This window comes from Melopsittacus undulatus, chromosome 2 (genome assembly GCF_012275295.1).
Source record: "Melopsittacus undulatus isolate bMelUnd1 chromosome 2, bMelUnd1.mat.Z, whole genome shotgun sequence".
NCBI classification, from domain to species: Eukaryota; Metazoa; Chordata; class Aves; order Psittaciformes; family Psittaculidae; genus Melopsittacus; species Melopsittacus undulatus.
The window spans coordinates 87,740,581-87,812,353 of record NC_047528.1 but is presented as its reverse complement, the minus strand read 5'-3'; the positions used below and the strand labels follow the sequence as shown (position 1 = coordinate 87,812,353).

The window sequence follows — 71,773 nt, the reverse complement described above, 5'->3', positions numbered from 1 at the left end:
ACATTCTTCTCCCAGTACAAAGGATCATGTGTGCACTCTCATCTGCTCCATGGAGAGATGTCCCCACAGCAAGCCAGCAGAGGCAGGGAAGGTGGCTGCAGTGGCAGTGGCTGCTTTTCTGCCTGTTGTACATCTTCTTCATGTTTCCCATCTTCAAACCACCTTCAATCCCACTGGATTTGCATAAGCACTCTTCCCAACAGTGGTTACAGGGACCGTGAGTGAGCAGCACCCCAGCAGTTCTGAGAGTAAAGGGAGGTGCAGGGCAGCAATCACAGGGTACAGGCTCTAACTTCAACATTTGCCCCAGCTGCCTGCAGAGCATGCAGTTGCCACCAAAAACACCAGAGGAAGGGTGTTTTACCCAGCAATGTCTTCAATCTCCACAACCATTTGCTCAGCAAACATCTCTGCCTTCTCTCTCATGTTCCCCCAAACAGTCCAGGTACAACCCATCGCCCTGCTTGCTGCGTAACACTGCTCGCCTTGAGTAAAATCAGGTAGTGATTTAGTGATACTACGTGCAGGCTGGGGCAGATACTCCTGTCCTTATTCACTATGAATTGTGCCGTAGGTAGTTATAGTTCCAGGGATATCACTGGGATAATGAATACTAATTAGTGGCAAGACACACTGGGAGAATCTGGGAAAACATGTCCTTGCCCCAGGAATGCGAGTGACTCAGGCCCTTGCCATTGTCACGCATGTCAGAGGCCTTCATGTTCCTGTAGAAAGCAAGATTTGAATATTTACAAACAGCATAAAAGTCAGTCCCAAAAATCACTTTCTCATCAGTTTCACTAAGTCCTAATTATAATGTAAATTGCAAAATTGGAAGGAATTCAGAGATGAGCAACAAATACAACTAAGGGGATTGGAGGATTGATTTATGAGAAAAGATTAAAAGGCCTGGGAATTATGCAGTTTGACTAAACGATGACCGTGGGCCTGATCTTTCAAACTTTCCCAGAGACAGTTCTTCACATTAAAGAGGAAGAAAGATTTAAAAATACCTACTATGTCCTCCAGTGAGAAATTCTGCAAATCAGTAATTCCAAGCTAAGGCGGAGCAGAGCATTAGTTTTCATCTTGCAGCTAGTGAAAGCAAAAATTTCTAGTGTCAAAGCTCAAATAGTGTTTGCATTTTTGGGCAGTGTTATGCATGGAAAAACCCAGAATTTATTCACAACAGGTAGAAATGTGGGGGTATGTAAATACTCAAGATCTGGAAATGACCAGTGTAACAGGAGTGATAGAAAAATTATGCTTTTCACTTGGAAGACTGTTAAAAGCCTTGATTTGTAGCGTTCTAAAAATAAAGAAGAAATCTTCAGCCTTCCCCAAAAGTCAACAATCTGAACTGATGAGCTGTATCTTTGCATGAGTACTCCACAGCTTTTTAATGCTTTCAAGGATCTACTTATGCTTTAGAAAACACTATAGAGATACAAAGATGTCACAGGGTCAAGCACCCAAAACAATTCAAATTACATAAGAAAACAACGGGAAAGTGGGAGATGCAGCACTGTGAAAGGAAAAGGAAAAGTGCAAAACCGAGTCTGAAGCTGTCCCCTCTCTCCATGGTGTGGCTGCCTCTTGGGGTACTGCTGCTCAGCATGGCCCTGCTCAGGGTTAGGTTTTCCCCACTGGCACTGCACCTGGCAGGGTCCATGAAAAGCAGATTTTGGAAACTAACCTGGCAGAAAGCTAATCTTTTTTAGTGGTAGAACTATTTTTTTCTTATTTTTTTCTTTTTTCTTTTTTTTTTTTCTGTTTCTCTCTCCAGACTTCCTTACTATGGATTTGGCCAAGTGTTAGTGCTGGCACAGGGGGAATGATGGTGTGACTATAGACTTGACCTGTGGAAGACAGAGGCTGGCAGCATAGACCTTTCTGGAAACAGCTAGCTGTTAGACTGCCAGACACATCATAAAAGTGCCCAAGCTACCTAGTAAGTTCTCTGATGGTAGAACATAGACTGCTGGGACTGAAAGTATCCTCTTGACTGTTTTGCTTAAAAGGTTTTCTTAGTGCCCTTGAGACAACCAGTCTGTGAAGCGCCAGAAGTATCCATGTCTCTGCTCTCGTAGCTCTGTAGCATGGAAAAAGCAAGGTGTAGTGTATCACTTACCAAAGCATACTTACATTACTGGTTTAATAATCATTACAAAATAAAAGAAATAGGATTTGTCATAATTGGCAAATAGTTTTTCTTGAATAAAAAAACCCCACCATGAAGTAGTATTTTTCTTAAACTCAGTTTGAAATGTTTTACTTCTGCAAAAGCAATGTGTTTGGGTTTATTTTCTTAGATTTTGGAAACATCAGAACTTTCAACTTCTTTTTTTTCCCCCAATTAAAAATTAACCTACTATTTTATAATGTAAAAGTGTTATTAAAGTGCCAGATGAATCAGAATCAAAACCAACACTGAATCAAAAGGTAATGAAATCAGAATGAAAACTAGTACTTGGATTGATCAAAATGCAGTGTAATGGCTTATTCAGTAGTCAAAATAAAAAAGTTTTGCGTTTTGACTCAATATAAACAAAATCCCATTCATTATTTTCACTGTCTGTCCATCTCCAAAATCCATTACCCATCAGACTCTTGCCTGATAGAGAGCCTTGGGTACTTAATCTCCCTGTTTTGCCAGAGCCTGGCTTGGACACTGCAGCTGTGCAAAATAGGGTGCAAGTAAATAAGGTCTCTGATCTAGGCATAATAACTGAAGAACAAAACCTTGGCCAGTGAGATTTTTAATGTGTGAGTACATGTTGCGATGGAGGCTAATGACAGGAAAGGATGCTGGTGTGATGTGACATCCTCACAGGCATCAGTCTGCTGCCTGAAGTGGACAGACCACTGTGGCTTGCACAACATACCTGAGAGACACAGACACCATTAAAATACAGAGCTGCCTACCTTGGGACACACCTGTACCAGCTCTGGAGAAGGCAGTTCCCAGAATTTCCAGGACTGACCTTGGTGATTCAACAGCTTTAGATTTATTCCAGCATGCAGACAAGAAACAAATGCTAGAGACACAGACACAAAAAAGACCACTATCTTAATCCAAAAACCTCACAGCTGCTTATCGAAGCACTTCATGGAGTGCAAGAAGTGGATAAATATGTAATGCTGCAATGTGATTTTTAAAGGCAGGCATGATTTCACTTAGGCAAGCAAGGGAAGGGTGAGTCAGCAGATGATTTCATAAGACTGCTCAGCAGCCAGCTCCAACACAGTGACACAGTGGCTATGAGGGTGGCGAGCAAAGCAGCCTGGGTGGTGGGCTGGGTGGTTGCCAGCCATGACCCTAACCTCATATAAGACACAGCCAAGACTGTGAGTCTCCAAAGTCAACATGGAGAGGAGGAACAGCAGAGGAAAACTGCTGAGGGAGGGAAGGCTCTTGTGAGGGGAGCAATCACTGTGAAAGAAAGATGCCAAAAAGTCTTTGCAAGCCATGGTCACCCATGGTGTTCCTTATGGCTGCTTCCTGTTCCATCTCTGACCTCCACAAAACTTCCTCTTGAGAAGGATGAGGAGGAAGAGAGGGAGAAAGGCTCTGGGAGGCCTGGGAGCTTATATATAAGCCTGGGTTGAGGAAAGGTCTTCATTACCCCATGGAACAGAGGTGTCTGCCTGCCTATGCCAGCATTTTACCACCACCACTACCACAGTGCTGGGATTGGAGCCAGCTTCTCCATAGCTGCACAGGAACCATGGCACAGCAGATGTGTTCAACCCCCAGGCAGTGTTGAGGCAGCCTCTCTACAGCCACATGCAGGACTTCCATCCAGGAGTCATGTGGAGATGCAGGGAACAGTGCTATAGTGTGTGAAAAGTAAAAAGCAAAAAAACAAGGAGTTCAGATGGGGCTGGCAAGGAGTAGGTTAGCTCTACAGCACCCAAATGAGGGGCGGGTAGGATATCAGTGCTTCTTCTCTGTCACCATGCTGCATGAGGAGAAAGCAGGAAAAAATGTGGCAAAGCTGTCAGAGACTTTTGTTGTAAGTACTGGCACAGCACCTTCCGATGCACACAGGTCACCTATGGGAGGAGGAACTGAGAGGCACAGCTTTTCTAGACCATTGCCACTGGCATAAATAGTGAACACACAAGTGTTCTATATCACAACTGAGGCAAATCCAAGCAACACCTAGGCAAACTTCAGGATACTCTGGAGGAAATATGAAAACATCCTCTGCGAGAGAAAAGGAAGTAGTGAATAAGGAGCAGTGAGCAAGGAAATAAATGGATGAAGCTTCAAAACCCTATGGATTTGTTCACATCTGTTTTCCTAGCAACAATCATTTTTATTGCAATCAATGCTTTCAAGTAAATTTTGCCATGTGAACTCCATAGGCATTGACATCCTAGTCCGATATTGCTGTTCTACTTGATATTTGCTTTGGTTATTCCTGCACACGTTCACACACTCACCATTAAATTCCTTTTTTATTTTTTTTCCTGGGAAGAAATTCATAATCAGCTTCCCTGAAAAACTCTGTAGTTCAAGAGTGCCATCTTGAGGTTTACTACATATAAGGACTAGTATGTTGATACTACTAGTATTTGGGGGATTATTAGTGAGCTAAAGCACTTAGCATTTAAAGTATCATTTAAAAAGGCATGAACATATGTACAGAAGGGCTGTTCATCTCTGCAGTGTATTACCTGGAGTTAAGGGATCTAGCTAACAGAAATGTCACTCCCAGTCAAGATTTTCAAAAGCAAATAATCATATTAAGTTCCCTGCTTTGGAGTATTCTTCTTGAAATGCCTTAGGAGATACCTGGCGTTTAGACTGTGCTTAGTTCCAACCATTCAAAAATCAATGAACTTTCAGAGTATTTAAAGCCAGACACCCAAAATGAGTAATTATGATTTTTTTTAATATTACATATATTATTGGGTTTTGCCTATAAGATGCAGGTTTGCTTGTATTCTTCGTTTCAGTTAAAGGCAATGTCAGAGGCAAAATAAAACTATGGCTTTCAAAAATATTTAAAATCTATATGGAGGAATATTGCTTTAGATATTCCCTTGTTTTAAAATAGAGACTTTTGTGCTTTGGAGTATAGGTTTAGGAGGTATTATGAAATCATTTTCCTTCTGCACCATTGTTCAGACACTAGCAATTTATCACAAATGAGTAGATTGAGATGACAAATCATGCATAGGTTGAGAATTTACCATTGAAAGTGGGATGTTGAGTTACATTCTTCCTGCTGCAACTGCCAGGTGGCTTTTGGCTTGGGAAAAGGATGTGTGCCAAGATATTCACAACAAAGGGCATTAAGGATGAGGCACCACAGGAAACCAGAGACCCTCAAAAATATGCATTGTTAGCACCACAAATGACCCGTGCTTCCTTATGATATTTTTCATTTTGAAGGTGTGCAAAAAAGTCAATCTTTCTGAAACCATTGCCCATGATGTATATCCACCAGGTATCACCATTACCCAAACTGCACAAGCATGTTTCATTCTTTTTGCAAGAATTTTAGATTGTATTAGATGGGAAGTCTTAAACTGTAAATTGGACTGAAGTCTAGATGCAAAGCAATCTACCTCCAGCTATGTAACAGTCAATCTAAAGAAAGAAGTCCTTTTTGTTTTCCAGTGCAGCAGCAGACTGCAGCAGAAGGTATTTTTATCTTCAGCATTTTAGTACAGCAACGACACATCTCACAAAAGAAATCCAACATTGGTTCTGATCATATTTAAGCTATCAGGAACTGAGTCATATCCCAGTCTGGAAGGAGGAGTGGGTAAGGAACCAATTTCCCTTTCACAGCAAAAAGAAGCAGGAATTTAAGTTATTTTTCTTGCTTTGAAGTCCTGAATACCTTGCCAATAAATTGCAGCAGCATGTCAGATCTTCCAAACGGGATGGGAGCAGCCCACAGAGCCTACGGACCACACTTCCTGCACGGACTGCCTCCTGCCTGCCAACCATGGCAGCACCGGGGTGACTTGGGCTTAAAGATATTTGCAGTGGTCCAACAGAGGCTGAACAGGGCAGCTACAGTCCAGGGGCTTGAAGCAAATGTGGTCTATCTCCACAACAGAAGACCTTTTGAAAATCTAGATCATGTTAAGTCTATTCACAGAGAATAATGCTTTAGTCTGGAAGTAGCCTGTGTTATTTCTCGAGTAATATGCTACTGAGCATGAACGAGGTGGCAGAGTCTGTGTCAGTAAGAGATAGCTGAGATTGAGCTGTGAGCTGGTTCACTTGGAAAATATTGCTTGGGTATGAGCCAGGTGTCTATTTTGGGTCACTCCATAGGCAGGAGCTGCCTGCAGTCAAGCCGGACACCTTCCTATGACAAGCCAAAATGTTGCTCTGTCTTCTAGAAGGACAAAGAGCAAGAATAATGCAAGAAAGAAATTAAAATTGAGTTGTCTCTTCACTCTAGGGACATTCAAATAATTTTAAATTTGCTACTGTAATTTTTATGACAAATTCCCAGTGACAATTGGGAAGCCAATCAAACGGTTCAAGAAGATTTATGCAAAACTTAATTCCACAGTCTGATCAACTACTGAAAGATTTTAAATGTGGAAGTTTCAAAAAATATTTAACCAAATGTTACAATTGACAAAGAAGGATGAAATTTGTGCACATCTTTGCCAAAAATTACATTTTATATTTTGAACTAACCTGTTAATATTCTTTTGAATGTTTCATAAAATCTAAATCAGTCATTGTATTACTAAATTGACTCTGAGATTTTTTGTTTTAGAGCTATACATCTTACATGGGCTGTAAAAGAATGACATTGTGTCCTGTTCTGTCTTTACATTGTATTCTAAACAAAGGGGGTTGTCTGTTAGTATTAAATCTAAATATTGTGGGAAATAGTATTTTCTGTAGCCTTAAAATTGCTATTTATATTTCTTCTATCAGACCTCTTGTTCCTTTGTGTTCTTCTGTATTTTTATGAGATGTCTCAGGTACTTGACATTCATATTTATGACATTCTGCAAACTTGATCTATTATTATAACTTAAAAATAATTGCTGCTAGCTTTTAAAATAAATCATACATTTAAAATTTAAAACATTTTTTTTGCTAAAGTTAATAAACTTTATTTTATGAAGAGATAGATGAACAAAAGGGAATTCAAACTGCCTTCAAAATTACAAAACCTGAGGAACAAGGTCTTCCAAAAAATACAAAATAACTTGCAAGGACAAAAAGTAAAGAAAAACAAGGTGCTGGGAAGAATTCAGAGGGGAGCTTCAGCAGTTGTGTATTGGAGAGAAATCCAAAACTAGACAGCAGAGCTGCTGATCTGAACTACAAATGTTAGTGCTTTAACACTGCGGTAGGGGAAAGCAGCAATTTGAGTCCTAAGAGAAGGCTCCTCCTGCTGACAAGCCCTTGTGTCCTGCTGGCCTGTCTTGTGGGCCTCACTTCGTTCTCCAGCTCAATGCTCCCCAGCTGGCACAAGTGCTCTCCTCGGTTGTAGGATGGGGCAGCTTCCCAGCACTTGGGTCCTTTGCTGCATCTGCTCTGTACCCAAAGCAATGTACGTGGGGACCACTGGCCAAAGACTAACTTGCAACAGTGAACAGGGTGGCTTTCCCAGCTTACATTCAGGAGTAAGACTGAATCACACACGTCAGGAGAAAATAATTTTATTAGAAGGAGGAGAGTGGTTCATCTGTCTTGAATTAAGCAATGACTGTAGTGAATTTGAATGGTAAATACAGGACATTGTATTTGCATATAGTTGTGAGGTAAGAAAACCATTAGCAGTTCCATAGGAGAATTCTGCAAAGGACATGCAAATATTTTTTTAATTTCTGCATATGTTAGAAATATTTCCAGGAGAATTTAAATAGCATCACTTGCTTGAGAGCAAAGTGTTGAAGCTCAAGTAATGAAAGCACAACATAGAAATTAAAAAGTAATAGAAAAGGAAACTGCTGATTAAAAACACTCTAGCCATGCACTGGGAAATAAATATAAGGTGAACCATCCGTGCTGCCATCAGTGAGGGCTAACTGCATATTCTGAGTTGCTGTGCATAGCTCTGTGATATACACATATTTCTTTGCAATAAGCACAGAAACCTTAGAGTGGGACCTACAACAGGAGCACGACCTAAAAGATGGAATGTCCCTGAATGAACTATGAAAAAATACTAAAGCCATAAAGAATCTGTATGCAATTTTCTTACCTTTATGTGTTTTTGATCCAATTACACAGCAAGATACCAAGTTCACCTGCCAACAAGCTGAAGGTCTAGAGCTAGAGAAAGTTGGATTTTATTGTAAGCAAGATCTAACCAACCTCATGAGCAAACAAGTATAAAAAATCATTATAAAAAGAGCATGCAAGTGTATGTGCACAGGCAAAATTTTGCCACATGAATGGTGGTACATATAAATAAATAAATAAATGCTACACTGCCCTGAAGGCATGATTTTTCTAGAGTCAATCCTAAAATTCTGTACACAAATGGTAACTTGCAAGTGTGTGCAGGACATGAATTCCTCATGTTGTGAAGAGACACAACAAGAGTTAAGTTCACCTATACTGGTCATCAGCCAAGCCAACACTACCTAGGATAGAAAGTCAAAATATCAGTTCAATCCAGATTAAACCAAAAAGCCTAACTGGTAAATCTGCCAAAAAGCCCCAAAACCACTGAAAAAGATCCAACAAGCAAACAAACAAATAGTGTTAAATACATGGCTCTGTGTGCAGCATCAGTGGCTTAAGAAGATTCACTATTTCCAAGTAAAACCAGCAATGTTAAAGCCATTCAAGGTATTCAATCACACCTGTTGTGGCAAGGCCGATACCTTCACAAGCATGGCACTTTGCACCAAATCATACTGTAACTGTGGACATGGTGATGGGGGCAACAGCCATGGACTGGAGGGCAGAAAGGATAAAACTACACAGAAAACTCTGAACGCCATTTTCCTTTGCTTATTTTTGATCTTATGGCAAGGCAAGATGTTAAGGTTACCTGTCAAAAAGTTGAAGATCCAGATGGGAGCAAGGCTGCAACCAAGATGTCTGTGGCTACTGGTATTCCTAAAGCAGAGCCATTTAGACTTGTTCAAAACCAGTTTTGAACAGTGTTAAAATGATTTGAGGTAGAGGAAGTTTGCTGAACTCTTCTTCCCTCATTGCTACCATCAGTGGGGCTGATTGAGAGGAACTGTAGGAAATTGGTGCAAAAAAACCAGCTGCAAACATAGGCACAGCCTCAAACTATCAAAGTGACTTTGGAACATTATTCTTCTCTGGAAAGGAATGTCCAATCTCCCTGGAAACCAAGTTTGTCTATATCCTGCTTTTGCCCTTCATGTAATGTGTCAATACTTGTTTATAATTGTATTTTTTTTCACATAGAGTCAGAATACACAGTAACTCCTGACTGAAGCTTTTTCTTTTTGAAGACAGTGGAAATACAAGTTTCTATGTCCCTCGTCTTTCTGATTTACGTTAAAATACATCCCCTTTGTGATGGCTCATGTGCTGTCACTTTTGAACAGAAAAGCACTATGGAACTTCCAACTTTGAAATTAATTACAGGAATAAGCCTTCTTTGCATATTTTCTAATTATCCCTTTCTTTGTTAATGCCAAATAATGCCTTTAACATCTTCCTGGAAAAAGTGTCATTGACCCTGCTCTATGATTATGGTGCTTTTATCTCCCATCTGTGCTGTGAATGCTACAGACCTTTCACTTCCAATGCAAAAATGTCTAAAATTAAAACCGTTAGTACAAACAATAAAAAAATTAAAAAGCTGTACAGGTATATGATACAAGCTGTACACAAGGCAGCCTCATCCATGGGTGAAGGAGGGGAATAAAAGGATGAAACGCCTTTTATTCTGTGACTGTCCCTATGATCTCAGCTTATGAACAAATTAGACTTCAAATTAACCTAAAACTTTTGCCAACACTGAGAAAATTCACAAGTCCATTGGTGAAATGTCTGGACGAAAGTCGCATCCCAGTCAAGGCTGACTTTTGGAGCAAAGCAACCATGCTGCTTCTTTGGTGACATTTGCTTTGTTAATACTTGCCTTGGTTGCAGAGGGGACTGTCACAGGCAAGGTGTCATGCACATCCACTCTGATTTGCCCTAAAAAAATCTTTCACTGAGAAGTAGAAGAGCAAGGAGGATCCTGAAGGGCAATGAGCTTGACCTGAGATGGGTGACAACCAGGGACCTGATCCAGGAAGAAAGGCTGGCTTTCCAACCACAGGGACTAGGCCAGAAGCACCCTGAGGTGCCAACCACAGCAGGTAGAAGCAGCCTCACATCCTCCCTGCTTGCTTCTCCCTGCCCAGCATGGGATACCTGCAGGGATGCATGTGATCATGTTTTTATATATAATTCAATCACCATCCAACACTGTCAGGTGCCTCTGGGAAGATGTTTTCACGTATAGTGACTTTTGGCCTGAGAACTGGGGAGGGAGATTCCCAGCATAGTAGCACCCTGTGCCTACAGCAAAGGCCTAGCAGTTGCTGCTGCTGCTGCTCCATATACCAATGAGATACTCCCTCCTGATGGAAGCAGCCTCTGCTCCAGGAACAGTCACTTTACAGGAAAAGCAGAGGATATCCTGTATTCTCTTTGGACATTTCCATCCCTCCTGCCACGCCATGCTCTGTGCTCACCATCCTGGGGATGGCAGGAGACCAGAGAGAGCAGCACGGCCAGGCAGGCTGGCATATCGGATGCCCAGGGCAGGGCTGTGGGCACGCTCCACAGTGCCTGGTGCATCAAGGTTGATCTGCCAACATTACAAAGCTCACAGATAAGTGCAGGCATGTAATTTTTGCCTCAAGGACCTCATGTCAGACCTTGCTCTTTCTTTTTTTCTTTAAACTTTTTACTTAGTTTTGGCTCCACAACTTGCTATTCTTGTGATTTGTTCTCATGATCCCTTGAGTCATGCTGTGGTGCTATGAGCTGTTCGCAGAAGAGTTGGCAAATAACCCCTATTTTACTCCCTGCGTGATTTAACCATTGCAAGCCTAGGGGCATAACATTTATGCAGGTAAGTGACCTGAAGGCCTGGAAGCACTGGTGCAAGCCTGAAGGCTGATGAATTGTTGTATAATAGAGAATCAAAATGTAGTTTAAGTACAAGCACCTGGGGAGCAGTGGCTCCCTCAGTTCTCCCCTGTCCCCCACCTTAAAATGTATGAATTGGCTTTCCATTGCTTCCCTGATATTTTTTTCCATTCCAAACAGAGCCTAAAGCTTTTCCTGGGGAAATATTAGTGAAATGCCATGAGAACTGTAGGCAACACAGCGCTGAGTTTCCCCCTTCAAACAGGACCCCAGAAGCTCAAAACCAGCTAGGAAGCAATCACATCACAGCAGCAACAACAGCGATAAATGTCTGATAAAGCAATCAGAGCAAGTTCTTTGAATTTTAAGGCAATAGGTACAGTAGAAAAGAAAAAAGCATTGCCTATATTTTAAAAGGCTCCTTATGGAAAAAAAAATCCATTTCTTTTTCTGGAAATTCCTTGAAAGTCTTGATGCTTCTTGGGTTTTCTTCAAAGAAGATCAACAGAAATCAGTCAGAAAATGTGCACATTTCTTATAATGCCTAAAATGAACAACTGTGAGGCCCCAGTCCAGGCCTGATCCACTTCTTTAAAATCAGTTTGGCATGCACTCTTCATTTATTTACTCCCTTAGCAGCCCAAGGGAGTGTACTTAGTGTGTGAAGCACATGCCCTTGCAAGAGCAGATTTTATGTCATTAAAGGAAAAATGTAACACTGTGTCCTGGTTTGAGCAGTAGCAGTCATTTTTCTCCTTCTTGGTAGCTGGTGCAGTGCTGTGTTTTGACTTTCAGGCTGGGAACGGTTGCTGATAGCAAGTATGTTTTGAGTTACTGCTCAAATGTTTGGTTTTGTCCAAGGCCTTTCCTGAGCTCATGCTCTGCCAGGGAGGAGGGGAGGCCGGGAGGAAGGAGAGACAGGACACCTGACCCAGGCTAGCCAAAGAGGTATTCCATACCATAGCACATCATACCCTGGATGTAACCGGGAGACCAGGAAGGGCTGGAGCTCTGGGGGATGGAGGAGGTATCAGTCGGTGCTCGGTCGGGCAGGTTGGGGTGAGTTATGGGTCAGTGGCTGGTGAGTTGTTGTATTCTCTTCACTTGTTATTGGCTTTATCATTATTGTTTGTAGTAGTAATGGCAGTAGTGATTGGTGTTATGCCTTAGCTATTAAACAGTGCTTATCTCAACCCGTGGGGGCTACATTCTTTGGATTCTCCTTCCTAACTCTCCGGGAGTCAGGGGAGCAAGGGCGGGAGTGGGTGAACGAGCTGTGCAGACTTGGTTTAAACCACAACACACTGCAAATGAAGAAATGTTTCATTAGAGTTGCATTTAATTCCCCACAAATGCCAGCTAAGATTTTTTTTAACATATACCTATATTTCTCAGTTGCAGATATATGCTGCTACCAATAAACAGCTCATAGGTTACAGGATCCATTGACCCCAGGTGTGTTTGAAGCCTATTAAAGAGATGCCTGAAGAGCATGTAAGCAAAATGGTTGTGGGGGAAGAGAGAGGTGGAAAATAGCTGGGAAAAAATACAAATTTACAAGCAACTCAATGAATAATGGGGCTGAGGATGGGACTTTCATCTCTGTCCTCACACAACTTCTCACCAAGAAATACTCTTCCCTATGGACAGTTCCACCAGCTAAGTAACAGCTAAGGATCAAAAGCCAATCTCCACCCTTGAAATAACATTCTATTTAAGTCAGTTTTAATAAAATGAGCTTTGGATGAAATTTCAGTTCTTGAAATTACAGCAGAATATTTTTGGTTGGACTCTGTCCATATTTCCTTGCTTCTCCATCCATATTTTGCTATAAGCAATAGGTTATGGTCAACTTTTATCTCAGTGAAATTTTGCCTTCTCGGATTAGATTAAAAAGAAAGTGGGATGTTTGTTGTAAAACACTGTCAGGAATTCCCCCCCATAACCCTCCTTTACTTTTCTCTCAAAACTTTGAGGCACACAGCATTGCTTTTGGGATGGGGGCAGACTGAATATTGTAATTCTGAGAAAAGCACAGCTCTTTCTGAACTCTTGGAGGCAGAGTCTAATGAGCCAGCTGCACGGTTGCTTTGCAAGGAGCTGTTAGTTTGGCCTCCTACAGACTAGTGTGACTATTCAAGATGAGAAAAAATGTATTTTATTTACAGCATGGTGGAAAGTTATAAGATATTTCTAAAAATCAGTCACTGCCCCTTGAATTCAATCTCTACAAGCAGTCGGCATTTGAAAAAGCCATTGAAACTTTTCACTTCGTTGCTGGCTGCCTGCCCTCACAAGCTATCTTCCTGACTGAGGTTAAATAAGGACAAGCCTTTAAAACTCTGGTATTTAAAACAAGTTACCTTATTTTTTGCTGATTTGGCATCTATTTCCATGGAAACAGAAGCATGAACTAGAAGCCAGCAGCTGAAGTTGGCTACACCACTGCTCTTGGCTTGTTCTACTTCTATTTCCATGGAAACTGATGTAAGAACAGTGCAAACAAAGCAAAGTTTGCTGCTTTTTTTTTCTTTTAATTAATTAACCCTTTCTTAATTTTCCACTTTCAAATTCATTTGGTGCCAGAACTAGAAATGTAAAGAAGAGCAGCCCACATACCTTCATGAATCTGTGCATGTGTGTATGTGTTTGTGTGTGTATACTCCATTTTCTAAAAAGAATCTTCAAAGCAGTCACCAATTTACTCTAAGGATGCTAAAAGTCACAAGAAAATAACTAATGTACAGGAGAATTAAGGAAGAATGGGAAAGAGCAGCTGGCTATGTCCTCATGCTGACAAGATATCTTTCTGCTACAGGTTTGTAGTCTCCTGCATATGGAGATGCCTTTTTTTCCTCCTAATCTGGCAATTTGTTGAGTACATATCACAAGCCTTCAAAGATGCCTATTAATGTGGAGCCAAACATCACAGACTGTGTTACAGAGTTTGTACAGGCTGGGGTTGACCACTGCTCATGCAGTATAAGCTGTTCAGGCTTTCTTTGAGTTCATGACTGAACCTGATCCAAGATGAAGTCACGTTTAGGGAATTGATTCACTTACATACCCTGTTTCATTAACAGAGATTCTGGTGCCTATCCTAGAAAATCTGGATCCAGACATGTAAACCTCAATGTAATAAAATATTGAATCATGTATCTGAGCCCCCTACAAGCCAAAACAAATATAATATGTATATGCCCTTCTGCTTCACACTGTTGGACACCAGATACCAACGCTTACATGAAAAAAAGTTTTCCAGATTGTACCAATCTTCTTAGACCTGGGGGGCTTTGGAGGAGTCCGCTTCATTGATGGCTCTTTCTTATAATATACAAGGAGAAGGCTGGTGGGAGAAAATGGCTAAAGAGAAGGAAGGTGGCCTAGTTCACATCTGATTACCAAACCATTAAAATTCCAGTTTTATAGCCACAAGAGAATAGAAGCCAGGGTTTTAAGAAAGAGATGGGGGAAAAAAAAAAAATCAATACACTCCATGTCTTGATTATTTTTTCCTTCTAATTAATATACTTCCAGCTACACCAGTTTCTAAAAGCCTGCTGATGTTTGCACTGGATGCAGCAGCACTCAGTCTGTGTCACCTCTGATCCCAGCCAAAGAGAAATTGATATCTGAATATCAAAAATTGTTAATGCATGTGGAAAATGTGCCCCCATTTTTATCATCTGCAAGTGTCAGCTGCATGATAACAAGAACATTCAAGAAGACAGGTTGTGTCCTTTGTTATATGGGAAAATAAAAGTCACTGTTTAAAGTGCATTTGTACTGTTAAAATTCATACATGAATTCCCTAATCCTAACTCTGTGTATTGGTCAAGACTACTCGCAAGGTCAGTCAAAGCAGTCTTCACGTCTTTCTCACAAACTGATTTCTCTTTGCATCCAGATGCTCAAATGATACAGCTGATAAAAAATAGACTACCATACTCCCACTCAAAAATAATTAACTGGAGATTCCAATAGGATGGATAGAAACCAAATGGGACCGAACAACCAGTACCTAGAAAGAATATGTGGTTTGACAAAGTTAGTAGACTGCCACTGGATCAAATATCTGTCATGTTTTATTCTTTCAGGACTTATTTTCTTTAAGACTTTTTCTTCACGAGGTAACTAGTTCAGAAGCAATCTTTCCATACCCATATTTTAAATGTGTTTCCCTTTGGTTTCGGAAACCAGGCTGCCATTTTAAAAGCTCTGGTTCATTAGCCAGCCCATTCCAAGAGTGTCTCCCTGCCATGCCATTTTATTGCAGGTGACTCTCTTTGTTCTGCTTCTGCCTCACAAAGGAATTTGATTAGAAATCTGAAGTTACAACACAAAGAAGTTTTTATTATTTTTAATCCTTTTAACTGCTGAAACACAGAATCAATAGCACATATCCAATAAAAATATTGTGGATAAGTATTTCAGTCTTTGCTTTCAAGAAAATTGTATGGCATGAAAATACTTCCTGTTCTCTATAGAAAGATTTACTTATTTTCCTTAGGAGTGATGCTTTTGTTTCTCTGCTGCAGTATTGTTAAAGAAAATCACAATGCAGAGAATCACCAGTGTTTCAACTGCCGTCATGTGGACTTGGACTCCATCTAAGGAGCTGCTTTCCTGAACGGGTGGTCCAGGAGCACACACACCACTGCCAGTTGTATTTGCAAGGCCACCATCAACACAGGACAAGGGCTTCTTGACAAGGAGCTTTGTTCCCTTTCCAGACAGCTTCCCCTCACCTCTTTCCTGCATGGTCTGTGCGGGGAGTGACCAGCTCACCCCAGTCTGGTGTGCAGCCAGTTTTCTTCTCACTATCATTTCCATTTAGGCTCAAGGTCCCTGTATCTCTTTCTGTCTGTGGACACTGATGCACCAAAATCCAGGATCCTCTTCCATATCTTTCGCTGCTTAGCACAATCTCCTGTAAGTGCTGCAAACACCACAACAGTTGATAGTATTTGTTGACATTTCAGCTTCACACAAACTAGAACTGGCCTTATCTGTTGGCCACAGTGCCTGACGCTTTTCTTCTAGCTGTCTTTTTCTTCCAGCTGCCTACAAGTATGCAAAGGCAGAGATTTCCAAACAACAGGTTTCCTCTTGTGCAGCAGAAGAATGGAGTCAGGAGAATAAAAAAAACTACTACAGCTACAGAACAATACCTATTTTCTTGTATTACTAACAGAGTAGATTATTGATGCTTCTGATTCATTACATCTAGGTTTATCAAACAATAGTATTGTTTCCCGATGAAGGAAAAAAAAAGTCAGTTTTTTATTCATGTCATTCTCATAGTGAACTGAAGTGCAGACATGCTCCACCAGCTCAGCTGTGGTGTTTCACACCACCCACACCTCAGTGGCCCCTTTTTCTGTCTGTATTTGTAGTCTGGGCAGTAGGGCTTGTTTGCTTGCCTTTTTCTCCTCTTTTTTCATCTTTCAACAAGAGAAAAGGGGAAAGAAACAGGGTGTGGAGAATAAGAGTGTATAACAGAAGTTGACCATTACAAATCCAACTGGAACAAAATTTTTCTGTTGCATATCACTTCAAAACAGATGTTTCTTTCATAAGCATGCAATCAGGAGGGAAACACATTAAAAAAGGAAGTGATCGCATCCTCCCAAATGTTAGGAGTTTTGTAGCATTCAAAAAGACACATTTTTCGTTTCGAAAGAATCGAAAATGTTTTAAGCCACTCTAGCTATTAATCCACACATCCAGCCTGAACTGAGGTTGAAGTGATAAGAAGTTTGCTATCAAGTCTGTACTGGTTACTTGGCAATAGTTTAATGATTATCTTGGATGTGAATAATGAAAAGCACTATTAAGAATAATCATGTTGCACCACACCCTGAGCTGACTTCCATCCTGTCCTGCGAAGCCGCTCTGTGTGGCAGCCAAGGTCTTATCCAGGCCCTGCAGGCACCAAGACCCTGGCAGGGCTGACCAAGGACCTCAGGAAGAGCAGGAGCCTCTCCTCTTCCAACAAAAGTTTGAGTTTTCCTTTGTACTGTTTCTTTCCCGTGTATGGCAGTGAGATGCAGCCCTCTCACAACCCACCAGGCAATACTCTGTTGCTCAGTGTCGTGGTTTAAACCAAGTCCCCCAACTCCCTGAGAGTTAGGAAGGAGAATCCAAAGAATGTAGCCCCCACGGATTGAGATAAGAACGGTTTAATTGCTAAGGCATAACACAAAACCCCTACTGCCATTTACTACTACAAATAATAATGATACAGCAAACAGCAAGTGAAAAGAATACAACACCCCACCAGCCACCGACCCATAACTCACTCCACCCTGCCCGGCTGAGCACCGCGTGCTCCCTCCTCCATTTTTCTCCAGAGCTCTCCCCTCCAGCTTTCTCTTTCCCAGTATGCATCCTGGGCATCACGTGCTATGGTATGGAATACCTCATGGGCTAGCCTGGGTCAGGTGTCCTGTCTCTCCTTCCTCCCAGACTCCCCCTGGCTGGAAAAAAAACCTTGAACAAAAACACCCTCAAAACATGCTCAAACCATGACATTATCCACCCCTTATTCCATACCATTCACGTCATGCCCAGATCTCACATTTTCAATACACCATCACTCTTAAGTCCACCCCTCGATCATGAGACATCTCTAAGTTGCATCTCTGGACTGATAGCCTGAAGTATCTGGGCCCACCAAAATCATTCACCGTCCCCTTCAGCAGTTCTACAGCTTGCTGCTGGGGACTCCATACAGCTGCCTTCCACCTCCAATGCTTCCAAAGCACTGGAGGGGTCCAGTGGATCAGATACCCGGCTATACTGTCCCACATGCCCTGCCACTCATGACTGTCCAGACTTGGGGACAGTCTCCTGGTGCTCCTATATCCTTGTCTAACCCTAGACAAGACCCAAACCTGACTCTGCTTAACTTTTGGGATCAGACAAAATGGTTGTGGATGGAACACACTCTGTGTGTGTGCCACCATGCCGATCACCATTACAATCAGCAGGCAGGTCCCAAGGGCACCCAAAAGCCATTCAAAACCATCAGAACTCTCAGATGCTGCTGCTGCACTTGTCACTGGGGCTGATGTAGCTGCCGTGCTTGCCAGTTCTCCCACTATCAGCTTCTCTTCTCCCGAGTCTGGATCCTCCTCCTCTGCCTTGCTGGGAAGTGCCACGTGGTCTCCTGCATCCTGCTGGGGCTCGGCGGGTGACTCCCGGGGAATATTCTCGGATGCTGCGGGGCTCGGAACGGCGGCAGGACTCGGTTCCTCCTCTGCCTTGCTGGGAAGTGCTGCGTAGTCTCCTGCATCCTGCTGGGAGTCGGCGGGCGACTTCCGGGGGACACTCTCGGCCGTCGGAGGGTCGGGAACGGCCGCAGGACTCACCCTCCCGGCTGCCTGATCCCCCTGCTCAGCTACCGCCCTGCTCCGCTCCTCCCCCGCCTGCTCCCGCTGCTCTGCCACAGCCGTTTGGCTCCCCGTGCCGCTCTCCCTGGCAGCCTCAGCTGCCGGCAGCTCCCGGGGCCGCTCCTTCCTGGCTTCACGCAGCTCCACACAGACGACGACGAGGATAAGGACAAGGACGGCGAAGAGCAGCGGGACGGCCTGGTACAAGTTCAAGTCCACGGCCACGTCCATCCCCCCCTGCTGCCGGAGCCCCACCGTATTACAAGCCTCCGACACAAACACAAACACATCCAATCCATACACCAAGTACCCGGTAAAATCCCGAAACAGCGAGATCCAGAGAAAAACCTCTAAGAGCCAATAAATCAGCATTGTGACAAGAGACCATAAATCCGCTCAGATCTGTTCTTATCTCAAACCCTCGGGCCCCACGTTGGGCGCCAAAAATGTCGTGGTTTAAACCAAGTCCCCCAACTCCCTGAGAGTTAGGAAGGAGAATCCAAAGAATGTAGCCCCCACGGATTGAGATAAGAACGGTTTAATTGCTAAGGCATAACACAAAACCCCTACTGCCATTTACTACTACAAATAATAATGATACAGCAAACAGCAAGTGAAAAGAATACAACACCCCACCAGCCACCGACCCATAACTCACTCCACCCTGCCCGGCTGAGCACCGCGTGCTCCCTCCTCCATTTTTCTCCAGAGCTCTCCCCTCCAGCTTTCTCTTTCCCAGTATGCATCCTGGGCATCACGTGCTATGGTATGGAATACCTCATGGGCTAGCCTGGGTCAGGTGTCCTGTCTCTCCTTCCTCCCAGACTCCCCCTGGCTGGAAAAAAAACCTTGAACAAAAACACCCTCAAAACATGCTCAAACCATGACACTCAGCAACCCTGTACTTGCTGAAAAGGCTCTTTTGCAGCAGTAAACCTGTGATGAAGAAGAAAACAAAGTGATGTGACACCCAAACCCTGCCATTTAGGTTGCCTAAGCGGCAAGGTCCCTATGAGAACCAGGTCAGCAGCAGCCAGGACTCTGGCGATGTCAGCTGAGTAGTGGCTGCAACACCACACCTTCAGTTCTTCTGTATCTGACCTGTTCTGAAGCATTTAGTGATGATTACCCAAATTTAATTAATTAACTAATTAATTAAAAAGGTTTTCTGCTCAGCAAAACAGTTCCCAGTGTCCCAATTAGAGCCAGAGCATGGAGCTGGCACCACATTTTTCTTGTAGCGAGCTAGCTAGCAGCTCTGATGAAATGGGGAGAGGGCAGCTGTAAGGCTCTGGCAGCATGAAAACCACCCCTGGGGGCAGCTGGATTTGCTCAGGGGGAGGTGGGCAAGGGACCTGGGTGGCGAGAAGCAGTGAGGGACAGCTGGATTGCATCAGTGGTTCAGGTGAAGACTGGAAGGCAGGTTAAGTAAAAGGTGCATTTCATCCCATGCATAGTTGGGAAAACCAGCCTGTCCTTCCCTTATCTCCTCTGGAGCTGGCAACACGGAGGGCAGGTCCTCTTACCTCGAGGAGCTGGGGACTGCAGCTCTACTCCTCCAAAACCTATAGCCATTTGAATCTGCAGAGACTGGGTATTTTTGGGACCTGGAGAGCTCCACTGCCCATACTGTTGTGGCTAAGAGTGGGACTGTAATGCTGTGTAGATTTCCACACCCCTCATGGCATATGGAGAAAGGAGGGATGAGGGCACAGAGGCTAAATAAGCCCTTTACCTCTGTTAGCAGAAACCAATCCAAAAGCTTTTCTGTGCTTGGTCTGATTGATGTGGCACTACATGCATTTTGGTCCATGTTAGAAATTTTTAGATATTATAATGTCTAGAAAACTACCTAGGCTTCTCTGTTAGGGCCACCATCTCCATGGTCTTGTGTAGTTAGTGGTATTGTGTGGAAATGTCTTGTTGCAAGGTTTGTGAAGGCCATTAGGGACTGTAGTGACAGGACAAGGGGTAATGGGTTAAAACTTAAACAGGGGATGTTTAGATTGGATATAAGGAAGAAGTTCTTTACTGTAAGGGTGGCGAGGCACTGGAATGGGTTGCCCAAGGAAGCTGTGAATGCTCCATCTCTGGCGGTGTTCAAGGTCAGGCTGGGCAGAGCCTTGGACATGGTTTAGTGTGAGGTGTCCCTGCCCATGGCAGTGGGGTTGGAACTAAAGTCCTTTCCAACCCTAACTATTCTATGATTAGGGCCAACCTCTCAGCATCTCCAGCAGATTCCACTGCTATCAGTGCCCTGAAAATGAGATCTGCTTTTCCTGCTTGGCACAAGAAGATCTACAAGGCTACTGCGGACCTTGCCACTCACCACCTGACCGCAATACTTACATATCAAGGTACCAGAAGGAAAGGAAAACAAGTACAGGTTTGATATTAGTTCCTGAACCACCTCATTAAATCGAGGTTGCTTTCAGAAGCGTAGCTCCCCTTGCAACATACAGCAAGCCATGGTTTCCCAGCTACCATTTTAGGCTAGCTCAAAGGTATGTGTACTCATCTTTAAGCTGTTTTCAGTGCTGTGAACATGACTAGGAGGTTCCTACACACATCACCTGTGCTTGAGGACAGCCCAGCCTGAGGAAAATGCTTGACGGAATGAGGGGGCTCAGACCATGGGGGCAAGTGCAAACACCAGCAGCAAGCTTGAGGTGGCTATGATGGACTGGCTCCCACTCTTTAAATACAAACTTGCTTTCATAACACTTCAGGGTGATGCAGGTGTGATACACCATCAAAAAAACACAATTACAAATGCTGTTCCTAGGGGGACTTGAATATTGCTTTGCATGTGCATAAACTACACAGAAGTGCAAGAACAACACAGCCATTAAAGCATCATTAACAGAACAGAAATCCTGCTATCCATCTAGTGGTTTTTCATACCAAAGCATGAGGTTTGCTGTGGGAAAGGCCTGGTCACCAACTGTAGAGGCTGAAGCCCTCCACTTTCCATGGGTCACCATGAAGCAGTGCAAGCTGAGGTGCTGGGAGACACTAATCTGGGTCTCTGCTCTTAAAATTACAAGAGAAAACTGAAGACTAAAGACAAGCAATTAAATTATTAAGGAAACTGAAGGATATGTATTTTATATATTATGCAATGAAGATAAAGACAGATGGCTAGCATTTAATTTTGGTACTATCCAGGGAATAGCTGGGCAGGGAGCAATGTGAACATGGCCAGTGTTGCAGAGCTACTAGCAGGAAACAGTAGGAAGCGCTGATTTCTGCAGAGGAGAAAGGAGAAATGTGCTGGCAACAGAAAATGGCGGGGATAAACTTCTGGATGTGGGAAGTGCTTAAATACTGACATAGCTCTAGTATGGCTCTTTCCACCAGCCTACTTCAAAGAACTTTACACTGGAGTATGAGGCCAAATGTGAACATGGCGTAATGCAGAGCTATGCACTGAATGCACTTGCTGGCATACCGGCACTGCCCAGCCCCGCTTGTTTGCAGCACTGGCAGGGTTCATTACATCCCTTTTCTTTCTCAGCAGGCTTGTTATCCTCTTCTCTCTGTGCTGCACCCTGTAGACAATCCCTAAATGTCACTATCTCCATTTTGTGCATAGAGACGCACCAGGAGATGAAGCAACCTCCCACAAGGGGATGGAGTCAAGGAGAGACCCCAGATCTCCCAAGTGTCACAACTAATGAGCATCTGTGCTAGAAAGAGCTGCTTTGTGCTGTTAGGATCACCTTCCTTCAGCAGCCCCTTCAGAAAGCAAGGAGTGACTGCAGAGCCCAGGGTGTACCCCTGCAGCTCTCACATCCCTTAGTCCCATCAGGCTGCATTTAAATGCTGGAAGGGATAATAAAGAATGGCTATAGTTAGTGCATCTTTTTTCCTTTAAAAAGAAAGTGGCTTGCCCATGTGGTGTAAGTAGTCCAGCTGGGGGGGATGAGAAGTCTCCAAGACCTCAGCTTCCTCCTCACTACTCCCATGGTGAGACACAGCCCAGGAGATCCTCCTGCATCAATCAAAACATGACAGCTGGGGACAGGAAAGGAGCAAAGCCTGGTGCATCACAGTAGCATGCTATGTGCTGCACTGCCTGGGGTAGCAAAGTACAGCAAGGGACAGCTTCAAGGCCTGCTTTTCCGGCTTTGAGCAGCAGCCTGCCAGGGCCCGTGCATGCACCACAGCCGCTCCAGCCTGGGAGAGGCGAGGTCCTCTCCTCAGCACCCAGGCCAGAACAGGTAGCCAGCAGTTTCCATAACTTTCAAGTGTTTGGCCTAGTGATAACAGCTTTTGGGTGTGATTGCAGTAGTTTCTAAGTGCATTTGTAACCTCTGGCAAGCTCCCCATTAGCCCCTGTCCCCACCTCTAGCTTCTTTCCAGTGCCAGAACCATCAGGAAAAGGTATTCAAAAGCATGCAAGCCTTGCTGAAAAGCCCCATTTTTCAAGAGTGGCTTAGAGGCCAAGCAGTTATGTCAGCTGGATGTTTTGTAAAGCTTCAGGCTATCCTGCTTTCCATGGCATAACACGGTGTGGTGCAATCTCTTCTAAATGCTATTTTCAAGAAACAAAATGGCAACAATTCCACCTGACAGTCTTTTCAGCACTTTTGTGAGAAGGAGAAACTGAGCCAACAAAGCATCCGAGAAGTCAAGAGATGTCCCATCACAAATCTCCAGGAATAAAGCAACAGTAAGAGTCTGGCTTCTGGTAAAACGTGTGTTTCTGTCATACTATTATTCCTTCCAAATCAGTTTCTACTAAGTGTCCTGCATATGCCCTTTGCTCCAGCGACAGGATATCCTTCATTTGTCTGCACAAAGTGCAGATGAGCACTTCTTCGTGTTGTTTTCCAAGTCGGCTGATGGGAGGGTCAGCAGGGGCCGAAGCAGCTGCACCAAGTAAAGGAAAGGTAACCATAGCAACCCAAGTTATCTGCATCCTCCATGTACTTCCTTCTCCCCACCCTACATCATATCTTTCCCACCCAAACCTCAAGCCAATAGAGCCAGTGACCAGCTGGCAGGATGGGAACTGGAGCGGGGTCTCTCCTACCCAACGTGTCTTGCTGTGTTTTGGGGCTCACTGCTGAAGGTTGAGGTCATCAGAAAGAGATTAAAAGCATAGAGAGGGGTAACTTGCAAAAGGCAGAGCTCTCCGCTACTGTAGATGGGGCGCTGGATATGTTACATTTGCTCCAGAGTTGCAGATTCGTTGATGATGCTCCTGGTTTTGGCTCTGAGCTGTAACCCTTCCACAGCAGCAATAGCTTCTCCGTCTGCACCCCACGTCAAACCCAGCTACAGCTTTGGCCGGACTTTCCTGGGACTTGATAAATGCAACGCCTGCATTGGAACATCCATTTGCAAGAAATTCTTTAAAGAAGAAATAAGGTCAGAAACTCAGCACAGTAATTTTTAAAACATTCTGTATAATAACTTGAAAGTTGCCTGTTAGTATTTCCAAGTACTTTAATGAAGTACAATGCAAGCAGTAACTTAGCACCCGCTTACTATTACAGCACCTGGTATTTTAATTAATGTCTATAAACTGCTGCTTTGTCTCTTTTCTTTTAAAGCCATACTAACATGATCAGCCCTGAATTATAATCTGAAAGCAGGAGTAAAAGGCACAACTTTCTGCATAGAGAGTGGCATTGAAACAGTTCAAGGCAGTGATGAAGGAAGGGAAGAAACAAATAATCTTGTTTAAATGTACTGGAAATATTTCATTATGAATAACTGAGTGAAGGCAAAGGGGATTTAGCTTTGTACACTCCCAATGGACTATGTTAACTACAAACATATAAACATGCTATGTAATTTTGTACCAGGTGCAACAACACAAATGTGCAGAATTTCATGTGTGTATTAATTAAGATCAAAAGTGTTCTAAACCTGCCTGAGGCATGAGCATATTTGCGTATCAGGTTACCTACATGCTCAAAAATAGATGGGGCTAAATTATTAGTACTCTTCTGGGAGGTTTCCATAAGAACTTTAAGGTAGAGGCAGAAACTGTATCTGCCTCAAAGCTGATGAGACATATGCTGCCAAGCAGTCATGAGACCAATCCAATCAGTTTTAGGCTCAAAAGCAGAGCACATCTGACGACAGCAGGGAAAATGTTGCCAGTGTATTTGAGGAGAAAGTTAAAGGCAGTGCTTGGCAGAGGAAGGTTTTATTGGGTCTGATATGATTTATAGAGTCATATGCATTTTCTTTTATAGATATAAAAGCCTGAGGGAGAAGAAATGATTGTAGTAAAATTGTATTTTTAATGCTATAATGTAAGTAGTATAATATTGGACAAATCACCATTTTTATCTTAAACTCTCCTCTAAAATGTAGCATACTAAAACCATAATGTTTTGTCTGGAATGGACTTGTAATACTGAACATCCATCCTTTCCTTACTGATGTTGCAAAAAGGCAGCATGTGATTTTGCTATGCCAGAACACCCCTTGTCATGGTACACCAGGGGTCCCAGCCCTTGGCACTTGGCCCTCTTGGGTTTCTGACTCCCCCAGCTTATGCTGAAGATGACACCAGGGCATGCAGAGGCACTAAGAAGGGTCAAGCCAGCAGTGCTGGGTTTCTCTCAGCCCAGCCTGGGCTCCTGTCCCGAAAAGCTGGATGGATTTACAATCAGCATGTTCAGCTGGCTGACATGGGCTGGTGTGGGACTGCAGGTGATGGGGGTGCATTTGAGATATTGGCTGTCCCATATTTATGCTCCGCAGCAGGGTGACATGGGAGCTGGCTCCTGCTCCATTTCCCAACCTTTGCCACTCACCTGTTCAGGGCTGTTAGGGACCTGCCTCCAGGTACGAAGCAGCTTCTGTGCATGCAGCCTATTGCAGGTGCACCATTTCAGTTACTTCTGCTTAGCCTCTGGGGAGGTTGGGGTCATGCAGCTTCCCTCAGCCCTGCTGAAAATAGCAGTAGCCTTCTGCAGCAAGCAACTGCCTCTGGTGGGCTGGTGGCCAGCTGCATGCTGCACTGGGGCCTGGCTACGTAAGGAAAAGCAGGAGGCCACCATGCTGGCTTTCCTCTGGTGGACAGCAGGAAAGGGTTTCTGTGTGCAGAGGGTCAAAGGGAGTCCAGGAGTGCAGAGCCACATACATGTGAAAGCGTGACACTTCTGCCTCAGGAAAGGCAGAGCGGCATTGTAAAATAGAGGGCATTTTTTGTCTCCTGCCATCCCACAGTCAGCTTCCCATAACTTGTGTGCAACACACAAGTGATAACATACAGTTCTGCTCTGAGCACTTTGAAAAGGGTAACTTAAAAACTTATCTTTAGCAGTCAGTCAGCTTCAGACTTTTCTTTGGAGGGGCTAAACTTGTTTTCCCACTTGATTTCTTGAACAGCTAGGATTTTTTGGCAAGTGGAAGGTTAAATGGGGGAAATCTTAGTGGCACTTACGCTCTTTGATCCACCTGCATGTACCTTTTCACACGTTCACTAAGGTGGATGGCATTTGGCCTTCTCTGTGTTAATCCTCATTAGAACATGCTTCACCAATTCTCCGTCATTTCCGGGAGCTGTGACATGCATTCTCATTCAACTACAGAGTAAGATGTGGGGTTTGTTCCCAGAACGGCTAGTGACTCATCTTGTGCTCTAATGTTCTTTACTTCCCTCATCTTTGCCCAACTTGATCCATCTGTAAATGAGAATACCAAAGCTTGCCCACCAACTGTCCAGAGAGCAGAGCACAGAAAAGGTTTTTGTAAAATATTAGATTTTCAAAACACTGTGAAACTGAGTTGACCAAAACTATGTGCAGAGTTGTGCCAACACTGGTGATGAGCTTTGGCCAAAAGTAATGGGGAGGAAGTCTGAAAAAGCTGGAATGCTTCAACTTGATGGGGGTTTATATGGCATTTCTTTATTTTCATTTTAAAACTTAACTTACATATTTTTTAAAGATATTTTACTCCCAATGCAAACAAAATTTATTTGCTGAAAGAAAATACTTTGTATCATCGACTAAAAATGAAAAAAAATTGATTTTCTTCAATGTTTAGTTCTGAGTTGATCTAAAATCTGTAGTCTGCCATGCAGTTACTCACACATATCTTACTGAAAGTCTTAAAGCACATTTGAGCCCTTAGCTAAAAGGCTTCATACAAAAGTGAATTATTGCTACAGCACAACTTGATGATGAATTTTCAAAGTATCTAGCAAGTGTGTCAGACCAGTGCTGCACTGCCCAGAAATGATGCCAAATACAGAATTGTTGCAGCCCATGCTGGGTTCCCAGGCCTGTGTGGCTCTCCCCCGGGGGGTTCTGTGGAAGAAATCATTCCATCCAAGCTTAAATTAACGCTCAGTCCTGGATTTCACACATCCATGTGCTGCTCGCATGCAGGAGGCGGTGCTTGCTTGGTATTTGTCTGACTTGAGCTCCCCCAAACACACACGCTTGAGCCAAATCACAAGCACATTTGTGCTTAACAAGAGAAAGGAAAAAGAAAAAAGAAGAAAAAACAAAAGAAGAAAAAAAGTAAAAAGGAAAAAGAAAAAAAGAGGAAAAGAGAAAAGGAGAAACCCAGCCCATAGCTATTTCTTACTGTACGTGCCTGGCACACTGTGCTTGCAGATTAGGCATTGAGAGGGGTTGGGATGCACAACAAATCATAGTGAGGCATAGCAATTACTCTCTGCTCTTGGTTCCAGCTCAAAACCAGACCAAAAACCAAAACAAACAAACACAAAAAACCACAAACAAACAAATAAAAAAACCCAAACAAAATAAGCAAGGTTTATTTTTATGTCAGACACCCTAATAATAACAAAGTTTAAATTTCATATTGGGCAAAATGCCCAAATGATCGAAATGCCTGAATCTCTCCTCAACCTGTTCATGCAAGGGGCCACTTCTGGTCAGCCTGTATCTCTGCAGCAAATTTTCTGAGGGCGGCACATGGCTAGAGCCAAACGCTGAAGGCAGCATTTTGGGGAGAGCATCTTTCCCCTGTCCTGTGCACCCAGGTTTGCCCCAGAGCTGAGCTGCACAGGGTCTTTGATGGGGAAAAGGAGAGAAGTGCTGCCTTCAGGAGGCGTCATGGGGAGCAGGCTGGTCAGTCTCTGATCATTGAGCATCACTGAGTCAGTTATTTGCTTGAAATCAGAGGAAATTAATCCCCCCCAAAAAAATCTTCTGTGCCAATTTCCCAACTGGAAGTTGAAAGGAAAAATCATCTTCAGCTGCTAGATTTGTTAATGTCTTCATCTAACTCCAGCTAGTTGATCCTGCAGGGAGCTTCTTGCCTCTTCTCTTTCACTCCTGAACCAGTGGCTTTAATTTATGGTGAGATTAAACTGGGACGTGGTTTCTTACGTACTTGGGCAAAGAGGTAAGGGTAGGAGGTTTTAGAAGCAGTGAATGCATGATGTTGGCCAAGCCAAAGGTCAGAGTTTAGTTGCTTTCCAAGAGCAGGTTACAGACATACAAAACAGACACCACGCTCCTCAGCTCCTGCATGTGTGACGTCTGTGTGGGTAGGGCTGAGGGGGCTGCTGAAACAAAAAAAAATTACCTAATTACCCAGCCCATATGCTCCCCTCCTGTGCCTGTGTAGGGGAAGCAAATCAGTGCAAGATCTCCATGGCTACCCCTTGTTCCACCCCATCACACCCCAAACTCTGCTGCTGCCTGGGCAGGTCGCACATCCTGGCCATGAAAATACAGCCAGCACTGTTGGGGGCCTCTGTTGACCCCAGTACCAACCAAATCTGCCACCTCAAGACAAAGGGTTATTTTAATATTCCAAAATACATTTATTGTCATGAGGTTTTGTTCTGCAGGGTCCCTTAAAGTGCTGAGTACTCCTTTTCTGGGCCCCTTTCTCCAGGATTAATTAAATTTAAAAATGACAGGGATTCTCCATGAATCAAAACCCTGCAGCCCTATTCTTTCCCTCCTTCCCTCTCTCTCACACTCTGCCTGTGTGGTCCAAAAGACCCCATCTGAGTGTTTCACCTCCTGCCCCATGGCACTGTTCATGACAAGGGACGGATTAGGCAGAAAGCAAATGAAGGTAGATATCTCCTCAAAAATGCATTTCCTTGGCTGATGGCTTCAGTCTGCTTGCCTCATCCCAGTGCCTGGGGCTGCCAGCCTGGGGCTACTTGGTCTTTGTAGAGCAATGGCAGAAAACCCAGGGGTCTGGAGTGCAGTGGAACAACTGCGGGTGGTGCTGGCACTGTGCAGCTGTCCGTGTGGCTTCTAAACCTGCTCTCCGTGGGGCTCTCGTTTTGGTTTGGCAGGTTTGACACCTGGCTTTCTTCTCATTTAAAGCTGCCCCCCAGCTACCTGCTCAGCTACTCGGGCAACTACACTGACGATGCCAAGAGCTGGCGGATGGTTGACATCACCCGGCTGACCTCCAAGTACCAGCATGACCGGGCCGACAAGCGCATCTGCACGTCCCTGCTGAAGACAAAGACCTGCAGCCTGGAGCGTGCCCTGCGCCGCACGCAACGCTTCCAGAAGTGGCTGCGGGCAAAGCGCCTCACCCCCGACCTGGTCCAGGTCTGTGCCCCATGGACCCTGGGCCCCATACCAACAAGGGGAAGAGAAGGAGCCCCAGGGGATCCCATGTGGTTTGGGGAGGGAAAAAGGGTCTGAAGGAGACAAGTCTGCCACCTGCTTGGTAAAGGACGAGGGGTGGGCTCAGCCCTTGCAAGGGGGGCCTGTGGGAAGCTGTAGCACCAACTGACTTCAGGCACCGGGATAACATGGGGCTATGCACACAAACAACGGATAAGACAAGGAGGAATAGCTATAAACTGAAAGAGAGTAGATTGAGTTTAGATATGCAGAAGAAATTCTTTACTGTGAGGGTGGTGAGGCACTGGAACAGGTTGCCCAGAGAAGTTGTGGCTGCTCCATCCCTGGAAGTGGTCAAGGCCAGGCTGGACACGGCTTTGAGCAACCTGGTTTAGTGGAAGGTGTCTGCCCGTGGCAGGGGGGATTGGAATTAAGTGATCTTCCAGACCAAACCACTCTGTGATCCTATACATCCAGTGCTAAAAATCATTAATAGTTTTGAAAACTGAGGACACTTCATCACTGTGCTGTGACTACAGCAATTAAATGGGGATTTGGAAAATTTGGATTTAGTCCTAGCTCCGCCCCAGACATATGGTGTGGTCTTAAAGAAGTTGGGCAATCTGCCTGAGATTCATTTTGCAGCCTGAACTTGACTTTGCTCAGGGCTGGGGACTGGGGTAGCTTAGGCTGGCAGGGAGAGCAGCACAGGCAGTCAGAGCTGAAGCTTTGATTCTTCATTTGTCTGCCACCTATAGCAAATGATCTCAGGCACAAAGCAGCGTGCTGCCCTTTCAGTTGCAGTCCTGGGGTGTCACAGGCAAAGCCAGGACAGGCGCACTGCAGGAGAGGTCACTGCCACCAGGCATATGGGCAGCAATGGCATGGGAAGATGGATATGCAGGAAGGGCTGGAGGAGGAGAGCTGGCAGGCTCCAGAGGAGAGTGCTGCCTGCACTGAGGTATACTACTGGCAGCTGGGGACAACAATGGGGGAAGAGAGTGTGTTAGCAGCTTCTGGCTTGCATCAGAGAGCAGAAGTCCCCTCCCCAAATGCGTATAAATACTCCTACCACAGCCAAACAACAGCACACCATTGCAATAATCACTGTCAAGGGGCAAGGGCCAGGGTGGAGGCTGGATATACTCTAAACAAGACCCTGAGAGGCAAAGAATTGTCCCTTTCAAGAGAAATGGCTGTGAAAAAGAAACTTTTTTTTTTCCCTCTAGAAAGGGAACTGCTTTCTCCCGCTTTGCTGAATGCTAAAGTTATGCTTCTGATTTTCTGCTTCTGTAACCCCATGGAACAGCATGCCTGAGAAGGGAGCAGCAGCAGCACAGTGTAGCAGCAACAGCAGGAGCAGCACTGGGGCTAGTGCTTGAGCTGCACCAAGGACTCACCTGAACCAGAGTCCTGCACTACAGGTCACCCTGAGCCCAGTGCCCTCCTGGAGGTGACAGAAAGAGGAATACATTTTTGAGCAAAGCTGCACCGTATTTTGTCTAGTAACTTCGGGAGAGGCACCAGGGAGAGGGGACAGTTTTGTGCACTTCAATTCAGAGCATCACCCACCTAAGTTTGTGGGCCATGGTCAGGGACAACTCCTCCCCAGCATGTAGACAGTGGATTCCCAAGCGCCTGCTAGCCACCACTGCCCAAGGCAGCACTGCAGGGATCTGAGGGAGGGCAAGCTGGGGGGGCCAGGTCCTCCAGCCTTGCTTTGCACAGGTTTGTGCAAAAATGTGCTGCCCCCACAGCAGTGCGATGTGAGAGAGAAGGAGTCAAGAGCTTAAAACTTCCACTTGCTGAGCTGGGTGAAAAAGTACATGGAGATATGTGGCTTTGTGCTATGTCAGATCTGCTGCAAAGTTAAATCATTAGCTGAGCCCAAATCTTTCTCCTTAAAAGGCTCTCGATATGCTATACAGCTTTCCTTACCCCATCCTCTCCCAACTCCTGGCTGAGCTGGCTAGGTTACAATGCACATATATCATAAAATAGAATTACAGAATAATTAGGATTGGAAAGGACCTTAAGATCATCTAGTTCCAAGCCCCTGCCATGGGCAAAGGACAGCACACACTGAACCATGTCACCCAAGACTCTATCCAACCTGGCCTTGAACACTGCTAAGGATTAAGCATTAACAAGGATTGGGCAAACCTGTTCCAGTGCCTTACCCACCCTCAGAGTAAAGAACTTCTTCCTTATATCTAAACTTCTCATTTAATTTTGAACCTGTTACCCCTTGTCCTATCACTACAGTCCCTAATGAAGAATTGTTCCCCAGCATCCTTACAGCCTCCCCCCTTCAGATACTGGAAGGCTGCTATGAAGTCTCCATGCAGCCTTCTCTTCTCCAGGCTGAACAGCACCAACATTCTCAGCCTGTCTTCACACAGGAGGTGCTCGAGCCCCTGTCATCCTCATGGCCCTCCTCTGAACTTGCCCCGGCAGCTCCATGTCCTTCTTACGTTGATGACACTAAAACTGTTCTCTAAGTGAGGTTTCATGACAGCAGAGTAAAGGGCAGGATCACCCCCTTTGACCTGCTGGTCACACTTCTGTTGATGCAGCCCAGGACATGGTTGGCTTTCTGGGCTGTGAGAGCACATTGAAGCCAGCCTCATGTCAAGTTTTTTACCAACAACACCCCCAAGTCCTTGTCCTCAGGGCTGCTATAAATGTCTTCTCTGACCAACCTGCAGCTGTGCCTGCGATTGCCAAGACCTGGGTGTAGGACCTTACACTTAGCTTGGTTAAACTTCATGAGGCTGGCATCGGCTCACCTCTCAAGCATATCAAGGTCCCCCTGGAAGGCATCCCTTCCCTCCAGCCTATCAACATAACCACATAACTTACTGTTGTCAGCAAACATGCTGAGGGTGCACTCAATCCCACTGTCCATATCGTTGACAAAGACATTGAACAAGACTGGTCCCAACATCGACCTGTGAGAGACACCACTTGGTCTTCAACTGGACCCTGAGCTTTGACAGCAACTCTGTGCGTGGCTATCCAGCCAATTCTTTATTCACTGAGTGGTCCATCCATCAAATTAATGTCTCTCCAATTTAGAGACAAGGATGTTGTGCAGGACAGTGTCAAACACTTTGCATGAGTCCAGGTAGATGGCATCAACTGCTTTGCCCCATCCATCAGTTCTGTAGCTCCATCAGAGAAGGCAACCAAATTGGTCAGACAGGGTTTCCCCTCAGTAAAGCCATGCTGGCTGTCACCAACCACCTCATTGTTTTTTATGTGCCTTTGTATGCTTTCCAAGAGAATCCGTTCCAAGATTTTGCCAAGCACAGAGGTGAGACTGAATGGTCTGTAGCTCCCTTGGTCATCCATTTTCCACTTCTCGAAAGTTGGGGTTATATTTCCCTTCTTCCAGTTTTCAGGAACTTCACCTGACTCCTATGATTTTTCAAATAGGATGGCCAGTGGCTTAGCAACTTCTTTCACCAGCTCCTTCAGGACCCACAGATGGATTTCATCAGGTCCCACAGACTTGTGTACATTCAGGTTCTTAAGATGATCTCAAACCTGATCTTCTCCTACAGTGGGCCCAAGGTCTTAATTCTCACAGTCCCTGCAGCTCCCTTCCAAGACTCAGATGGTGTGGTCAGAGCGTTTGCCAGGGAAGACTGAGGCAAAGAAGTCATTGAGAACCTCAGCCTTCTCCAAATCCAGGGTAGCCAGTTCTCCCGTTAGCCTCCAGAAAGAGCCCACATTATCCCCAGTCTGTCTTTTATTCACTACATACCTAGAGAAGCCCTTCTGTTATCTTTCACATCACTTGACAGATTTAATTCTAACTGGTCCTTAGCTTTCCTGACCTGGTCCCTGGCTTCCTGGACAACATCGCTCTAATTCTTCTCAGGCCACCTATTGTCAGTTCTACCTTCTGTAAGCTCCTTCTTCCCCTCTAAGTTCCCTCAGCAGCTCCTTAACCATCCATGGAAGTCTCCTGGCCTCCTGCCACATTTTCTTCTAGTTGGGATGCAATACTCTTGAGCTTGGAACAGCTTGAACATAATCCAGCAATCTTGGGCCCCCTTCCCTCTAGGGCTATATCCCATGGAACATTACTAAGCAGGCTCCTGAAGAGCCCAAAGTCTGCTCTCTTGAAGTCCAGGGCAGTGAGCTTCCTGTGTGCCCTTCTCACTGTCCTGAGGATCTCAAACTTGACCATCTCATGGTCGCTACAGCCAAGGCTCCCATGGAGCATCACATTCCCAACCAGCCCCGCCCTGTTGATGAGCACGAGGTCAAGCATGGCAGCTCTCCTTGTTGGCCCCTCTACCACTTGCAAAAGGAAGTTGTCTTCCACACAGTCAGGGAACCTCCTGGATTGCTTGTGCTGGTCCATACCATCTCTCCAACTAGCATCAGGATGGTTGAAGTCCCCCATGAGGGCAAGGGCCTGTGAGCGTGAGGGTGCTCCTGTCTGTAGAGCACTTCAATCAGAGAGTCCTTATCAAGTGGTCTGGAACAGATCCCCACAGTAATGTTTCCCATCGCTGTTCTCCCTTTGACCCTGGCCCACAAGCTCTCTCTTTACTCATCACCTGTGCATTTCAAAGTACAGTCACCTACGACTATGACCTGCCATGTTTTCCTGGAGGCGGCAATAGTGATCCTCTTTACTGGTGCACCAGCAGGGTGTTCATGTGGGTGAGGTGTCTGTTACCTCATCAGCCCCCTACAGAACTGGGAAGTGGTTCTGGGTGGGGACATCAGATTTTGGAGGAAGCCCCTTGCTTTTAATTGTCATCTTCCTCCTTTTTTTGTTGGTTTGGTTTTTGTTTGGGGTTGGGTTTGGGCTTTTTTTGTTTGGTTTGGTTTTGTTACGAGCTCCCAGCTCCCTGGGTTACTGCTCTCCTCCTTTCCTGTAAGCGCTATGGTGGACGCCTGTGGCCCCTGCACAGTTCGGGCCTGGAGCAAGCAGCCCAGCTCCCTCTCAGCTCCCCTGACACCTTTCAGCTACTGACAGTGCCCCGCAGCTCAGCCCCTGCTGCAGGAAGGCCTCCACCAGGGCACCGAGTGCAGCCCTGCCCATGGCGCACCCTCCCCTCACGACTCCAGTGCAGGCACTTTCTACCCCCCGAGCTCCCCGCTGCAGCCTCCCCTCCCATCCGCTCTGTCTGGTGCCGGCGCTGCCACCGCCGGGGCAGCCACAGCAGAGCTCCCTGAGCAGAGCTCCCAGAGCAGGCCCTGCCCTCACCCGAGCGCTCGCTCCCCGGGCCGGGTTCTCCCCGCTCAGGGCGGGGCCAGGAGGGACGGCCCCGCCCCCTGTGAGTCCCTGCTCTCCTCAGCGGAGCTGCGGCTCCCGGGCAAGGCCTGGCGGGGCTCGAGGCTCCCTCGGTGGCTCTCGCGGCTCGGAACTAAGGCCCGCAGTTCTCCCTCTCTCCGGGGTTGAAGGCTTCTCTCTGAATATACCTCGGCAAATCATACATGCATGCCTACGTGCGTACTCATGCACACACATGCATACACATACGTACACACAACACTACGCAGAGACTTTGACTGGGGCCCTCTGTCCTTGCACCTATCAGTTTCTCCAAGGTGCTTGAATTTCCCCATGTGCAATGGGAAGCTGAGCTGACTCCAGCTCCAGCGCACTGCTCAAGTGAGCTGCGGGGCCAGCCTCGGGGGATCTGCTGAGGGACAAACTCCCTTGGACGTTTCAGCAACCCCTGAGGTATTTTTAGTTGGAAAGGATGCAGAAAGGTACAGGGGAGCCCAGACCTGTGCACACCAGCTTCAGGATTACTCCACTCATCTTTCATGGTTCTTTTGTTCTGTAAATCAAGCAGAGAAAAAAAGAAAAATACCCTAAATAGGATATAAATTCATTCACCATATAGGCTTGAATACAGAGAAGAGCGTAGTGATCTATAGCCCCTGCTGCCTAGCCCCTCACCTCCAAATTTTGGCAGTAATCACTGTCGGCAGTTGGGCATGTGCTCTATGAAATGGCTGCTGGTCTGAGAGGCAAGAGCAGCAACAAGATTACAGTCATGCAGTGTGTGTGGGGCACCACAGGTTATGGGATGACCCACCAAGACATCCAGCCCCACTGAGCCAGGGATCCTCTTCCTCTCTGCTCATCCCACTTGCCCTCCTCAGAGCTGAAAGCCACAGAAGCACCCCAGCCAAGCACTGCATCCCCTCTGCAATGTTTGCTGGGCAGATACACCTTGGTAGCCCAGCAGGAGCTGTTATGGTGAGGGTTTTTGTGGGTATCATGCATCGCTCCACTTACTTGCAGCACTGTTCTGGCTTTCTAATTACACACAAACTCTTTTCAGAGGTGTTAACAACACACCTCTCTCGATGCCTAACAAGATGCTCACCCTATTTCATAAAGCTGCAGTCACACAGAGGTGTCGGTACTCCCCTCCCTGCAGTTTTTCCCATATAGCAGCACTGAGGAAAGATAATGGGCTCAGGTAATTTTGTCTTATAGAGCAGAGAATTACAACAAACCATAACGTGCTTGAATCAAAATGACAGACCATGAAGTAATGTTTTTTCACTTTACGCTGCCTGCTCTGCCTGACCCAACCATCAGCTGAGCTGCCTGCCACAGTGATTATTTCACCCGCCACAATGAAAATCTGTATTGGACACAGCAAAGTCTTCAGTGTTAAAATCCAGCCCACCTCAGAGATGAGCAGGATTTAGCTGGAGCTTAGCCTCCATGGTAGCTCCAGCCACCTGCTGCTTCACCCAGGAGCTCACTACCTCAAATCATGCTGCATGCTTTTCCTGTTGGAGGGGAAGAACAACAAAGTGGGTTAGTTCCAGCACAGATCATGCACAGGGCAGATTTACAACCTTGCCTACAAAGCATAGCCTAGACAGGTGAAAGCAGTAGCAAGGTAAAAAGCCAGCCGTTTTCAGCCCCTCTCTTTAGGACCTACTGTTTGAAATTACTGACCTCCACATCTGCCCTCAGCAGATGTGCCGGCACCATAGTTATTTGGCCTTTGTGTCCAGCACACATTGCTTTGCTTGCAGCACATGAGCAGCAGCTCACTGATCTGGCAGGTGGTCCTTCTTAGGGAAGGATGGGTGTTAGGGGGCTCCCTGAGCCACCTTCCAGACCTGCTATTTCTTTGACGTGGTACCTCATCATCAGAGAAGTGTTGGGTAAACCTCCTGGGTGGGGAGAAAAGCTCCACAGTTTAATAGGGCATCCTTAATCTTTTTCTTTTGGAAGTGAACAACCCCATTTGAGCTGCAGGTGCTTTGACACCTACCTACATCCAAATGTTTCCTCCTGGAGCCCACCATAAATCTGGTCATTTGGTGAAGCTGCACCCATGTGCAGCACATGCAGCAGGAGGTAGCTGTGCTCCTAGTCTGAGCCATCCCTCCTTGGCATGGCTGAAGAGAAAGCAGAATGAGGAGAAATTGTCTTCCAGAGGTCATCTTTACATCAGAGTGAATTCTGGGTGTGCCCACACTAGATACACATGCATATGCATACATGGGAGTTAAAAATACATCGCATACTGTGCAGTAGGGGAAAGAAAAGCTGAGTGCAGTTAGGCTTTCCAGGAGCTACTCACTATCAAATACAAAAATGTGGGGTTTTAATCAAAGTAAATAAGAAGCATTCCATATCAATCACAATATTTCAGGCTTTCAGGTCTTACTCTCTGGCATGATGAGATGCTGCAAAGGACTTAAGATATTCTCAAATAAATCAGTATCTCCAGTGTTTCAAGTATGCGGTCTTCAAACTTAAAATATTTCTTCCATTGACATTTTTTTCCTGATGGTTTTACAACTCTTGTTCCTCTTCTGCTGTAGGGATGTTTCCATTAGTCTGCTGGAATGGGAGTCCTCACTCCACTGAAACACTCCAGCAGGTGCTGAAGTTTACCCTATTGACTAGCTCTGGTAAAATCCAGAGGCCCCTCTGTCAAATTCTGGTGGATCAGGGCTTCATTAAATTGCAGGAGGTTGCACCAATAGGTGGTATAAATGTGGCAGCAGCCAACCCTGCTCCTCTGCTCTCGCACTGCCTTCGTTATGCCTGAAAGGGTTCCTCAGTAAACAAGCGGGTGTGATCACCACATGGAGCACATGCCTACATCTGTGTTAATAGGATGAGCTCTGACCTTGGAAAAAATCCTAATTACAACTTTCATGCATTCTTTGCCACCATGATTTCTGTTTCTACTGTATACTCAAGGGTTTCAGCTTTTGCATTGCGAACTCCTGGAGGCAGCAAGACTTTCTAACTTTGGCTGCAAATATCTGCATACACGCTGAGCTGCAAGAGACTTTCACCACCATTTATCTCTTATTTAACACAGTACTGTTCTGCTCATTTTTTCTCACTTCTCCTCCTAAGGGAAAGTGACAGTCAGCCACAATGTGCCTGCAAGTGCTGTGAGACAGAAATCCATAAGCATCCCTTCCCTCAGCTCCTTCCATGGTTTTAGACCATTAATGAAAAAATATTTCCTTGATAAGCCTACATGAGAGGAGTGTAGGAAGACTTGTAAATAGAACTGAGGAGAATTATTTTTGACAAATGTTTTATTTTCCTCTGGAGGGTGGGGAAATAATGGTTCTTCAGTTGTTTCAAAACCACAGTCCAGTTGGACTTAAGTTTCTCAAGTAGTTTTGACCAGCTGTTGGCATTCAGGGCTTGTTTTGTGCAACTGATGACCAAGGAGGGAGCGGCTGGGACCTCACCAAGACCAGCATGAAGGCAGAGGAGGGGACATGTGAGGTCCAGTGCTCCCTTTCCACCTCCAACAGGGAAAGCAGCACACTCCTCCTTTCCTTGTTTCTTCATTTCTTTGTCATGGCTGGATAAGTAAGTGTTTTATGCCAAATGAACAGCTCGCACAGGAAGGGCTGAGAAAGACCTACCTCAGAGTTACCAAATGACTTGGGGAGATCCTGAGTCAAATCTTTGCTCTCAGCATGAAGAATGGCAGGGAGCATTGTGAGCTCCAATGCCCTTTCCTCTGAAGCACATCTCCCAGCCATCAAATTATTAAGAAAACCAGAATGAGTAAATTTGGCTGCTGCGATCATTTGGATGAAAAAGGCTCAGCAAAAACCTGATTCCCTTCCCCAGCAAAGGCATGGCAGGGCAGCATTTCTGTGCCACTCCTTATGGCTGCTCTCCGTGGCTATTAAGGAAGACTGACCTCAAAAAAATTCTTTTTGGACTATGAAGATATAAATCTCTATTGCCATTTACTCCAGCCTTAGGTTGCTTGTGCAATTTACAAGCTGAACCTCCAAACCCGAAAGGTAAAATAGAGTGACGGTTGACTCAATACACCCAACAATTCTGTATTTGTTGCTGGCCTTTAAAAAATATATGCACAGGCTATTCACATTTTATTTTAATAGTTAATGCACAAGTTTATCAGAGAGAATATGTCCTGTGCTTATACCCACATACGGTGTTTATTTACTCTTTTAAAGCATGTTTACTGACTTTAGCAAATACTATTTTCAAGAAAACTGCTCACAGGTTAAGCCAATAGTGAAAAGATCTGAAGATATTAGTTAACAAGGGAAGTGACTCACCAGCTTAATCACAGAGACACCTCCACCAGCAAGCCAGGATGGCAGGGCTTGGAAGAAGTGCAGTGGGGAGAGTACCTACAGCGTGGATCGGGGGATGTCATATTGTGACATCTCAAGCTGGAAAATAAACAACTTTGTCATGTTTTTGCCTCTCACCAGGGCCTTTCTAGCCCAATGCTGCGCTGCCCATCCCAGCGTCTCCTGGACAGGATAGTGAGGCGCTATGCTGAGGTGCCAGATGCTGGCAGCATCTATATGGACCACCTCACTGATCGGGACAAGCTGCGCCTGTTGTACACCCTGTCAGTGAATTCACACCCCATCTTGTTACAGGTACGTGCCACCTTGGCTGTCATGAAATGCCACCCTGCAACCCCTTGCAAGCAAACTATCGCGTGAGATGTGCTCCAGGCCCTAGCTGCAGAAAAGTGCCAGCCCTGGCCTTTGGCAAGCTTCCTAGCCTGCATAAAGCATGTTTCTTCTATGGGGTTGGATGGCTGAAGCCAGGCAGACTCCTGTGGTGTACCTTGCATCGCCCAGTGAAGTAGTGGGGAAATATGAATGTCCAGCCCCTTAAATAAATCAGAACCTAGATGGGTTGCAGCACTAGCACATCGTGAAAGCCAGGGTTTTATACATCCCTGACACTTCAAAGTGTTATGTTTGCATTGCGAACGTATTATTAAAAATCACAGCCTGTTTATAAAAGAGAAAGAGCATGCTTTAGTGTGGGAGAACCAAGATGCAGCATTGAGGTTGAACATTGACTTGGGAAGCACTGATTTTCCAGGCTCCATGTGCCAGTGCTGTTTTTTCCATTTGAATGCTGCTGGTAACTAGCTCCATGGCAAAGCGTATCTTTGCAGAGGTTCTTGGTGGAATCCCAAATATAGCTGAGCTCTGAGTTTTAAGGTAGATAGCTGGGGGGCCTCACACCTCTTGCCTGATCCACTGCAGGCATGTCTGGCATGTGGCTCCTCTCTTTCCTTACTTGTTTCTCCAAGAGGTATCCTCACTTTTGCTCACTACCACCCCACCTTTAGCCCTCATTGAGATTTCTTGCAACCCTTTGAGATTCCTCTAAAAAAGGAGGTAGCGGTAGCATCAATCTCCTGCCCAAGGCTAGTGCTTCCCAAAGTTGTGCACATGGCTTTGCCCAGTCCTATGAAGGGAGAATGGCTCTGGGAAGCTGGGAAGACAGAAAAGTTAAAGGCAGAAAGCTTTGTGTTGGCATGGCCCAGTAGTCATGCAGTTTGGTTTCTGCCTGGGATAACTGCACTGATAGCACAAGCTGCAGTGATGCAGGAAGCCCAGCCCAGGTGTCGCCAACATAGCAAACACCCAGCACTTGGGTCTCTGGAACTGCAAAGTCTCTTACAAAACAGCCAGGCAGTTTCTACAAATTAGCAAAAACTGCTTTAGCCCCATCTCACCTCCAAGCTGTGACTTCAGCTACGCAGTGCTCATGAGGAACCCATCAAAGTCTCTATAAAGACACCTAAAATTAGCTCTTCTGTGGCTAAAATTTCATTTAATTTGAAATCTATTATTATCTTGGACTTTTGGTTAATCTCCCTTATGAAATAAGGCTTGAAATATCAGTTCTTGTTCCTGAATTAAAAGGGAAAAAAGAAGCAAAAAAAAAGCAGCATAACTACTCCAGGATGGAGTAGTGCATTCTTGGGCAGGCTGAGGTGAGCAAGGGCTGTGGGCTGATTTAGAAAGCAAACCATGACATTGGCACTGCTGCTTGAAAGGCACTTGAAAGTCCTCTGGGGAGGACATGGGTCCGTGGGCATTGTGCAGAGACCAGAGGGGCAATTCTCACGTTCCTGCTCTTCCTGGCAGATCTTCCCTGATGTGGAGGGATGGCCCTTCCCACGGTACCTGGGTTCCTGCGGGAGGCTGGTGGTCAGTGCCAGCACCCGGCCCCTGCGTGACTTCTTTGGTGCAGCCCCCGAGGTGGCCGCTGACCTGGCCCTCCAGCTCCTTGCTGTCCTCCGCTCCATGGGAACCAACGACCTCAACTATTTCTTCTACTTCACCCATGTGGACGCTGGCACCTTCGGCGTGTTTAGCAATGGGCATCTGTTCATCCGGGATGCCAGCACGCTGGGGATCATCGACAAGGAGGAAGGTACTCAGCAGGCTCCGTCTGTTGCTGGAGGTCTTAGCGAGGCAGGGGAAACAAATCTTTCACCTGCTATGCTCAGCTCTGCTGCTGGTTGGTTTTTTTTTGTAATCATCCAAACATCACTTGCTAAATTAAATAATGAAAAGTTCATGGGAGATTTTCTGACAGCACAAGCATCAGCAGCTCCTGCCATCCTGGCTCTGGATCAGGAAGCCTACAGACTATTTATTTATGCAGTCAATGATTTGGTGACCAACCATGGGCCCTTTCGTCCTGCCCCACCATCTCTGCACTGGCATCAGCATTCAGTGTGTCCAGTGATCAAGGCTCTCATTTGAAGTCCTTGTAAATCACCTCTTCTAAAACTTTTGCCACACAGATGTCAGTATTTGCAAGTAGAAATTTCATAACTTAATTTAAGTATTGGGTCAAATCATGGAATGGTTCAGGTTGGAAGGGACCTTAAAGATCATCTAGTACCAACCCCCCTGACATGGGCAGGGACACCTTCCACTAGACCAGGTTGCTCAAAGCCCCATCCAGCCTGGCCTTGAACACTGCCAGGGATGGGGCAGCCACAGCTTCTCTGGAAAACTTGTTCCAGAGCCTCGCCACCCTCACAGTAAAGAATTTTTCCTAATATCTAATCTAAATGTACCCTCTTTCATCTTAAAGCTATTCCTCCTTGTCCTATTACTACACACCCTTGTAAAAAGTCCCTCTCCAGACTTCTTGCAGGCCCCTTTTAGGTATTGGAAGACAGTTACAAGGTCTCTCTAGAGCCTTCTCTACTCCAGGCTGAACAAGCCCATAAAATTCTTTTTAGGTGCATTTATCACATTAACTACAAATAATAATAATTATTAGTATAACAACAAAATCCCCCCTTTGTCATTTTTATACAAAATCAAGGGTCGTTTTTAACTTTTCACAGGTTACATTTGTCTGCTCCTGAAAGTAGAGCTAGTCAGACTATTCTTCCAATAATTCATTCTGAATGTTCAAATTCTGAAAAGGCTCAACTTGCACATTCAGCTGAGCAGATCTCAAATATTCAGAAGCAGCTGTCAGAGAATTTTCCACTGGGTTTCTTTTTCTCATCCTAGCAGCTACTACTGTTAACTCCAGCTAGATGAGCTGTTGTTGCAATTTAATAATTTTGGGTAACATGGAAAAATTATGGGTTTGGCTATCTGTGGTAATTTTTGTAGGAACTCCACTTTTTAGGTTAGTACTCCAGTCCTCATTTTTTCTGCGTCAGTTTGACTTAACAGACTCCAAATCTTCTGTCAGGCAGTTCTGCAGAACTCCATCATTCAGAAAAACATACATATTTCAGGAGCGAGGAAATTGTCCCACATAGAGCTATAGCTCACAGTAGTGAAAGCTAGCTGTATCCTTCAGATAGTAACTAACCCCATGTTAGTACAGAGGTACAGACATATGTGATTATTGAAGATTTCACTACTGTGTTTCTAACAGCTGCTTTAATTGTCTCTAATAGGGAGCCAGCTGATTGACGACCAACAAGAATATAAAGATATATTTAGCTGTTTGACCGTGGACTGCCAGTCTGCATTTGTGTCCTGTAACTCCATTGGAGAGAAGCACAGCCTTGTCATGGTGTGCCAAGAGCTTTTGCCTAAGCTCCTGAAGGGGAAATTCCTGCAACCCGTGCAGAAGAAGATAGACAGCTTCCTGCAGCACTGTGCCGATGGCCTCACCGATGACCAGGGTGTCAGTGGGGCTGTTGCAAAGCTGGCAGAGCTCCTGAAACCTCTGCGGTCTTGTGATTCCCGTTTTGCCTACCGCTATCCTGACTGCAAATACAGTGACAAATACTGATGGCTTTGGAAGAGTCCCCTGGGAAGGACTGGGGCGGTATCAGCCCCTTGCCAGAAGCAAGAAGGAACCAGCATAGCAGGAAGGAGCTACACCAAATCTGGGACTTCCTTATGAAGGCACAGGAGAAAGAAGCATAGTGCACATTGGTTTATTGTTCATCACCCAGAGATGCATTTGTTAGATGGGGTATTAAACATGATGTAAGGCTTAAGGATTGTTAGCATTATTATGACTGGCAGAGGCTACAGGATTAATAAATCTTATGCACATATTTTGGCCTTGGAAGAGTTTTCCATGCCATTCATTAAAAAGAAACCTTCTGAAGGCAGCATGGTGGCAACTAACTAGATAGAGGAGCTTTATTACCAAGAAAGTCTTTCTGATTGAGATGATATATACATAATGTAGGATGGATGGAAGCATTTAAGACTTTCCTTGTGGGGATTTTTAATGCCATAGATAAACTGAAGTACCGGATCAGTTCTATACCATCACCCATCACAAATCACTTTTATAAAATATGTAAATTTTTTTTACTTTTGTGGCACACAGAACAGGAAGATGCAACCAGAAGCATTAAAAAGCTGTAAGGTCCCATGTCTCGTGAAACATAATTTCTCTAATCCCCAAATATAATTACTTTAGTCTTTCCCAAGCAGATCAGCAGTAAATTCAGTAATTGGAGACCAATAAACATTTTTGGTTTAAGATCAGGAAAAAAACCAACCAAACCAGAAACAACTCTGGGATGTGATTGTCCAGCAGATACTTCACATTTTTCTCCCTAAAGAAAACTGGAGGAACCATTTGAACAAACCAATTCAAATAGGAAAATTACCTTAAGAGGAGAAAATACACAGGCAGAGGATGAAAGCTGCACCTGTCCTGAGCCCTGTCCTGTCCTGAGCCCAGTGAGATTTGCTGAACACTTAATACTCCACTTCAGGTGCTGGGGCAACCCCAAGAGCTGGGGAGGTCAAAGTCCTGCCCAGCAAGAGATGCAGCCAACCTCATCCATTTGCCTTTCAAAGGAGGAATCAGTAAGGCAGTCCCCAAAAGAGTGACTCAGGCACATAGTATCTGGGGTGATGGACTCTTTTCATAGCAGTGGGCAGCACAGGGCTAGGCACACGTGCCTCATTTTGCTGGGGAAGGTTGCAAAATTTGTGGAGTGCAAACCACAACTTTCTCACCCAGCATCTGTCAGTCCCTGTCCCTCTCCCATGTTATCTTTGTGGGATGTCAGAAGATCACACCAAACCTTCCCTTGTGTTTAGGGAACTGTTAGACCTCACTTGGGTATGGGGCTTTCTTCTGCGATACAGGTGCGCGGGAGTCACCAGGCAAGTGTGACTGAGCTGAGTCAGAAACTAGACTTTCTGGATCCCACACAGTTTCATCATGGAAACACCCTGGCTATGGTTCGAAAAAGAAATTGGTAACAGCATAAAAGCATAAAAAAAAGATTTGAATGGATTTGCTTTGCTAATTGTTGTATGGAGTTACTGGAGCAGGAATGGAAGTCAAGATTTTGTGTTGGCTGTGGAGGGGCTCTGCACACAGAGCATCCAGCCTGGGGTTCAAGGCAGGTATTGCAGACGCTAGGCATCCACAACCACATACAGGTCTAATGCTGAGAAAATCTGACCCACGACGTTTATTTTGCCTTTCCTTCTGGCATAAAGTATCGAGAGCACCTTTCACCTCTCAAGAAGTAGAAACATTGAAAATAATTTGTAGGTAAATTTAGCTCCAGGCCCAGATGGTCTGACAGCAAAAATGTTTAAATATACAGCCTAAGCTATGGCTGCAGCCCTCTTTCTTGATACAATCTATTTCTACATCATGGCTCTCTTCCAGTAAGAAAAACATGTCCTTTGCAGAGATCCACAAGGCTGTCTAACAATCTGTTTCCAACAGTTTTTCTTGAATCTGTCTGCATCTCCAGTCGCGGTCTGTGATTTTACCTGCGAACTGGGTGCTAGCCCTGGCTCCCTTCCTCTCCAAAGAGTCTCCCCCATGGTGCCGGCTGCCGTCTGCCTTGTGTGGGGCGGGAGGAGCTCCTGTTTCATCACCACTCTCAGTAAGATCAGTGGTGTGGCATTGCCCTTCATGGGCTGTGAACTGACAGCAATCTTTCAGTGCCAGAGAGCAGCCTTCTTCGTGCAGTTGTTAACTAAAAATGCATACTACAAAATGCCCAAAAAACAGTAAGATGAAGAACTGGCCTGTTCCACTCATGCCCCAGCAGAGGTGGAGTGGATTTGCAAGCTGTGTGCCTGCAGAGATGTTTTTGCAGCTGCTCCAAGACTGAGGCTTGCCTCTGATTCAGTGGTCTCTGGCTTAGCAATGGCTTGACTTTGCAAGGTGCATGGTGGAGCAGCCCTTGCAACAGGTCTCCACTCTGGTTTCACTGCTCTCCCATATGTCCTGGGCATTTTCCTTTCCACCATGCACATTTTCCTTTTGGAAATAAGCCATTCATTTACTGTATTCTTCTGTGCAAAATGTCTCCTGGGCACTAGAGCATCTCTGCTATCAAACCAGCCTAGAGAAATGCAGGGAGGATGCAGGTGCTCAGCACCTTAGAAGATGTTGAGGGCAAGTCCAGATCTCTCAGCTCTAATCCAGCATTGGGCAGAAGCACTGAGAGATGTCACACAAGTTTCAGCTGTGCCCTGAGAACTCAAAATGTTGGATATAAGAAACAGAGGAGTCATGGTCTTACTTTGCTGCTTGGACTCAGTTAGCAAGACTGCAGCAGAAGTCTTGAGGCATGTGATGTCTATTTTTACATGGCTTGATTCAAAATTTTTGAAGCTTAGAGGAGTCTCCCCACTGCTTTCAATAGACTTTGATGTGAATTTAAATTGAAAAACAAAAAAAAAGGATTAAATATAACAGAATCATGGATTTAGAAATTGTGAAAATGCTGAGAGCTGTGTTCACCACCAGTTTACAAAGTCCAGGCTCATATAAGATTGTGACTAATATGCCAGCCATAAAATCAGTCCATGGCTGAGAGAACAATAATTTTCCTAAACTGAATTTCATTCCCCTGTATTTCCCTGGCCTTTTATTCCTTCATTGTCAATTATTTCTCTTAATATTTTCCCTTTTCTTGGCAGTCAGGTCCCAGAATCAGTGCCCATCCTCTCTGCCAGCTCCAGTCAAGCCTTGAAATGCTAGTAGGCCAGGCTCCAAAATTATGTGAAATTAATCTATAAATGGCAATTATTTAAAACCTAATCCTTCCCAAAAGAACTCTCGAGCAATTTTTTCCTCTCTATGTTTAAGTTATTTTTGACAGTGGCTTTTGTGTGAGCCTTTGTACACTGGCTCCTGGTAACAACTCACACCATTTCCGCAGCAGGACGAGGATGGCCAGAGAAGTCTTCCACCAGTCCTGCAGTCAGCCTCAGCACTTCCTTTATTTGCAGATAATCTGCAGCTGACTTTATATCCAGCTGGTTTTGGTGTGATTCTCTTGCTGCCCCACATCCTACATATTGTGGAGCTTTCACAGCAAGAGGTTTGTAAACTATTTTCTGCCAGATTTTGTCTAGGGTTGTATATTAACACCATAATTTTTGGGGATGTAAGTTACCTGTGGGCATGAAAAATGAGTCCCAGTTTCACCTCTCATAATTCACTGCTTCTTCGTGTTTCATCTTCAGCCAGCTTCTTTGCACATGTCCATAGTGCTTGTACTGCTGCTCCCTGACCCACACGGCTCCTTGGGAAGAAATGGCAGCCAGTGACGGCATTAAATTGTATTTTTCACACAATTCTCCCCTCAAAGAGAGAGTGCCCTGGCAGTGTTGGCTGAAACAGGTCCTTGTCATGGAAACTGGAAAATTGGTAAAAACTGTCTCCCCTCCATAAGCGATGCATTGGGTGCGTATTCACTCCATACCCTCGTCTGCATTCAGCCACTCTCTTACTCCAACACGGCTGATGCACAGGGGAAATGGCACTGAAACAGAGACTCTGAAGTGGCTTTGTGCTCCCAAACATTGCGGGTATGTCTGTACCCCTTAAGTCTGGGCTGTTCTGACACCTTCTGGTACCTCCTGACTGCTGCATGTCCAAATGGAAGAGGGCATGCTGTGTTTTGCTGGGAAAATCCGCACACGTATGTGGAGTAAAAGTGTCTGGTAAAACACAGAGCACCCCAAAGCCTTCTAGCAGGGGGCACTTTCACTATAGCTGGTTCTGACAGGGTTGGAGGTCCAGGTTTTCCACTCCATGGCTTTTGTAGGTGATAATTTCTTGCCCCACTTTGTACCACTCCCAGCTTCCCACAAAGGGCCACCCAGAAAACATCACTTTGGAGAACTGAGGATCAGCACTCAACAGCTTGCGTCCACAGGAGCAGTCAGACAAGCACATTTTGTGTTAGTGTCTTGCCAGCAAGCTCAGCCAACGACAGTTCTTTGCAGGTGCTTTTTATCTGCCTTCTGGTTTTCTGGGACTTCAGGATGCACTTTGGTCCCATTTGCCGATTACTCTCTACAGCCAGGTGCTTTAAATACTTTATTGGTAATTCTTCCTAAGTGAAACCTCAGCTTCTCCCATTATCATATGAATGTGGAAAGCAGATTTTAAACAAAAATATTGAATGTCATGAGATGTTATGAAATCACAAGAACCAGCACCATGGTATTCTGAATTGGTTCACCAAAGAACATTAATTTGATTAATAGGTAAGTCTAGCGGCTACTGTATCCTGTTTCTCTAATTCAGTGCTGAAAGAGCTTGGTAGCCATCCTGAAATTAAAAACAAACAAGCATGAATTTCAAGGAAAGGAAAATTAAATGAAAACAGCTACTCATGGCAAGGCCATTGCAGGGGCTGGGAGAGGCGGGCACAGTTTCTTCCTTATGGATTAGAAAAATGGCCAGACTCATCTGCTCTCCTCTGCACGAGGATGGCCTCAGCCAGAGGGTGTTGGTGGGTTCTTAGCATTGCTCCTGTGGGAAGACTTGGACAACTGACAAGAGACCACAAAGGAAGGGAGAGGATGACCCAGAGGTCCAGAAAAAGTGAAGAGAGAAGACAAATGGAAAGACACCTGATAAAGTTATTCAAACAATTTAAAGAGAGATTGATTAGAGGATGGGGATAAGCTATTCTGCATCTGAGCTTACGTAGTAGTGGGCTAAATGAGATGCAGTAGGAATAGCATGGAAATGGATAGGGTCTCCACCACTGGGACACTTAAAGGAAGACTGATGTGGCTGCAGATGGCACTGTACTGGGCAGGAGGCTGGCCCTGAAGATTGCTGGAGGTCCTTCCTGTACAAGGGTTGGACACGGAGGTGCCTGGACCTCTTTGCCTCAGTTATCTTTATCATATGCAATGAGCTGTCAGCTGTTAAAGCTGTGTCCATGCATCTCTCACGGAGGCAAAATCTCCTAAACAAGGAGAGGTTAGAGGTGGCTGTTTGGTGGCTGAATCCAGAGAATAGAATGTTGGGGTTATCCATCAGCACACAGACCACCAGAAGGGAAGGGACAGGAGCCGTAAGCTAATTTTCTCATTGAAAAAAAGTAAACTCTTTGTTTCTGTCATAGCTTTACTTGCAGCATTTTACAGTTTTGCTCTTCTGGAGCAATGAAAGGAAGTGTCCCTTTTTCCTCAAGTCTCCAGACTTGAATGATGCCTGCACTGTGAAGTAGTCCCCTGCTGCTGCACTCCTCACTCCTGACCTAAGAACCATCAAAATCCCATCACTTTTCTCTATCAGCAGGGTGGATTGGGGCTGGCTACATGATCCCCATCCTCCTCCTAGCCTTTGAAGGGAAAGAGCAGGCAAATGTTTCCACAGTGGAGGAAGGACGATTAGCTCCAGGGAGAGCCAGAGCTGCAGAGCTCTACCAGCTCCCCCTGTAGCATCTCTCTGAGTCCCTCACTTCTTTAGGGATCATCTGCCTGTAATTAGTGGAGTTTTTAAAAATCAAGCTCTGTTCCTCAGAACATAGAGTACAAATGGCAATAGTTGTCTAAAGCAAACTTTTCAGGTGTTTGAAGAACAAGAATACACCAGCCTCTTCCCTGAGGATGTGGAGCTTTAAGGGAACAAGTTTGTCAAGTTTTACAGTCTCATAGTGCTACTCAGCAAGGATGCTTATAGCTACAGCCCTTGCCTTACACAGTTCATTTGCTACAATGCATGTAAAGATAGCTTTGTAGACTAACACCTACAGACACAAGTAAAGTTCAGCCTATTATGTGTTTTTAAAGGATCTTGTCAGTCATGCTGGATTATTTCTTTTCCTTTCAAAATTTAAACATTCGTTTGGATAAAGGCTTTTCAAATTCATACCTCTAGTGATGCCTTAAAATAGTGAGTTTTTTCTTGCTGTAAGAAAATAATTAAGACATTAGGAATAATTTGATACTTTCCACAGAGATGAAAACCTCCCTCTGTTTGTATTCTCGGTACAGAGAGCAGGAGAGAAGATCACCTTTGGGTTTTCACTCTGCTTTGGCTGCAGCAGCTGTAAACATTTACTCATTTTTTCCCCACCACCTCAAGCTGGAAATGAAGAAAAGAAAGTGGCCTTAAATGTTTGCACGATTTCTACTAACAAAACGAAGAAAGGATTTGGGTGCAATTCAGGTACTGCTGAAGGAGGAGAAAGGTGCTGGAAGAATGACGCTGCTGGAAGGAAGTGCTGGGATTAAACATCCCTTTTTCCCAGTCAGAGCACTTGTCACTATTTCACTCATCCCTAAAGAGAGTCCCTGCATCACCACTGGTTTTTCAAAATGGAAATCCCTTCAGCAGGTGGCGAAGGGATGGGAACAGTTTCCAGTTTTCAGGAAATGAATTCTTTATCCCTTCCCATTTCCACTCATGGCAGTGCTTGCTCTGTCTTTCCCCTTCCACCAGAGAGGGTGACCCCACTTGGGTGCCTTTGCCATGTGAAGGCTGCACAGAATTAAACCTCCCAAAGTGCCAAAGGACCACAGCAGTCACCCGATGAGCAAGGCCAGAGGTGATGCCCAGTGCTCAAGGGCTTTCCATCTAATGTCTGCATTGCCTGGGGACAAACATTGACATGGGTTTCTCTGTGTCTTCAAGGCTGTGAAAGAAGCTGTGCGAAAAGGAATGTTGTTGAATTCTGTGAGCAAAATGACCAGAAAATGTAACAAACAACTATTCACTTGCTTTCTCAACATGCTTTGAGAAAAGTTCCCCAAAGTTAAACTGTTTTTTCCAACAATAGTGTTGGGGTTACTGACTGACCCAGTATTTTGCTTAACAAGAGGGAAGGTTGGGATGCAGGGAGAGCAGGAAAAGGCTGACCAGGCAGTGATGAACTTTACAGTTGCACATCCCCAGTTAAGAGCCAAGCAGAGCTTTCTAAAAATACAGTCTTTGGATGACTGAAGGACTGTATACATAGCAATATAAAGTTACCTGGGAAAGAAGGCACAAAAGAGTAGCTTCTGAATGGAGGACATGAGAGGACAAACATGACCTTGAGGTTCCACAAAAAAAAACCCAAATGTATATATTTACCTAAAATAGAAAACTCTAACCCCTCAGCACTGGCAAATCAAGGAAGAAATATAAAAGGCCAGAAGCTGTGGAAACAACCAGGACTATTCTAACTGGACCAGAGTGTTGAACAAATTGTCACCCCCAGGGACATCTGTGTTCATGGGATTTTGTGAGGAGGGCTGTTCATAAATTTGACAGAAACACAAACTGAAATACAGGACAGAGGACTCAGTACTACAGAGATCAAAATTAAGAATTACTGGAAAAGCTGTGACTACAAAGTCCGTCTTTTCCCCAGTGCAGATCTGGATCTGTGAGCACACCCATTCCCGCTCTGAAACACCCAGCTTCTTCTCGAGCAGGTGGGGGCTTTGCCCAGGCTCTAGGTGCCTCTGGCCCCCTAAGTCACCTCCTGCTGCTGGACAAAGATGTCAGATGGGTGAACTCATCTAGAGGGAGGCACGCCTGTGGAGGCTAGGTTTGCAGATTATACGGACAGCTGTGAGCTGCTTCTTGACTGCTTTGTAAGCCATAGATGGAGCAAAACCAGGAAATCCTGATCTGCTGTGATGTCTGCCCAAGTTTTTATTGAAAAGCCTTGCAACAGTGGGATCTGTTTAAAGACACCACATTAGAAGTTCAGAGTAAATGTGTACTGACAATAAATAGAAAAATATATACACACACACCCCAGGTGGCTAAACAGCAGCACAACACAGTGATTCAAAGCAAACAGACACTCTTCAAAAAGTAGAAATCAAGCACAGAAATTAGGCAAATTAGATGCAAGACTACAATAAGGCAGCCCCAGAAGAGAAATCCAAGGAGCTACTTGCTAACAGAGTGGAGGCTGACAACAAACCCTTTCTCAAACACATCAGAAGCTGAAAGCCTGCCAGAAAAACTGCTGTGGCCAGCACTCAATCTCAGCACAAGGAGGCCCAAGAAACAAAGAAATCGGTATTTTGTAATGATATTCACAGGCAGTATCTCAAAGATGAAATAAGAATAATACTTTAAGTGAATCTGTTGAGAGCAAAACCAGCTAAAACCCACCCCAGTCTCCCCATTTGTCAAGGTAGGGAGCCTGTACATGAGGGAGAGTGAGAGGGTCATGCATCTCACCTCAACCAAGACTTTGATGCCGCCCTGTAGGAAAATTGACAAATAATGGGTCTGATGGAAATACTGCCCAGTGTGTGCAAGTGAGGAACCCTGCTCAGGGTGTGTATGACTCCATTAAAGGCAGATGCTTATCATGGGGAGACAACTAGGAGCAGAGCTGCCCAGGGAGTCTGGAAAGAGTTGGGTTTTCAGTGCAGCACAGAGGAAAACAGAATAACCAGTGGGCACAGGCATGGGAGGATTTTCCTGAGGGAAGTCAGCCTTGCAAGATGTCATGAGCCTGAAGAGAGGCAACTGCAGAGGAAATCCTTGCCTCAGGGATTGTGGGGTAGTGAAGGACACAACAGGAGAAGGATCCCTCTTCATCTTGTTTCTTACATTCCTCCTCAAACAGCACTGGGGATCTGGCCCAATGTGTCAGCCTAACTGGATTTCAAATGTCACAGGAACAGCCAGGAAGAGGGCTGGGGCTCTGGGATGACGTCCCAGCTAATGACTAGCTATGCGCTTCCAAAGTCCAAGGAAATATCTTCCTCAATGAAAAAGGAGCCTTTAGCTTTGTGATGTCCATAAAATTAAAGATGTGAATAATTTAACAATATTTATGAATAAAGCTATTTATGAATAAAGCTATTGCAATATAAGTGTGACTCACTGTTTTCTCATGGAAACACTCTACTTTTCCACTGGTACCTCCTTTTGGAGGAAACAAACAAACAAACAGAAAATTTGAAGGATCCTGATCCAGAGGAGCCAGAAGCCATCTTAACACCAGTGTTGTGAGTGGGAGGGAGTGAGCACAGCATAATGGCACATGGGAGCTTTGAGATCCCAGATCTATTAAAGCATTCATTTGCCAGCCTAGCCGCTTTGCCTGCCTGGAAATGCTCATTCAGAACACAAACCTTCATCATAATCAAGAGCAAGTCATCAGACAAAAATGAATCCAGTTTAATTCTAGAGGACAGGTAGACTTGAGAGACCTTTTATTTCAACATCTTGAAACAGTTTTCACTGTCTGTATATGGATTAATACAAGTTTCTCTCCTCTCATGGATTCAAAATGGTCCAAGAGAGTTGATCTGCTTTTTTGCTGGCTTTTTAGGGGTTGGAAACCTGAGGCTCAGAGAACTTGCTTTCTTCTGGGTGAAACCTGGTAGCTCTGGAACCTGTCCCTCCTCCTACCTCCTCCTGTCCTTCTTGTTTATTTTTTTTGAGAGATTAGCTACCATGATCGTGCTCTCTTTATATCTTATCCAAAACAGCTTCATCTCTGGTTGTAAGGCTGTTTTTTCTTCTAACTATTCTCCTCATTTACTGAGGCTGAGTCATTTCTCCAGGGTGACCTTAGAGACCCCATTCTCCTTGCTAAGGGGCAATTACTCACTCCAGAAATTGAGACCTTTGTGTTTTCTGAACTGAAACACGCAGTGGTTCTCCCCCAGCTCTACCTGGTGGCAAGCAGGTGGAGAGAACTCCTTTCTCCACCATGAGATGAAGTTTAGCTATCACCCTGTTTGTTTTCAAAGGATGTCCTCGCTGCCATCGGCACTAGCTGCCAGATGGCTGCTGTCCCCCAGTGGTCTGGGTGAAAAAGAGCTCTCATAGAATCATAGAACAGTGTGGACTGGAAGTGACCTTCAAAGGTCACCTAGTGCAGCGCCCCTTCAATGAGCAGGGATATCTTCAACTAGATGAGATTGCCCAGAACCACATCCAGCCTGGCCTTGGATGCCTTCAAGGATGGCGCATCCACCACCTCTGTGGGCAACCTGTGCCAGGATTTTACCACTCTCATTGTAAAGATTTTTTTCCTTACTTTCAGCCTGAATCCCCCCTCTTTCAGTTTAACACCATCAGCTCTCGTCCTGTCACAACAGGCCCTGCTAAAAAGTCTCTCCCCATCTATTTTAAAGGCCTCTTCTAAGTACTGAAAGGCTGTGATAACCTGGGCTGCTTTGGCAGCTTGCGAGAGAGAAGAGAAACTATTCCCTGGAAGTCACTGCAGCTGGAGAGGTGCCAGGAAAAAAACTTTCTCTGGGTGCACCAGAGGAGACAAAAGCAGATCATAAAGAGAATTAAGGAAGAGTTGTTATCACCCAACCACTGGGTCCTCCAATTCCAACTTAATTAAGAGAGCATGGTGGGGCAGAGGACCTTGTGGCATTAGACGCTGTGCTTATGCCAGTGCCACCTCATATCAGATGAGAAAAACTCTGCTAGGGGGAACTTGCCATCTAAACAGATACAGCAAATACATGAGGGAAGGCAGAAACTGTGAGATTGGTTTCACTGCAGAAAATGCAAATGCAACTCTTTGCAGTCCATTTCCTATTAATTGGAACACAATTTCCTTCCCCTGCTGGCCGGATAACCACTGCAGACCTCAGGGAAAAAGGCCATAATAAAATAATGTCCCCTCCAGCATAGCTCCTGTCCCATGGCCTTTTCCCAAGCCCCCTGAAAGCAGCAGAGGCCCCTGTGCCCGCTGACCTCAGAGTTCATCACCACATGTCAAATGCACATCATTAAATTGAAAGATTTGCCACGTGAAGTCACCTAAACCCAAGCCAAAACCTAAGGGACCACGTCAGGAGCACCTAGAGATGATCAGCAAGAGGAGTGAGATACTCTCTGATGTGGAGTGGACAACCCTGGTGCAGAGGTTACAAAGCCCAGCCAGAGTGGCATTAGGGCAGCAGCCTCCCATGGGGTAGATGTGCAGGCTGCAGCAGAGAAGGGGAAATGTGACCGTATGCATGTGTGCAGAAAGACCATACAGGTCCAGCTGAAGAAGTGAGGATGAAGAATATAAATTTTCAGGTCAATAACTTGGATGGTAAATTATGGAGGCAAGGGAAGGAAACATGTGACCTGTGCATCAGGCAGGTTCTGACTCTGATCAGAGCATTTTAGCATGGCAAGAGGCAAAACTGAGTAAACCAAATAAAGAATCTCAGAGTAATTCCAGTTAAACCAACATTTAAAACAGCATTTCAGCAATGGGAACTAACGTTGAGGAGCATTGGAGGGACATTCAGCTTTCACAGTTTTTAAAACTTTGACTCTTCATGCTTTCTCAGACAACCCAAGCAAATGGATCAACAGGATAAGAAATGCCTATTTTTAAAATAATTGTTTTTCTTATATGCCAGTGTATTCACCACTGTCAATGCAGAATTGGGCATTGAGCTAATGGCTTTATCATATCCTCTGGCCTGGAAGTTTCTCCTAACACAAACCTGTTCCTCAAACCCAAATTCTCATTGCCCTTTGAGCATTAAATACACGGAGAGAAGGTGATGAGCATGGCTGAGACGCAAGGGGTGTGTCAATGCACAGAAAGGCACCACTAAGGATGCTCAGCAGTGACAGCATGGAGCTAAATGTTAAGAGAAGATGATGTATTTTGATGAGAGATGAGCACACATCCACTAAAAAGCACCAAAATGAGCACATAAGGCATACAAGACATTTGAGAATCCAAAAGACATGCCAGAATAGAGAGAAAGAGGGCTTCTTTTATGGCAGATTGATAGCTTGCCAACGTAGCTGGAGGAAGAAGGAGGTGCAAAAAACAAAAAGTCACAGAGCAATGAGCAGCTCTCCTTTCTGTGTGAGATTTTTTTTTTTCCCTGTGTTTTCAAGCTTCTGGAAGCAGACCCACCATCCAGCTTCTGGAAAATCTGAAGCAATGCACTTCCCTTCTCCTCAGCCACAGAAAAGCCCACTTTCCTAACTCTTATATCCACTGCTGCCCTGTACCCACTGCCCCTGAAGATCCCTGGGGGTTTGCTCTTAAGGCAGAAATGCTAAATGTGGATAATTGCTGGCAGGAAGGAAAGGAAAAGAGAAGCAAGATGCTCCACCCCTCTATCCCCTCCAGGTACTAAAATCTGCCAGAACAAATCTTCTTATCCTTTCCCAAGACCCTTTTCCAGCAGAACTCGGAGTTTTCCCTCCTGGGTCTCCATGTTCTCTGTTTGCCTGGCAGCACCCATTGACCTGGCTTGGTGGTGAGCAGTGAGGGAGGAGGTGCCGAGTGGCCCCAGTGCCCTCCTCAGTAGCCAGCAACTCTGCTGCCACTGCCTCCAGCCTCCTCCAGGGTGAACTGCTGAGAAAGAGGGATGGATGGTGGGGAGGGGACTGGCCTTTGCTCGAGATCAGGACTGGGAATATTTCCATGCTTAAGGCCAAACTGACTTTTCTAATAGTCTCCACATTAATGCACAGCTTAGTATTGTCCAGCATCACACCCAAACCATCTTGTGGCTACAGCCCAGAGGGGAGGAAGTCATCGGTTGTGGAAGCAGACCTCTGGGCTCTTACCCAGCAGAGACCAGTGGGATTAGCAAACTGGAGAAACCAGACAGTACTGAAATAGCCAGCTCCAGGCATGCATGGGGCAATCAAATACGTATTCAAACACAGCAGCACTTCATTCATACACTGTCTTATGTTCTTCCATCTTGTAGTTGTGTAAATAAGCCATAAGACAGCATTACCCATGATACTATTCATAATGCAGCAATAATTACTAAAGGTTCCATCAAGCTATGTAAACAGCACCATGCACCAGTATTGAAAATTAGGAGCTGAAGTTGCACATCTGGTAATTGCTGAGTTGTTTTGCTCAGTACTGGAAAACTCATTCCACTGTTGCTTTTCAGTTTGTGGGTGCTAAAGGAGTGGCTTTTGAAAGGTATCATCAGCTGCTGACACACGTATTGGTTCTCTGTTAACCAGAACTGAGGATGGGTCACTGAACACTTGTTCAAGTGATATTTTGCCTGAACAGATTTTTGCCCTGTTAGGTTTTGCTCCTTTTCTTCTTAATTCGTACCTTAAAAAAATTGTGTATTTGCACCTTTAAGACACTTTTCATAAAAACTGTAATTTTTCCCCTTGTTCTCTTAATTTTTCTTTTTTTTTAGGGAAAATGTATTCTGCTGTATCTCTCTCAGAGATAACCGTGTAGAATATCTGATCAGGGCACACACATAAAAGCTGAAAGCTGCTGAAATAGGATTTAAATGTCAGGCTGGCACTTTACTTACAGCCACATGGTTACAAACACGGTTCAGTACACGCAGACACAACATTTTCCTTCATCCATGTTTAGGAATACCACAATCTCATGTTGCATTTGAGTGCTGTGATGGATAATGATGAAGGAAATCTAACCCATGTGGAGCCAAGGTCTTTTTTTCTCCTAAGTTCTTGGCTATAAATATAGTATTTTACTGCAAAACACAGCATCATGCCACTTGAGCACTTGGGATGGCACCCCCATGGGGAACCATGGGGCTGAGCTCACACTGGTATTTCTCAGTAACATTATGTTCAGTCAGCCTGTCACTGAAACCAATTTGGGTTTTAGTTTTAAAACTGCCAGCCAGGTATCAGGTATCTACATCCTTATCTGATGACTCCATGTCAGCATCTCTAAGCTGTCCAGGCACGTCTGCCTCCTCAAGCGTAACCATGATCGCTTTGCCACCTAAACCCTCACCTTTCCAAGTGCTCTGACAATGCTTTCAGGGTTGCATCAGCCTGGGAAGCATAAGCAGATAAAAGGTTGGGAAGAGTCTTAAGGAGCAACAGCCCTAAACCCCTTCCAGCATGTCTCGCACCTCCTGCTGACTGGTGTCCCTGTGCCGATCTAGCCCCTGGGGATGTGGGTTTGCACCTATCCCTGCTGTGGGTCCCCCTCAAACAGTTGTGCTACTGAAAGACTCTCAGCAGCATTGGACTACTGGAACTGAACTGCAGCAGATGCTCTACTTGCATTGAGCTGGACTCCCTGCCCGGTGCTATTACTCTCAAAAAACCCCTCCACTCTTCCCCCCCAAAATACTCCACCCTGTGGCAGCTGTAACTGGCTGTTGTTTTCTTTGTCCCTTTTCACAGCCCCAGGGAAGCCATCCCTCCACTAGCCAAAATTTACTCCTGTGTGAGGTCCACTTTGGTTCTTAAATAGATAATTTTTGCACTCACCTAAAACATGCCTGCAGACAGGAGGTGACCCAACCCTTCCTGCACCCATTGCCCACCCCTCAGCCTCCTCCACATGCTGGAACAGTCCTTTGAGTTACTGCTGCACAGGTCAGCCAGCCTGTGGCACACAGCCCACTGGCAATGATGTACTGAACCCCAAGAATTCCCATGTATTATAATTGAACATACTAAAACTCCAGCAGCACACAGGACATGAACTGCAAGTTCCACTTTGTATGTGGCACTGAAAGCTAAAGGTGTTTGACCACTGCTACAAGGAAAGTAGGACTTTCATCAAAGGACTACTCAGTTCCCATTGGTTTGGTGCTGAAAGTTCAGAGGAAGAGCGAGCTGAAAATATTCTTCATTCCTGTTCATCTTTCTCTGTGCCCAAAAGGCTGATATAAATGACAGCCCAGCCACGTCATTGGACATGAGGGTGGTGAGACTCTGGAACAGGTTGCCCAGAGAAGTTGTGGCTGCCCCATCCCTCGTGACAATGTTTAAGGCCAGGCTGGATGGGGCTTGGAGCAACCTGGTCTAGTGAAAGGTGTTCCTGCCTATGGTACAGCCATACCAAATTTCAGTGTTCCCATGGACTGTGGCAATGGCTGGCTTGTATGCCTTGGCTTCAGGTGGGATTCCTTCAAGTATCTCCCACCTCTGTGAATTAAAGGAGTTAGTGCTTTAGCCCATTTGTTTAACCGTTAGCCCATCAATTAACCATTGCCTGGGCTTTGCTACTTTGAAATTGCTATCCACTGTGTTCATTCGGGCTTGGTCTCCCTTTTCACCACCTTCAGTCCCAAACCATGTGTCACTCCCTATATCCTGGGCAACAGCAGACACGTAAACCAGGCCTGAAATAGCTCCTACCAGAAATGAATTGTGGGATCCATCATTTGAAAGCAGTGCTTCATCCTGCTGGAAACTGGATCATGCTGCCTTCAGCGAGAGATGAACCATGGCCCTTCAGAAGCTCAGGGGCAAGACTGGAGGGAGACAGTGGGCTCTAATGATAAACCCATTTCCATCCCACCTCCACCCTCCACAAGTGTGTCCCAACTCCCAGATGCTCTGCCATTTCCCAGGCATGAGCAGCAGCAAGTGGATTTTAATGCTAATCAACAGGAGGGTGGCAGTGGCCTGTAAAACCCTGTCTGCTGCCTGAGTGATGAAGCTGGAAGCTGAAACTTCACTGCTGTTTTCACTATGAGGTACACCTTTTCCCTTCTTGTATCCCTCTGGTATGTTTTTATGGCTTCCCAAAGTAAGGAAACATGCACCTCATCCTGTACCTAATCTTTTGTACCTTTTAATGGGTGCTCACCTCTTACCAAGCCATCCTTCCCCCTTACTACTGGCACTGCTGCAGCAAGTGGTGGAGAACCCAGCACCACTCGTCAAAGCACAGCTGCTGGCACTCACTCCCATTCTCCCAGCCTGTGGTGGCAGGGTGACAGCTCCTGTGGGTCCCAGCCTAGATCCTGTTTAACCTCCAGCAGCGTGGGCCCTGCCCCAGGGCCAGCATGGAGCCTGCTCTCCCTCTCCACCTGCCATTTTCTTTAGCTTTGCATGTAGTTCCTGGCACCAACAAGGAAATGTATCATGTCATCCCACCTCAAATATGTCCTTTTCGGAGGAATACCATTGTTTTCCTGGAATGAGGGTGCCCTGGGGCCTGGTGGGCCCTGTGCCTGCATTGCTGCCTTGCTAGCAGCGTTCTCCCTGGCATCCTCTGCCTTCCTCTGTGGGGCCCTGCACGTAGCAGCCCTGCGCTGAGCTTGCTTGAACTTGAGCTTCAGCTTTGTCTTCATCTTGAACTTGTCTGGGCATAACCTCCATCCCCCATTCTTCTGCTGTTAACACCAGCACAATAGAAGCAGTCAATGCTAATTGGCTTTGATCTGCACCACAGGTAAATTGTCACCCTCATCATCAGCCTTTTTGCTGTGCTGCATTGTTTGCTGATCTCCCAACTGGAGTACTTCCTCTGTTTGGCTCCCACACTGGCTAGAGCAGCAATGAAGATGATGCTTCCCCACCGCCTTCACCTCTTGGCCCCATCTCAGCCAGTGAATCATTAGTCCATGACTCCCAGCTATGGGTCCTAACAAAATGGCTCTCACCTAGGGAAGCTCAGGCTTAAAAATGCTCTTTCTAGCCCTCTAAACCAAGTAACATTTTTACTTCAGCCCCCTCCCAGGATCAGGGCAGCAACCAAGGGTGAGCAACCTCTTCCCTATCATCTCAGTGGAATCCTCACGTCTTTCATCTCCCAACCAGTAAATGCATGTGTGGCCACGATATCACCAATGTGGAGTCCCCATGCCTTGCCCAGCTTTGATCCAAGAACCTGCTCTACTGTGCTGAACTGAACCAAGCTGTACGCATTTAAGGAAAGCATCACCATTTTAGTACTATTTTTAAAATCCTTCCAACTAGAAAGGCAGAGATTAAGGATACTTTGTCTTTCAGATCAGTGAGTTAGCTGCCATATCAATTCGTGACATTTCAGGAATTTTCTGTCCCTAGATAATTCTCTCACTTTCTACTGACCTTTCTTACATAGCTACCAACATCATTACTTCCCAAAGGTATTGACAGGACTTCACTTTGCCAAAAAAGTAAAGAGATACTGCTCCCAGGTTACATATCTGATGGAAAGCTTAGAAAAATCAAATGCTTTGTTGAAGATATTTATAGAAGAACTTAAATTAAGCTCAGAAACAAGTGATTATTCCCTCTCCCCATTTACAGATTCCTTTGTTGTCAAGCTCTTCCAGGACACTTCTCAGTTCTTCTATTCTTTTACTTTTTTTTTTAAACACCCATTTGTAGATCTGCTTTTATCCATCCCCTAAAAATGCCCTTTGTTCTATTAGCTTGTACTTTTAAAAAATTCTTGCAATGAATGCCATGGCTTTGGCCATTTTCATCCTTTTAGAGTACTATCTTTCATTTGCCTGCTACTATAGCTTGTAGCCACAAGCAAATCAGAATCAGTTGCAGTATGAGGCTTAGCTGTGGAGCTCAAGGGCTTCAAACAGCTCAGGCTCCTCGGAAAGCAAGTCAGACCCCACAACTCAGCTTAGGATCCCCAACTCCCCCCGCCTGCCCAACTGCTAATGCTTGGATATAACCAGGGATTCCAAATGTTCAACTTGCATCATGTGCTTCATAATTTAAGAAGCAGAAGTGCTTCATAATAACTACAATTGATAAAATATTGTAACTTGTGCTTTTTTAATAAAATGGAACAAAAGCATTCTAAATCATAGCAGCTTATAGATCAAAACTGTCCATTGGTTAGGAGCATAGTGTAATTAAGAAGTATGAAAACTGCAAAATATTAAAGCCCTGCAGCAATTCAGATTCACGACAAAACCTTCATGCAAAATGAGCAATACTGCCTGACGCTCTACCGATCTGGTCTACTTGGTCATCAGTGAAATATGAATTTTCTTCCTTGGTAACGGCACATCCTCTTTTCCAAATGGGAAGAAAGGTACAAAGCCCTTTTTGTTAGCGCACAGTAGCTCTTTCCCTAGTTAGCAAAATTGTTTTACAGCACTGAGAAACGAGGACTTTTTGTTTACCATTAGTTGAGGTAAGTTATCTTGCTTTTATTTGGGTTTAAGACTACTGTAAAGGAGTAGCTTTTCAGTTGCAGCATGGTTTGTCAAGATTACAATGTTTATGACTGCATAAAATACATAAGTAAAAAATGATGATTTGTAGAGTTTGTTATCAAGAGCTGAGACTTACATCTTTACAGAACTGCAAATACTTCCTTCCTTACTGCTAGTTGGTAATTTTGCTGGCAAGAGCATTTGTTATGATTTTCTTCAACCTCTGTACCCTTTTGTCCAACTGGTGTAAGAACTAGCAAGGAAGTCAGTTATAACTACAGTTAAACTGTTGTAACAGCATTAGACAAGCTGTACTGATTCTTCATTAAAACACCCTTCGTTTGAAGCTACAATGTAAGAGGCGATTCTTTTTGTTCAAAAGAAACTATCAGCATGCTCTGTGCCTTTAACACTTCACATTGATTACAAAAAATTTAACAATGCAATCACTAGCATACCCCACTAATGAGAAATTATGAGAAACTGTTTGATGCAGAACCTTCTGCATCAGTCAACTCTGATCGATCAGAAAGCTATCAATTTTGAAATTTAGATTTAATGCATTTTCAAGAAGCTAATGAGAAAGGAGCAACTTAAAATAAATACCATCATTAAAACTGCAAACTGTTACAATGATATATTATAAACTTGTCCTAAATAAACCTAGTGCTTCAAAAATTTACCAGTGAATTCGTATTACAAAATATGTGAAAATACAATAGAATACCACAAAACAACGTCCTTTTTCGGGGTCAACAATGACGCCAAGATGATTCAGTCTTAACGTTTTAAACTGTTAATAGAACATATTGTAATATAGAAGTTGCCATTTGGTTGAATTCTAGAGAATATCCCCACCCAAAACTCAAATTCACCTTTTTCATTCCTCCTCTAAAACTAGTGCCAAACTTCCTGTCAAAGCCAGTATTTTCTTGGAGAGCTTTAAAGTTTAGCCATTACTTATTTTCTACTACTACATTTTGGCAGCAACTATTTATTGGTCTGTTATTGCAAAAAGTGCAATTTAACAATAAACCAGTCTGAAGGTCATTCTATGTCTTGAGGATACATACCATATATTTCTTTAAAAATAATCATACTTTTGTAAGCAATACTTTACAGTAGACACCTCAAATCTACCATAGATGTAAAACTTAAAACGAGAAAAATTTAGTCTCTAAATCTTTATACACATATTTATATTCGAGTTTCTATATATATTATATATATACACAAGCACAAGAGTATATATAAAATATATATATCAGATCAAAAAAGGAACAAAAACTGGGCACTGTACATAAAATCTTTTTAAAACTCAAACAATAGAAAAACTTTAAACATTAAACAATTTTAATAAAAGTTTCTGTACAATGCTAAGCAGTTTTATTTACATATAGAAAATGTAATAGGAGTAGTGTTTGAAATTACAGAACTCCTTAAAATTTCAATGGCAGGTAATCTGGAAAAAATAACAGCATTCCATTCACAAATATTTTCAAGCAATAAATATGTATTTATAAATAGTGTAAATTTACATCAAGATTAGAAACAAAAATCACAAATCTGAAGTTTATTCCTTAGTCTATGTGCAACCCATTTATCTTTGTGACTTGGCTGTTAATTGTTTTAAATTTTATTTAGGAACCAAAAGTGTAACCGTCATGGTTTCAAAACAAGACAGAAAAACATAAAAGCAGTAAAAAAATTTATATCACCTAACTCTTCACATTAAAAAAAAAAAAAAGTTGCCCAAAGAAAGACTTAAAATTTCTAACTACCTTACAAAGAAATGACCAGCTAAGCTAGTACTTTTTCCAAGGGAAATTCTGAAGGGGAAAAATGGATGAAACCAACTCATCAGCCCAGAAACAGAGAAATACAAAAGAGGTGGTCTTCAAGTCAGTAGTCTGTATAATGTTGCCAGTTTTGTCAGATATATACAAAACATGGAATTATTTTTTTGAAGTACAGCTGGATGAGCTTTATTTGTTTTGAGTTCTGGAGTAGGAGGCAGTGCTCTCTCCTGTCCAGTTGGTTGACACTCCGCACTTGGAAGGTTGCATAGACACAGCTTTCAGCCAGCAGCCTTACGGGATAGCTACAAAAATCAGTGGTGCAGAACTGGGTCACTTCCTGAATATCAGAAAAGTTTTCATTTAATGTCCATGAAAAAATGTCAAGATGAGGAGGATGGCAATGGAGGAGCCTGAAAAAGAAAACATTAAATTACCTTTTCTACAAAGGTGTAGAACTCTGCTGTTTAACGAAAACCTGCATGAGTTATAACCATAAGAGTTTAAAGGCACAGGCACTACAGTTTTATAGGTCTGGACTCTTTCAAGTGGATACTGGCATTTTTTTCCAACTTAACTCAGATACAACGTGCATTTCATGACTACTCTGCATTAGGATTTTGCCTACACTGCAGACTGGAGTATGCTGTGGGAATGTCTGTGTTAACATGATGTGAGCTGCCAAAGTAAGTCCCACTGTGGCAGGAAAGAGCTCTGTGTGGGCTCAGTTTTGATTTATCTTAAAATATTCTAAAACAGGGATTCTCAACCTGTTTCTCAGTGGGGGAAGGACTGTCCATTTGTGGCTCTCCAAAAGCCTTCACTTCCTTCCCCCCTGCCCCCTTTACCTAAACAACTATACAGAACCCTGAAGTTCTGAAGTTAGAGATCTGTGGTAGGGATCTCAGATCCTCTCATATGAGGAGAAAGATGATTGGTTATTTTTATCATGGAAGACACCATGAGAGTGGCTCAAGAGTGAAGTAAGCTACGTGTCTTGTTCCTGCCTATTTCAGGAGACAAGGTCTAGAAGATACCCAACTATTTCCCATTACTGTACTGTCTGGCATTACCATCAAAACAGTGAATCTTTGATGGCATTTCCTTCTTTTCCTGCTCAACAGCCCTGTCATGACATGGAATCCCTTCAAGAAGCTGCTCACAGTCTTCAAAGACACTTAAATCATTATCACAGTACCCACCTATGAAGCACTAACATTAGCTGATCCCTGTTTGCTCTCAACACAGAACCTCTTTGTTAGGCCTATTGCACCTTTGCCATCTGAAATTATCTTCACCCTGTGACTTGCAACAAACCGTAACTCTTTTGTTGTCAACTTTTAGGCTATGACTCTTCTCAATTGAGACTGTAGCCCCTTTAAAAGAAATCAGCGTGCATACCAGTTTTACAGAAGGACAATTATTAATGCCCTTCAGGGCTGCAGGTACAGGTGCTTGTGGGGGACGGAACCACTCACAGGTTGAGAACCCTTGTTCTAGGGACAACATAACATTTACCTATATAATGTTATAAACACAGACAACAGAATACCCTTCCCTCTCCCCTCTTTTCCACACAAAAACGTTCTTGCCCATTTCCACTCAACTGGATGACATATCTGAGAACAGGTGGTTATTTATATGCTTTTCTATAACATCACTTTGAAATTTCTGTATTTCACCAACTGTAATGACAATGGGCTCCTAGAAGTATGAATTGAAGTTCAGCCACCTCAGGCTCTGTAGGACCAATGAAAAGAATTAAATTCAGAGGATGTGGTCCCGTACATTTGCCAGCCTCTACTGCTGAACCCTGAGGCCTTGGCTCGAAAGGTCACAACTTATCATGCTAGCATAATTACGAAGTTAACTGTCTAGACATACATTTTCTGCAGCACCTGGAAATGAATCAAAAGACACAGCCACTTCTGGGCTGTTGTATTTAATCTGACATGAAATTCTTGTAACACTTAGTCCAACGTTTGTTTCCTCTGACAGAAAGGCAAGACTTATGAGCAAAATCCAGCATCACTTTCATTGTGATTACAAACAAACCATCTTTGCCTGAAACAATGAAACCTCGGTGAAATGTTAAGACAGTTGTGCTGACATAGTTCAAAGCAGGAGGCTGCCATATATAGCAGAAAGCTATAATGGCAAAGAGGCTTTTTGCTTTAAATTGAAATGCAAAGGAGGCCCCAAGCCAAAAGACAGAACTGTTTGAGAGCATCCACTTGCTAAGCAGAAGGACAGTGCTGATTTGGGAAGGGATGGGTGGGGAAAAGGAAGGGGAAAGAAGGGGTCTGAGTGCATAGGATGCTCTGCTGCTATACTGACTTCATACCACAACCAATGTATTAGAGATGCTCTTGAACCTGGTGCTAGTTTCTCCAAGCTTCACTGTCCTGATTCTTCCCATCTCCATCTGATCCAGTTATGGTCTTCAGGTGATCTCTATTGGATTTTTAAAGCCACAACTTTATGAATTGTAACATCATACTTTTCCTGATAACTCAGTGGTTATGTTCTGCAGTAAGTTACTGTACTATTTCACATAATTCTGACTCTTCAGTGTTTTGTTCAGTAAATATCACACACAACCCATACCTCCATTTGCATCAAGTCCACAGTACTCATACAATGGAGTACCAAGACAATCTACAAGTGCTTTACAAATAATGTATTTATGCACCCACTTATTAATTTGACTTACTAATGTAAATTGATCATAGACTTGCATCAAGTCCTCCATTTTGTACTGTTCTAGCACCACAAAATTTTCCAGGTTCGTGCTTATCTTTCTTGCACAGTCTTGGCAATGTACGACATAGGTCTTTCGAGAATTGCTCTCACTAGTGACAAAAAGCAGATCAAAGACTTCCACCTATTAGACAGGAAACAGAAAGTCAACAGTTACAGTTTGATTTTTTAGAAATTAAACCATGAAACTATATTTTCTTCGAAATTTACAACCTTGACTTGCACACGCGAAGAGAAAAATTACATTTGCTCAGGGAAAATCTATCCTAAGGGTCAGGCAAGTGAAATATTCCAAACCCACTAATATTACACTTACAATGTCTGCATGAACAGCGCTGTGGGAAAGCTTCTGGTCAATACAGGCAAAGCACGATTCATACTCTGAATAGGGGCTACTCAGTAACATGGGGATTTACAACAGTTATACCCAATTTTCTTTTTTTAAATTTGTCTGCAAAAGAAGTTAATGATTTATTTCCTTACTTCTCAGTCGTGTGCCCAACCTACCCAAGAGGCTCAGTCAGAAGATGACTAGAAACTCATTCTCAGGAGGTAAGAAAACTTTACTTCCTGTTAAGCTTCATGAAAACTATTATCCAATACCTTAAAGATATTATTAACAGAAAGTAGAATTAAAAATTCCAGGAAAAAGGTAGGTCCCTGTGAAGAAAACGCACTTAGTCTCTCTTTTGGGCTGCTGACTTCTGAAAGGAAGACAGATACACCTTCAAAATGAAGCTGAGCAGACTGAATTTTATGCAGGAAGGGATAACAACTTTTTATACTAACCGAGAACTGAAAATCGACCTTGTGAGTAAAAATGCTGTGGAAGTACTGTGGAAGAGACTGCAGCCTATGTCTAGAAAAACAGCTTGATAAAGCTCTTTGGAGCCTGTACAGCATCACATATATGTGCTGTTAGTATACAGTAGATGCTGCAACTTAAAAGCAATATTAAAATAGCAACAACAGAAGACAAGACAAAATTTAAATAACTATTATAATAGCACACAAGCCCCACACATATATTTACTGACCTCACAAATGCTACAGTAATGAGCTGGCTCGTCCTTTGCTCGCCCGTGCCAGACAATCTCTTTTCCTGCAGCAATTAGAGCTTCCCTCAGTGTCTGACACTGTTTAAGAGTTCTTAACAGGCAGTACCTGTAAGCAAAACCAATTGTATATTCAGTTCTGTATTAAACTTTATAGGAAGACTCAAATAGGATTAAATTTCTTTCAACACCTTGTACCTGGAATTTCCTCTTCCTGTGCAATTTCAGAAACAGCTGTCTACTAAGAATCACTGGACTCATGACTTAGGTAGAAGTCAAACTACATGATTATGGACCTTTCAGTACTGCCCCTGGCCTTGCAAACAGACTTTATGTTTTCATTTTTGACTGGAATGCATGGATGCTCTTTTTTTAAGCACAATACAACGTCGTTTTGGAAAGCAATTAATGTATTTTATTTTGAGCAATGAGTTCATTATCAAAAAGACAGTTCAAACTGCTAAGTTCAAACTCTTTACATTTTGTGTACATGACTACAGCCTAATCCAAAGAACTGCTTTAACTTACATCCTAAAAACCCTATTACTCCCTCAGCACTACTAGACTTTCAGTTACCGCAAGCCTTGACAGGTATAACTTTACATACAGTGTAAGTAAAATCCTTTTAAAAATGAAAGATAGAATATTTTCTTCCATGTAGAACAAAAAAAAGAATAGGTATTAGAAAAATTAGTCCCTTCATAAAAAAAAAAGAAAGAAATGAAGACAAAAACTGGTCAAATGTCAAACTCAAATCAACAACTCCAAGTTCCCCTGCAAAACCCCAATTTTATCTTTACAGTTTTATACAGTTCTCTTCTGTACTAGAAAAATCTAACTTGTTTTCTAGCACTGAGTTACATACGTTCTCTAAAAAGAAGCTGGCAAAGTAGGTCGCCAGATTTCTAAATTACAATGTGATTTACGGTAATTTTTAGCTTTCAGCTATCCTGTTTATTTGAGTTGCAGCCTTTGCAGCCTTTAATCTTCTCCTCCACAGGGTGGTTATGTTACATGCTCATTAGATGCAACAGGAAGACTGAAAAAATGTAAGGGGAATAATAAACACTGGACAGAAAACAAAGTGCTCAAGAGTTCTATCGAAATATTTTCAAACTTGATCCTTCTCCTATTTTAAAGCCTTAAAGACGTAATATATAAATCTGTATTAAAGAAAAATAAAAAAGTTTCTTTCATGTGTTTCCAGGTAGTTAACAGAATCTTAGGCTTACTTTAAGATACTCCCCTCTTGATATTTTCCACATCAATCTTAACTCAAACCAAGCCTATGGCTTCATTAATACCCTTACTGTAAGAATAATGCAAAAATGAAAGCATGTTTCTGTACCAAACATCATGTTTTCATATACCAAAATTGAAGAGAACTGAACAGCTCATCAAGCTGTAAACTGTATGACTAAATCACGTCCAGTCAAATTCAAGTATTTAAGTACAATTTAAAATGGACATCAGGAAGATGTCCTGATTTATTCTAGAAGAGCAGTAAGAAACCTGTTTGAATAGTCAGATCCAGTAAAACTTTTAGAACTGTGGAGACCATCCCAATGGCAATGCAAAATTGAACTCTTTATACCTTTCAGTAATGTATCTTCCCTACTGAATCCAAAATGTATTTTATCTGGCTTCATGATTTTGTAAAAATCCTTTCTCCCATGTCATGTTCTTTTACGTTCCTAGAACTATTTTTGTAAAAGAACTTGGTATTTCAGTTACTCTGGAATTAATTTTTTAAGCCTTTATTACAATGTTCGTACTACCTCTAAAATTTTTCTCTTCCTCAGATACATTTTTAAAAGTCCTTCTAGCTTCCACCTGAGAGGCCTGCAGTTATTTTTTTCTTTTCTTGAGGGTCCCTCAGTCAAGTTTTACATCATTTTGTCTGCCTGTGGTCCTGCTCATGATTCTACTGTTAATATCTTTAAAAAAATCTCATGAGGAAAGCTTCAGTTTTTGCTCTTTTATCTAGCAAGAGAGCACTGAATTGCACATTAACTAATGTGTAAGGAGATTTCAGATTTCTTCCAAAAGCAAAGTCTCCTATTATTCTTTTCCCTAGTGCTATTCTATCTCTTTTAATCATTTACCCGCTTCCTGATATTTATATGTATCCTTGAATTTATTTTTTCTGTAGGGGTTCCTTTCACATAACCAAGTAAGACATATTTGTATTTATCTTTCACACTGGAATTACAAACTACTTTTTATCATTTTCTAAGAGCTATATTCTTTTGTACTATTCTGATACCTAAAAAGCCTCAGAGACAGAAGTCAAACTGCCTGAAGACTTCAGATATCTTCAATGTGCAATTTTAGATACAGACTCTGTATTTGGCAAGAAGATGACAGCTGTGCCACTGATACATTTTTTTCCTGGTGACAAATGAGAAGTCAGCCATTCAAGATTAATTCAACCAGCTGTATCAGAAATCACTATCTCTTAAGTGTTTTTATACACCTGTGTGCATACACACATATGTATATGTAATATAAACACAAATTTCTCTATTTCGTATATAGCAAAATCCAGGAAAAAGTGGACAGCAGCTACTTGCTAGCTGGTGCTATTTTCCTGCAGACAAGCAGTCCACAGGAAAGTTATGCATGAAGATTTATACATTTCCAGGACGCTTAAAAAGCCAAGATCAGATACTGACTAGACTGTGTATTCTGGTGACACCTATTTCTAGGAACAGCTGTACCATGATTTAGAGGTTGCCACAATGAAGAAGTTTTCTCATGTCACTGCTACTAGATGTATTTAACTAGAGCTCATCATTGGGTCTACCTTTTGCACACATAGCACAGTACGTGGGATTTGGCTGACAGCTAACTTGGATGGAAGACTTAATCCAAGTAAACTGGAAATGGTATCAGTAGACTGGAAAACACAAACGCATGCAAGACCTAATTTTGTATCCACTCCTTAAGCATCTGTGTTTATTTGTAAGCTACACCTTAAATTTAGGTGTCTTATTAGAAATGGCTGAGCTGCTGTCAGCCAGCAAGATCACAGGAAATTACCATGTTGTCTTCTGTGTTTCTTCACAATATTGTAAGCAACTCTCTTGGAAAAGGATGCTATGCTCAGTCATGTTTTCTCTTTTTAAACCTGAACCACGGCAAAAGCCCCCAAACTTGTGCAAAAGCAAAATACAGGTGGCTGAAATATCAAAATCATACTTCGCCAAAAACATTCTAGAACTGCTCCGGGCTTTAGAACAGATGCCTGCTGGGCTTGGGAAGATATATAAAGATAATTGTGAAATATGTTTGTGCTGTGGGTTTTTTTGGTGGCTTTTTTTTTTAATGGACATTTTGGCTTCCTCCCTCCCACACCCTGCTTCTTTTCCCCCCATTTCTCACTATATCTCTTCAGTTTCTTCTCTCCCTTCTAAGACACTATGAATCTGAACACTAATAGCTTATTTGAAGAGGCAGGACAGTCAAGCATTCAGCAAAGATTTTCTCTACTCTAGATATTAGTTATTAGATTTTAAATCCTTAAAAATCCTTTAGATTTTATTCAGATAAAATGTTATTCCAAAATCCAGCTTTGCAGTGACTACAAATTTGTCTTAAACTTCCAACATTCTTGGTTCTTACATTATCATTTTACCAGTTCTACTATTCTGCAATACAGATGTTCAAGCCTAAAATAAAATGCTGCTGTAAAAGGTATCTCACTCAGATGTCATCAATAAATCCTACTGGGGATAAAAAGAAATTCTTTTTCATTGCCCTTTTTTGCATGTTAACCCACACTTTTTTTTAAAGGTCCACTTCAAGCCAGATTAAAAAAGGATTCAATTCTTGTGGATCCAGTATGCTGATAATATTGAAGACATGCTCAGGCTAGAAGCTCCTTTGTCAAGGCTTAAGGAAACCGGAGTGCTGCTACCAGAGTATTCTCATGATGAGTAATTTGCTTTGGAAATAATTCCCCACTTTTTTTAGGACAAACCTATGATATATTGTGAACTGTTCATTCATCCCTCAGTCTAGGTATCATGGTGCTGCAACATGAAATATGCAGTATTTGCTTGAAGTTGCACTATTTGAAGAAAATTACTAAAGATGCTCCAAGCCTGGAATATTCCTGCATTTTGGAGTATGCACCTAAAAAATGTCACTAAACTCAATTATCATTTTGCACATCAATTCATTGTTTAAAAGAAAAAGCAAAGGGTAGGAGGCTTTCAAATTCCTACTTGACTCTATTTAAAGCATTTATACTGAATCTCCAAAAGAGTGAATGTGAGCACTAACTAGAGGTTTTAGAAATATAAAGTTTAACTTTGCTGTAAAAATGACTAAACACTCTAGTGTATTTGGGTTGATGACCAGGTGTTTTTTTTTTCCTTACAGTAAGTAATCTGAACAGCTTTTGTCATCTAATTCAATCTGTAAACTGCTGCACAAAGGCTATGGCATATTTAACAAGAAAGTTAATTATATCACTCTGAAGCTGTGCAACAATAACATTAATTAAAACATAGTAAAATTCGTAATATCTTGATTCTTTGAAAAACAGAATATAAACCAAATCTGGCTTGATTCTCAGGAACAGAAGTCTTATTAATCCTTATAATTCTTATAAAGGACTACTTACAAATCAATTACTGTTTTATGCTTGAAGAGTAAAAGGGTACAGTAAATGTTCAAATAAATAAAACTTACTTTATCATTTCAAAAAGCTTTGGATCTGAGACCTTGATATTTCGAGCCATATTCCATGAAAGATGAACCATGGGTACTATGGACTTAACACTCTGCAGTTTATTCCACTCGTACCGTTCCACTGCCAATTTATATTGACAGGCTGTACAAAAACAAAATTTCAGACACAATTAGTGAAATTAAAAAATAAGTATCAACTGCAGCCAAAATAACTTGATTATAATTCAAATTTATATCTTTTAAGGCTATATCTTTTAATGACCCATTCATTCCAACTAGACTTGAATTCTACAGAATTTCTTTTCCAGAGTGCATTTACGATGCTAAAGAACACACAATACCACAGCAGCAACAACTATCAATAAAAAGAAGTTACTGACAAGTGTTCAATTTCTGTGATGAACATAAAGCAATATTTCAAAAAGGGTTACTTAATACATTTTCAAATACAGCACATGAAAAACAAATGGCCTGAACTTGAAATATCTGCATCTCTATTCACTCTATCGTAATTTTACAATGCTGTAGTATATAATTTGTCTTGAAAATGAAGACTACACTTTGAGAGATCTGTTACAATGGGTCAAATTTTTTCATTCTGCAGCCTACTCACCCCACCCTTTTAAAAGAA

General features: G+C 43.7%; 2 protein-coding genes across 12 annotated transcripts in view; one reads left to right on the top strand and one right to left on the bottom strand.

Annotated features, from left to right (window-relative positions):
- The first annotated feature begins 23,467 nt into the window (after positions 1 to 23,467).
- On the top strand, positions 23,468 to 42,835 carry DIPK2B (divergent protein kinase domain 2B). The gene is made up of 5 exons (XM_005151716.3): positions 23,468 to 23,841; positions 28,727 to 28,991; positions 38,745 to 38,918; positions 40,434 to 40,722; positions 42,224 to 42,835. Exons 1-5 carry the CDS (start codon positions 23,618 to 23,620, stop codon positions 42,562 to 42,564), a joined length of 1,293 nt encoding a protein of 430 aa, XP_005151773.1. The 5' UTR covers positions 23,468 to 23,617; the 3' UTR covers positions 42,565 to 42,835.
- A 17,971-nt stretch (positions 42,836 to 60,806) lies between these two features.
- The window catches only part of KDM6A (lysine demethylase 6A), a 157,030-nt gene continuing 146,063 nt past the window's right edge, over positions 60,807 to 71,773 (bottom strand). For 4 of the 11 annotated variants that reach the window (XR_004549424.1, XR_004549428.1, XR_004549427.1 and 1 more), the window contains 4 exons: positions 71,143 to 71,284; positions 66,427 to 66,553; positions 65,005 to 65,513; positions 60,807 to 63,042 (listed from right to left, as the gene is read on the bottom strand). Coding sequence is in view for 5 of the 11 variants with exons in the window: in XM_034060174.1 (XP_033916065.1) it covers positions 65,027 to 65,083; positions 65,343 to 65,513; positions 66,427 to 66,553; positions 71,143 to 71,284 (497 nt within the window). In the remaining 6 variants the exon portion in view is untranslated. Of the gene's footprint in view, positions 63,043 to 64,966; positions 65,514 to 66,426; positions 66,554 to 71,142; positions 71,285 to 71,773 lie in introns of all 11 variants that reach the window. The other 7 variants (XM_034060175.1, XM_034060180.1, XM_034060179.1 and 4 more) reach the window with 4 other exon arrangements.

What these genes read in the sequence shown, in the direction of transcription:
- DIPK2B (XM_005151716.3), top strand. Translation starts at nt 23,618, where the DNA reads ATGGGGCGCTGGATATGTTACATTTGCTCCAGAGTTGCAGATTCGTTG. An exon ending in TTCTTTAAAGAAGAAATAAG is followed by an intron (nt 23,842 to 28,726) that starts GTCAGAAACTCA and finishes TTGGTTTGGCAG; the next exon opens with GTTTGACACCTGGCTTTCTT. An exon ending in CACACCCCATCTTGTTACAG is followed by an intron (nt 38,919 to 40,433) that starts GTACGTGCCACC and finishes TCTTCCTGGCAG; the next exon opens with ATCTTCCCTGATGTGGAGGG.